This window comes from Vespula vulgaris, chromosome 23, assembly GCF_905475345.1.
Source record: "Vespula vulgaris chromosome 23, iyVesVulg1.1, whole genome shotgun sequence".
NCBI lineage: Eukaryota > Metazoa > Arthropoda > Insecta > Hymenoptera > Vespidae > Vespula > Vespula vulgaris.
Window position 1 is genome coordinate 2,834,296 of NC_066608.1, and position 72,089 is coordinate 2,906,384.

General features: G+C 31.7%; 2 protein-coding genes across 2 annotated transcripts; both read right to left on the reverse strand.

Annotated features, from left to right (window-relative positions):
- Positions 1–10,295: 10,295 nt before the first annotated feature.
- LOC127071843 (uncharacterized) lies at positions 10,296–12,700 on the reverse strand. The gene is made up of 2 exons (XM_051011594.1): positions 11,869–12,700; positions 10,296–11,743 (listed from the first exon to the last, which is right to left on the reverse strand). Exon 1 carries the CDS (start codon positions 12,698–12,700, stop codon positions 12,002–12,004), a length of 699 nt encoding a protein of 232 aa, XP_050867551.1. The 3' UTR covers positions 10,296–11,743; positions 11,869–12,001.
- Positions 12,701–13,850: 1,150 nt separating this feature from the next.
- On the reverse strand, positions 13,851–22,813 carry LOC127071914 (uncharacterized). Its single transcript, XM_051011726.1, has 9 exons — positions 22,720–22,813; positions 21,876–22,520; positions 20,413–21,060; positions 18,720–19,445; positions 17,595–17,655; positions 17,381–17,454; positions 16,578–17,308; positions 14,783–14,882; positions 13,851–14,710 (listed from the first exon to the last, which is right to left on the reverse strand). The coding sequence occupies exons 2-9, from the start codon at positions 22,518–22,520 to the stop codon at positions 13,985–13,987; spliced, it is 3,711 nt and encodes a 1,236-aa protein (XP_050867683.1). The 5' UTR covers positions 22,720–22,813; the 3' UTR covers positions 13,851–13,984.
- Between the last annotated feature and the right edge of the window lie 49,276 nt (positions 22,814–72,089).

Here is a 72,089-nt window from a genome sequence, read left to right on the forward strand (position 1 = left end):
TATACCACCCCTATCTTTCTCTCTCTCTCTCTCTCTCTCTCTCTCGCTCTTTCTCTTTTCCTCTTTCTATTTACCCTATTATTTCGCAAGGATAATCATCCTTTTCAAATTAAGTAGATACTGTCCATTAACGCCATCGTTATCTATCACATCATTCTTACGATTTATTTTATTAACAACGAGAAAAACTATACGAGACACAGACATTAACCATACAGATAGAGAAATTTAAACCATACACAGAGATCTTAACGATATATTCTTACAAAATCCTTTCGTATTAACGCACCAGTCGTATTCTCACTGATTAACAAAACATTTTCACGATCTAATCCATATCCAGAATCAATATACTGCTCGGTATTACAATATTCTCAAGAATACTTTTACGATATTCGGCATTATCGTCTATCAATACGTTAGACGAATCAAATTCAAAGTTCATAGTGGCAAAGCGATCAGTATTGGTTTCAGCCTATCAAGGAAACTTGAACGTCAATCGAAACGTTAATCGCAGATACGATAATCGGCAGGTAGTCGATGGAATATCGTGAGCGTTTCCATAAATCCATCTAGGTTCGATATGATGCCTCATTATTGCGTTTATCCCTAACGTTCAACCTACTACATCATCGTACAATCAATCTATCTCTGTACACGTATACGTATAGCAATGAAGCAACATCGAAATCGAAGATTCTTTAACGGAATAGTTGAACATCAATGGCGGACAAGGCGAGTTCCCTGTTCGAGTTTCGGTTCAATGATTATATCTCCATGGACATTCGGCTCTTGAAGCCTCTTCGAACAGCGGGATCCATTCCGCTTTCGCATGCACGCACAGCGAGTCTACATTATTGCGGCTTATCCGGTATTACGCTTATGTGACGCCGGTAACATCGCAGCCTTAAGCGCGCACGGTGTATCGAACACGGAATTACCCCATGAATTCTACCCCACCTACTCAGTCGAGTTTCTGCACACAATGCTTTCTCTCTCTCTCTCTCTCTTACTCTCTCTCTCTCTCTATCTGTCTATCTATCTCTCTTTCTCCTTTCTCCCCTTTCTCTCTCTTTCCCTCTCTCTTTCTCTCTTTCTCTCCTTTCATCTAGTCAGTCTCGTCGACTCTGATTCCTCTTGGAATACTCGCAGACTCGGTTCGATAAGTTCTTTCTTGTCAACTTCTTCTTCTTCTTCTTCTTCTTCTTCTTCTTCTTCTTTTCTCGTCTCATCTTCTCGACTACCTTCTTAATCCATCGAGAGTTTTATCGAAGTATCTATAATGTGGTATATCCCTATGAGATTCGATAAGAAACACATACACATATATTTATACTAGTTATATATACTACTATATATAATAGTATATGTATATATATTATATATAGTATATTATATATAATATATTATGTATATTTATATATATATAGATATATACATATATATAATATATATGTATATATGCATATATATTTCAAGAGTTAGTCGAAATTTTATTATAAAATGATATTAACAATTCGATAGGTTAAAAGATATAACAGAATCTTAATTTCTTTGAAAGAATTATTTCACAATCGATGATGATTCTTCTATTAAAGAACACGAAGGATATTTTTTTTTGTTGTTTCTTTCGGTAGATATATTCATGTATTACCGTGTATAATCATATGAATAAATCACGCGATTAAATTGATAAAGTCTTGAATACATTTTCTCTTTGTGTCGTCTTTCATCGGCCAAGTTGTAAATCCTTTAACAGGAACCAATACAAAAAGATAAGTGAATAGAATAAGAAGTGATGAGAATAGATTGCATTCCGAAAACTGATTACGGAGTTTTCTATGGGATGACGAAAAACATTAACCGAATACCGAATGTTTAATATAAAAACTGAATACTTGAACGACATTGGGAACTTGAGTCTGAGTAATTAACTTGGTTGATAAAGAAAAAAAAAAAAAGAGAGAAAAGAAAAAATAAAACTGATTACAGAATAAAAGAACACAATTGGATTGCCTCAAGGCAAGAGTATTCGTTTTCTTATTGAACCAAGATGACAGGAGACTTTGATCGGTCTTTTTAAATGTCATCCGAAGCTTTGGAATATTCCAATCTGTTTCAAAATGAAATTCTTAGTATTTAATGAGAAATGAAGAGGGAGACAGCTGACATAAGAAATATTGAAAAGATTAATTATTTGTTTTTCTTAGAACCGCGGTAAGTAAAGACAAAGAAGAAGAAGGACAAAATCGATGCTGTTTGCGCTCTTTGAAAATAACATTTTTTTTTTTTTTCTATAGAATAATACAAGCGTAACATTCGACGAAGTGAATTGAAAATTTGCAATGTCACTGACGTGAGATCATCAAAATAGAAAAGTTTAATACGATAAGTATTCTTAGAATAGACTTCGAGAAGTAAATTGTAAGATATTCGCACACGGAGGAAGGAATGTATTCAGTTAAAAAAAAAAAAAAAAAAAAATTAAAAGGAAGTGTGCATTAATAAATAGCTTTTTTCCTTCGTGATCTAAGCGAGTGTTTACTCTATGTCTCATTCTTTTCTAAACGAAATGAAAAAGAAAATATTCAGATTCGTCAAGAAGTAATTTTGAAAAATTTTCAATATCGTATATGAAAGATAGAAATGTCTTTTATTTAGATATAAAAAAGATTCGCGTCGATCGACGTTAATGTTTTATATTAGTATTTTAAAATTATAGTATAGTATAATATACAGCATGGTATTTTTAAATTATAATATAATATATGATGTAATATTTTAAAATTACAGTATGGTACGATATACAGTATAATATTTTTACATTAATATTTTTTATTAACAGTTTTATAGAAGAGAAAAGATTGCAATAATAAATTATTGATCTCGAAATAATCTTGTGATTGTAATAATAATAATGCGTTTCATTTAGTTTAACAAAACTATTCTTCATCCGACTCTGTTAATAACTTAACACTCTACTATTCTGATTACGTTAACAAAAACTGACTATTCTAAAGACACTGATGATTTGATCTCATCAATGATTCTAACAACATTAATGTAGGAAAATACTTTACTTAAAAACTCGAGTGGAATAGATTCTAATGCTTATCTGTATATACTTTATTGCTATCATACATACACACACACGCATACGCGCGCATATACTATCTGTTTTCTAAAAATCTCATATCATTCTTTAAACACGATAATTCCGATGTTGTTTATTTAATTGGTTAATATTTGTTTTGAAAAAAAGAAAACAAAAAGAAATATATGTAAAATACAATAATAATAATGTTCAAATAATAACATTAATACGTAATTAATTATCGCGATTTAGGTATTTACTTTTTCCTAAAGATAAATAATAACTAAAGATATATATATGCGTGCGTTTGATATATATCAAAATATATATCAAATGGGATATCATTTTAAAATTAATATATCGTAACAACTGTATGTACTTCAAACTTTATCTTTTTGACATCCTACAGATGTAGGTACTTGGTTTTTCCTAAAGATAAATGATATCTACAGATATATATGTATATATGATATCAAAATATATATCAAATTTTCAATAATGTTAATTTCAAATAATTAAAATCTATACTTTTGATAATCAAAAATATCGTATAGTTGAAATGAACAAAGGATGTCATTTAAAAATTAACATATTGTAACAAGTGTGTATACTTTGAACCCTATTTTTTTGACATCCAACAGACATCGTTTTACATCTACTATGCTACGTAGCGCTTCGCTGTTTGGTATTCAAAACTGTCAAGGGTATTCGGTCTTTCCTCGACGACGCTTTTGCGAGGGATGACTGTTTTAACCGCACCCTCGCGTCGAAGTGGTCTGAAGACGACATCCCGATATTTCGCAGACGGTTTCCATTATGGCATTCCAATACTTATTGTACATGGCACGCGCAAAATTCATTCGTTTCTTCGTCCCGTTAGGGCATGCAAAAGGTATGAGCTGAGGAATCACCTAGTATATTTAACCCTTAATTGCTATCACAGAAACCAATAAGAAGCAATAAAATCTGATCTAAAAGTTTTTATCATTATTTCTAATTGAATGAAAATTGATATAGAAAATAATCGTTTTTTATTATTTGCAAAAAAAAGAAAAAAGAACAAAGAAATTTAACTTCACCATAATCCGAACTTAAACGATATGATATAAGAGCAACGATATATCAATGTTCAAAGTTTAAATAAAAATCCTTATATTATCTATTAGAAATCTCTTTAAAAATTCGTTAGAATTTAGAAATCGAATAACAAATGAAAGGAAATAATATCGTCGAGTATAATTCATTCTTTCCGTGTGAAGAAAAAATAAAAAAAAAGAAAAACAAAAAGAAGAAACGAAAGGGAGAGAGTGTTCGGAATGGCGAGAGGGTTAGAGAGAGGGTAGATAAAAAGAGGAACAAAAAAAAAGAAAGAAAGGGAAAACAATCGGGAAGAATTGAAAAATCAAGGCGCGGAGTAACGTTGAAATAGTCGATTCGATCGTGTACCTCGAATTTCGGAAGAAAACATGTAAATGCGATTACGACGTCGGACTCACGCCAGGCTCGTTAATCAGGATGAATGGGCCAGCTTAATTTCATATCGCCGAATCGATATCGATTCGGTCTGCATCCTGTTGGTTAACGACATAATCTCGTTAAATAACGACGTGATCCGCCTGCGAATTCCCCGACGGTTCGAAGAGCCACCGAGTACCGCTGATTACGGAACTTACTCGTAGAATTCTAACAACATTCGTAGCGTTTCTCCGCTTTCTACGTTTTCTCTCACTCGCTCATTCATTCTCTCTCTCTCTCTCTCTCTTTCTCTATCTTTCTCTATCTTTATCTATTCATCCATGTGTATATTTATCTCTATCTCCCTCTCTTTCTCTCTCCCTATCTTTATCTATTCATCCATGTACATATCTGTTTATCTCTCTCTTTCTTTCTCTCTCCATCTTTATTTATCTCTATCCTCTCTCTTTCTCTTTTCATCGACCCTATTTTCTATTCGCTCCTTCGACTCATAAGTTACCGCAGAGAGGGGTACGAACGTCCCTAGGAAAACACCACGAGAGCATTCTACCGAAGAAGCCGAACGCGGAATTTAAGCCGCTCTCCGCATCGCAGAGCACACCGTCGCGACTCTCGAGATCACGTACGCTTTCGTACCGTGCTCTCGATTGTAGGGGCTACGAGTTTACCTCGTGGTTGCGGCAAAGAGCTTAATTAAGTGCGATACGCTTTGAATAAGGATATATATATATATATACATATATAGATAGATGTAGATGTATATACAGCTACACACGTAAATATACATAGACAGACACAATAGAAAGCTACGAAATTGTCCCTTTTATGAGTTCAAATTATCCAATGGTATATACGTGTGTGTATATATGTGTGTTTATTCATTTGTTTGTATATATATCTGCATATAGCTACGATTTATATGTATATAGAATAGAATATATATATATATATATAGAATTTGATGATTTTGATATATCTTGGTTCATTTTTTCGGACAATATATAAATTCTTTTTAATCTGTCAACCGAAGAGACTTTTATCGTCAGATTTACAATATTAGTATCGATTAAAAATATAATTTATGAACAAAGGGATAAATTAATAATTTTGTTAAGAAGCTATTACAAGAAAATTTCTTTAAAAGAAAAGACAAAGAAATAATTTATACATATATTTTAGTTATACGATAATGGAAAATTAAATTTTCAATTATATCAATATATAAGTTCCTATACAAATTAATGTATCACTAATATATCATATATACATATATATATTTTTTTGTTTATAATATATACATAGTGTTGATAAAATATCGATTCATTTTCATATCAATGAAATAAAATGTAACTGTTGAAAAAATGTATATCTTACATTAACAAACATTTAATACAATTAATTAATACACGATCTTTCATTATGCATCTTGCATTTTACATATATATATATTTTACTATACAAGATTATCGATTAAACAAATATCATAAACGTTTGTATCGTTTTGACAGAGAAACGGTTTGAGAGAAGTCGTATGCACACTACTCAAACCAGCGAGAGAATTCGAGAGATGGTTTTAGAGGAGAAAGAGAAGGGTCATTCCGATCGTCCGTTATCGGTTTTCCACGATCTTTAATTACCGTTCGACCATCCGGATTTTCGACGAGACTTTATCGTAGGGCAACGTTATTAATAGGAAGGCCATGGCGTCGTAATCTAACAAAGCCCGGAAACAATCGTTTCGCGATCGAGCGTGTACGCGCAACAAGTCGCGTTCGATAAGTCATAGTGAAAGGGAGAGAGAAAGAGAAAGAGAGAAAGAGAGAGAGAAAGAGAGAAAGAGAGAAAAAGAAAGAGAGAGAGAGAGAGAGAAAGAAATAGAGAAAATGTTTTGTATTTCTCCCAATAACGTATTCTCAGTTAAATCGTACGAAGTAATATAAATATTTTAACTTGTCGAGTATTTTCAATATAAGTATTATTGCGAAATAACGAAATAAATAGTATAAATGTTTGTTAATAATTTTCTACAAATTCCAAAAGTATGAATAAATATTTTTAGAATTATTAATCGTTTCTATAAATATAATTTCTGCAACGTAAGAATAATAAGTTGAAAAAGAGAAAAGAAAGAAATTGATAAGATTAATTGTAAGTAGTTAGCTATTTTTTAAGGTATAGTATATTATCATTTATTATTATTTATCGATTGTTTATTGTTATCGCGCTTGTAATACGTCACTTAATGGTGATTAATGAAAGTTACAATGTATGAGTGTAGATATCGCATCCGTGATGATTGTAAAGATAGCGTAAAGTTCATACTTTATGAATTTATGAATGATTTGGAATGTGTATCATTTATAGGATATATTATTTATGAATGATTTGGAATGTATATTATTCCAAAAAGATGTTTCTTAATTACTACATGAAAATTATTGAATATAAATGTATAAATGAGAATGTACATAACTATTATGTAACTGACAATATGTTTACAAGTGTCAAAAAACTTTATACAGATAATACTATCATATTATCGTCTTATCAATACGTTACACTTATAATATATATATATATTTATTTATTTATTATTTTTAAAATATTTTTTCAAGTTATTCTTTTATTCAATCGTTTATTTAATATCGATTCAAAATAATGAATCATACCTGTATCTAAAAAAAAAAAAAAAAAGAAAAGGAGTTAAAAGAAACTCTTCCTGCATCCGGAGAGAAAGCTTCTCGAGATGATTCACCGTGAAAATGATAACGGCATCGTCGCGCTATTATAAACAAACAAACAAAATGAAATTGCAACACGTTGGATGATATGAAAGTAATAACGTTCGATGACTTCTTTACTAAGATAGAAAGTCGATAATATCATTTGTTATATAGTTGGTAGAAGAGAATAGGTATTGTAATGTCAAGATAGAGCTCATAATATTAATTTGATTTAATTGATCCTGAAAAAACAAATGTATCTTTTGATATTATACAATGCACATTAATTCGTAGGTATGCAATAAAATATCAGTGTCATCCGAGTGTCCCTTGTTCTCGTTTCATAATATGCTGACTGAAAATCTCTCTCTCTCTCTCTCTCTCTCTCTCTTTTTCTCTCTTTCTTGTATAGGAAAATAGTATCGAGGGAAAAGAGAGAGAGAGAGAGAGAGAGAGAGAGAGAGAGAGAGAGAGAGAGAGAGAGAGAAAGAAACTTCATAAATACCGTTTCTTCCGTCGAATTGTATAAAATAAATCATTCTTGATAAGAAGAGTAATCGTTTCTTCTTCGTACGAATTATCAGGTTGGTCCTACAACGTCCCTTTCGTATTTATATCGTAGGTCAGACTTAGCTCTTAATGGAGGTCATTTTTCACCAAGATAACACGGAAACATATACACGTCTTTCCAGAATGGGCAATAATTAAAGCAACTAAATTGGAATGCTCTCTTATATCTTCCATATTTGCTTTCGAATTAGTAGATACTTATTTCGATCTCATGTTAAACTCATTCAATAACATAGTGATTTTATGATTCTTATTTTTATCGAAAGCGATTTTTTTCGTTATAACATCATTACATCGAAATTAATAACACGATTAATCGAAATCAATATAAATTATTCAGAGAAATATTATTTGTTTTTATTATTTTTATGACTTTTAAACACGAAATCTGAAATCAAATTGATCGATTTTAGAATCTACTATTGAACATACAAATTTTGAATTCCTAGAAGTTTCTAAAATACACTTTACACAGTTCTTAATTACAAAAAGTGCGAAATTTTCTAAAAGATATATAAAAAATCATCGATCAAAATATACACACACACATATTATATATACACAATTATTTAAATAACAATATTAAAGATTAAAATGTTTATTTAAAAAAAAAACTGTACCAAACGAAGTTAACAGTTTCGAATTCGAAAGAAAACGAAGTTTCGTAAGGCTATCGATATGGGACAAAAAAAAAAAAGAGAAAAAAGAAGTAAACAAGAAGAAAAAAATAAAACTGTAAGCAGCACGTAAATCGTTAAAAGGTTGGTGCGTAGGATCAAGGAGATTTGTATGGCGGAATAGAAAGTGGAGTACACATCTCGGGCAACGTGACGGACGCTTAAAGAACTTCATTGTCCCCTGTCGCTGGTCCAGGAGCAAGGTAGAATTTAATAATGTAGAGAGCTGGGCCAGACGTTGGGTACACACTGGGATCGGTACACACCGCTTTCGGGCATCTTCAATATCTGAGCAGCTCAGAAGGGGTATTGTCTAGGGCGGCAGTACGGTACCGGCTTCGCGTGCTTTATGACTACCCGTTACGATGACGACGATGACGAGCATTATGCCGCGTGGATAATGGATCTCCACGGGCTGCCGCCATTTACCTATACCGGTATTCGCGGTAAAGAAAGCGCACGTGAACCCGGAGAACCCGGTTGCTTTCACCTTTCATCCTGATTGAATTATAACCGCTGAATCAGATAGGAAATTTTACTCTTACAACTTCTTACCTAAGATTTGTAAGCTCGATGCATATTAAACTATTGTATAAGAAATATGTGCATATATATATAGAGTGAAAGAGAGAGAGAGAGAGAGAGAAATTGGATTCGATCATACATCCTCTTAAATCAAATTCGACCGTACAAATTTAAAAAAAAAATGCAAATAAATGTCAATGATGCAAATGAAGAAGATACTTTTTAATGAACCATTTCCTATCGTATTATCCAACGAATGTATTACTTTATGTCATTAATTCTTCATTCTTCGGTTTATACGTATCGCGATGTAATTTCCTCACTCGCAGGTTACTTTAATTTCTTGAAGAAAAATGAAGGATGGTCGTGGAAATAGGAGGTATAGAAGAAGGTGGTGATGGTGGTGGTAGGGAAGGAAGGAGGAAGGGGCAAAGGAACGCGTTCTCGTTCTCGACGTCGGGGCATCCACAATGCGGGCGTCGACGGACCGACGACTACGACGACGACGAGTCCTATTTCAATTCCAGCAAGTTAATTGGAATTGTTTGCCGCAGACACCGCGAGAGCCGCTTGGTCTCGCACCGTACTGAATCCTATCCGGCAGTCCCTTTCCTCGCTTCTCACTCCGCAGTGAGGGCTTCAACACGAAGCTCACACCGGCGTGTCGTAGCCATACAAACCATAGGGAAGGAGGAGGACATCTTCTTGAGTAGAATTAATTCCTGCTGCCATCCTTGGAGGCGAGCCCAACTGAACCTTCCCTTCGAGATTCGAGACTCGAATGATCTCATCTAAACAACCAACCTCTCGAACGTTTCAAATACATACTAGGAGATTTTTACATAAAATATATATATATATATATATATATATATATATATATATATATATGTATAGATGAGTATGAATGAATGTATGTATGTATATATCTATACATGTATAGACGTACAGGTATTTTTCCCTTTTTAAAAAAAAATTATTCTATTTAGGAATATAAAATGTTTTTGTTTATCTTAATACAATTTTTATTTTTTATTTAATTTTTCTAATTGTTATAACTTTTAAGGAGGAGATATGAAATTTCTCATATTGATAATTTCTAGAAATCTGCAGATACAAACTTTAGTTCGTACAAGTTTTTAAGATAATGTTTGGAACATCTTTCCTTATTACAAAAGATATGAATTATTCTTTTTACGAATATAATGAAAAGTTCTTCGTTTATCTCAATATAATTATAATGTTTGTTAATATTTCTTCGATTCTTCGATATATTAAGGTTTATAACATTTAATTGTTCGTTTGTAAAAGAGACCATTCTCTCTCAAATGTTCTTCTTCTTTGGTAACGTAGAAATAAAAGTTTTTAACATGCTCGATCTCAAGGATAGATTCCTTTGATCAAGAGAAATGTCCTTGATGTTCTACGTTATCTTTCATCTCATTATAAAGATAGCTAAAAGATTACGATCGAAAGAAGTTTATTCTTTTACAAAAGCTTTCAATTAATTTCTGAAGAAGTTCGTAGCTTGTTTTTCTCAATAAGAAATTCGATATCGAACTGATCTTATAGCTTAATTTGTTTATTTTTTTTTTTTAATTCTTTTTTTTTTATATATTCTTACAAGAACCTACTCAACTTCGATACAATTTTTTTATATCCGATTGATACTACCGTGATTAAATATTGTTATTGTTTTCAATTTATTCGTATAAACTTTTTATGAGAATCTTTTATTTATTCGAATACTTAGATAACACTACTAGAAGTAAAAGTTTTTAACGAACATAATAATGAAGACAATTTCAAGGCCAGATTCCCTCTCTCTGTAATAGTACCGTTGAAGTTCTGTTTTATCTTACTTCTCATTTTCCCAAAGATAGCTAACAGATTGATATCAAAAGACGTTTATTGGCTTACGAAAACTTCTAATTAATTTCTGAAGGAGATAGGTCTGTAAATCGTTTCTCAATATGATATACAGATATCAGATTGATCCTATTGGTTACATTCTTTGATTTCATTTTTATACATTTTTATAAGGGCCTCCATAATTCATCTGTCAAAATAATGTATGCAACTCGTTTCTTCGATAGAAATTTTCTGTATCTGATCCGATCCTAGTGCGATTAAATATTAATCTCTTTTTCTTTTGAATTTTATTTTTATACATTTTTATGAAACCCTTTCGTGTATTCGAACACTTAATATGCAGTAATGTAAAAGTAAAAGTTTTTAAACAAACTCGATACTGAAAGATTTCAAGGGCAGATTCCTTCGGCAAGTAAAAGTATCGTTGAGAAGTTTAGCGTTATCTACCGTCGCTTTACAAAATTATATCCAAACGATCCAGATCAAAAGTTTATTAACTTGCAGAAACTTTTGAAGTATTTTAATTTAAGTCGAGGTTATATATGTCATACATTTAGCTCGTTTTTCATTATAATCATTAGTAATAAGCGAATTGATTAGATCATATAATTATTATTATAGAAAAATTTTATTTTTCTTTATTTTTCATGGATTTCTTGATTTATCTGAGCTCTTCAGTAACGTTTCGAGTTACGAGTATCTAACGAACTCGATCATGAAGACGATTTCAAGGTCAAATTCCTCTTTCCCCATTAAAAAGTCGTAATTAAAGTCCAACGTTATCTTTCATCGCGTTACAACGGTAGCTAAAAAAAGAAAAAGATCGAGATCAAAGACAGTTTATTATATCTTGGAGAAATTTTTCAGAGTAACTTAATTTTCCTTATAAGCAACGTTCTTATCTCATTTAATATCTGATTATTAATGATACCATTTAATATTATTGTGATTTTTCTCCTGTTTGATTTTTCAGAATTTTTTACGATTACTTTTTTCTTTCCTTCCTTTTCATTTTATATTTTTATATTTTTACTCTTTCTTTTTTTCCCTTTCCTTTGAATTATTCATCCAAGCTCTTCGGTAAGATAAAAGTAAAGATTTCTAACGAATTCGATCGCGAAGACAATTTCCAGGCCAGATTCCTTCGCCCAGTAAAAGTGTCGTTGAAGTCCAGCATTATCTTCCATCGAATCGCAAAGTTCGTTGAACGATCGAGATCTCAGATAATTTATTAGTTTACTAAAACTTTTCGAATATCTTAATTTCTGTCGAAGTAAAATATGTAATTCGTTTCTCGGTATAATCTTTAATATCCGGCTGATCATACCGGTTAAACCACCGGAAGCTATGCACGCATCAGGCATAACAAATGGTGGCATAGCTTTCCAAAATCTTTGGACTGTTTCATTCCAATAATCAATTTCTAATCCGTTTTCCTTTAGCATGTTAATAAAATGACATACTTGGGGTATACATTGCAATTCCGATAAAATAAATCGTTTTTGATCATTGATAAAATTCACCGTCTCGTTTAATTGTGGATCGTATTGAACATAATTCTCGATTATCATTTGGATCTCGACGAGCGGAAGGAATCCCAATATGTCTCTGAAATCTTCTTCGAGAGAGCTGTTATCTCGTAGCATTGATAAATTTGTTAAATCTGTGTCCATCATTAAGGTTCTTAAATTGTAAGCAAGTAAACCGAAAAAAACCGCAGACATTATTGCGGCTACACCGACAATTATCACTGACTCGTTCATTTTATTTTATGTATCTATGTATCTATGTGTATGCGTATGTATGTATGTATGTATATACATATATATATATTTTTTTTCAGATTATAATACATATATGACTTTCTTTTACTGATTCATTATTACTCATTATACGTATAAAATATAATCGATGATCTTTTTAATGGTTTTTATATTATTATAAATATTGACACTGAAATAAGAGAAAGTGTAAGAATTCGATCAAAGTGAAAGATGTCTTAAGAAAGTATATATATGTATATATATATTTATATATATACACACACCTACCTTTGATTGCAAAGATTTAAAATTCATTAACGCATTTAGACAAGAGATATATAAATTTCTTGAAAATCAAACGGATTGTAGAACAATCGAATGGAACTTTTCGGGTATATTAAATGAATCATGTTGTTTGGAGTTGTCACGAAATCACGATACCACAAATTATCCGTCGGGATTTATGCCTTCGTGAGCTCTCATTATTTTAGAGTTCTTTGATCAAGTTGAAATACGATGCCAGAGGGGAAATATTTATGTTGGTAAAGGATTTGCGTGACTAATGCTCGGACACGGAAATATTTAATAGGTTCCCCATTTTTAGAATTCACTAACCTACAAATTCGATGCTGTAGATTGAAGTAGGCTATTGAAACTGCCTGATATAGCGTCTATCGTTGATTACATTGTTTCGTTGTTTCTAATCTAGCCTAAAGTTGTCATGAACGATAGTTACAATTTTTAGTAAAATGCAGCCATATGTATTACATTTTATAGAACGATGAACAACGTTTAAATTTATTATAAATTTACCATTGAGCGTATACAAGTTTTGATAAGAAAATTTATGATTAATTGTAAAATTGTCAAACTTGTTAAAATAATAGATTTCAAGTTTTACTGTTTAGTGAAACAATAATATTTAAAACACAAAAATGTTAACTAAAGAAATCTATTTCTTAGTTTATTTTGATCATTTATATATTATATACAAGTAATTTGTTTGTTTAAATTATCTACAAATTGACAGATATGATAAAAACTAAATCGATAGTTCTAACGTTAGTTTAACGGTTAACGGAATTAGAGTTCCTAAAAACGAAGAGAAGTATGGGGATCTGATTGTGAACTGTAAAATTCATTGATTACAAACTTTTAAATGCATTGTACTTTTATTAATTTCTAAATGTAAGTCACAAAAAATATACATTTATTTGCATTACAAATGAAAATATATTTATTATATATACCATAGAACAATTTTATTCTAAATATTTGAATGATTTATTGTCTCATGCCAATCATACGTAGATGAAGATCTTCAATCGCCAGGCAATCAATACCAACTAACTTCAACATTTTCAGAAGTGTTTGTACTTCAGGAGTTTCACTAAGTTTTTGGCGCAATGTAAAGTGTTTGTTGCTGTTATAATAAGAGATGAATTTGGCAAAGGTTTCCGATTCTTTGCTTTTCTTTTCGTAAAGTTCCTTGATTTCCTTTGCAGGAAGGATCCCGATGAATGCCTCGATGAAACCTTTAAATCCAGGTTTAAAATTGTTTCCCTTCTTAAATACATCATGCGATGGTTTGGGTGGTACATAATCTTTCATTCCAAATATTAAATGTAATAATTTAAGTTGTTTAATTTTGTCTAATCCTGCTTCTTGAAGATAGAGAACGCAATCATGAAATTCTTTCAAGTCTTCGACCGCATATACCAATTGGTGGAGCTTATCACTCTTTAAGTAATATATTGCGTTTATTATCTCGGGATCATTCTTGTAAGTTTCAAAAATTTCACCTACTTTGTCCATAGGTATGAGTCTAAAGAAATCTGAGAATTCTCTTTCCAAAGATGGTGTATAATTGCCATTAAATATATCTAAAAAATTTTCACTAAATATATTTGATCTATTGCCGTTCAATAAATTCGTACGATTGCCATTAAGTGGATTCGCAGAAACTCCAACGACGACTAAAGCCGCGAGGAACGTCAAAATATACTTCATCTATAAGAAACCAAACAAAATTGATAACAGTTTAAATTTAATTGTTGAAATATAGCAATGGGTTATACTTACGATTGGTAGAATGATTGTTAGCAATACACAGTAGTTTATATCGCACGATGATAAACTCGAATATATCGCAATCATTGCAAAGTAGGTATTTATATACAAACTATCGTGATTAAAAAATATTCATAGAAAGAAGTAATTTAAAAAAAAAAATATACGATAGTTTATCTCATGATAAGAAATAATTACGAAAGGAAAGAACAATAATAATTTCGCTGCTTATTGAAGATACTACGGATGACGTAAATAATTGTAAATATATTGGTAACAATGTCAGGCGATTTTTTCCTGCGAAGAAAATATATTACAGATTACGTATTTTTTAATATTAATAAATAAAAATTAGTTTCCTTTCTAGATATAATCGCTTAGATTATTATTGAAAACATTTGTATCATCGGAAACTCATGTCGTTTATCTTTGATTAACATTTTTCTCGAATAAAATTTAAGTTCTACGTGTACCGGAAGTGCGAGAAGTATATCGAGAATATATACACCTGTGAAATTAAAAAGAAAAATATACGAATAAAATAAATAAATGATTTATTGTTAAGTAAAATATACTGAGATTTGTATAGTTCCTACATAACACTTAAATTTGCAAATTATTAATATTAGGATAAAGAAAAAATAAAATTAGAATGTTATATATTTTTAATTTTTCATATCGATTAATTTATATAAAACAACTATCATATTTCATTATAAATATAAAAATATTTCGTACAATTATATCACATGTCTTATTTTCTTTAGGATTTTTCTTTAAAGAGTAAAACTACAATATCATTTATGTAACCCTTCAAATCATTGTATCCAGATTAGATTCGATTGTTTAAATGACATCTAATCTTTTATTTCCACTAGTAAATGGATCTCTTATCACATTAAAATGGGCTTCTTAAATGAATATAACGAATATTTCGAAATCATAGTTCTCAAATTGAAATCATAATTTAAAAAAAAAAAAGGAAATGAATATTAACCAAAGAATCTATATCTATTTTAAAGTTTATTTTCATCATTTGTATATTACATGCAGCGAGTAATTCGTTTGTTTAACCCTTTCGTTATGACAGTTCGGTCCACGAACTGGATTCTGTAACGAAAGTGTGTACATTGAACGTGGACAGTTTATTTTGGAAGAAAAGAGGCTTTTCTTTAAAACAATATACTCACAATTTCTATATAAAAGATGTAAAATTATTTAACGGGTATGAAGAGTCTGATTAACAATTGATAATAGTGAAAGAATAATATATAGTGATTAATAATTTAATTCAGTATGATATGTTTTGCTCTATACTCGTTAATTATCTATTCCTTTATGGCACCAAATAGTAGTGAAAAAAATGGAGATACAACAAATATAATCCAAATTGTGTGGTTTATTTCTTTTGTCAAATAATTTGCCGGGGAGTTATAAGAGGCGTTGATATTTAAGAATTAAGTCGCGAATGTTGCCCGCTTTCGTCTGCGTACATTTTTGTGGGCCACATCGTATATCCGGCGTTAAGAGCAAAAGGGTTAAATCCTTTACCAATCGACAGATGTGATAAGAACTGAATAGTTACTTTTAATATTAGCGATTATAAGAATCAGAATTTATAAAAACGGAAATAGGATGGGGATTTAATAGCAAATTGTAAAATTAATTAATTGAAAATTTTTACACGCTTTATCTTTTTATTAATTTTGAAATATAACAATATACATCTACTTGCATTACAAGAAATGCATAATTATTATATATATATGTGTGTCGAAATAGATGTATTGCGAATCTTTGAATAATTTATGGTCTGAGGCCAATAATACGAAGTAGAAAATCTGTAATCACAAAGAAATCAAGACCATTTTTTTTGGATACTTTTATGATTCTTTTTACGTTTTCGTTTTCAATGAGAGCCTTCATTATCTTAGAGAATTTTTCATCACGAAGATAAGAGATGAATTTGGCAAAGGCTGGCGAATCCTTGAGTTTCTTTTCGTGAAGTTCCTTGATTTCCTTAACAGGAAGGGTTGCAATGAATTTTTTGATAAGACCACTCAATCCACCTTCCGAATTGTTGCCCCTCTTAAATACTTGGTGCAATGGTTCGGGTGGTACGTAATCTTTCATTCCAAGAATTTTATGAATTGCTTGAAGTGTTCTAATTTTGTCATATCCCGATTCTTGAAGATAAAGAACATATCTTTGATGTTCTGGCAAGGCTTCTACAGCATATACCAAATTGTGAAATTCTTTACTCTTTACAAAATGATACGTTTCTATAATGTCTGTATTATTTTCGTATTCTTCTGCAATTTCGTTAAGTGTGTCCCAAGGTAATAGTTCTAGGAAATCTAAGAAATCTTCATCCAAAGGATTTGGTTCCGATTCATTGTCATTAAATATACCAAAAATATTTGCACGAAATATATTTGATCTATTGCCATTCAATAAATCTGTACGATTGCCATTAAGTGGAATTGCAGAAACTCCAACGACGACTAAAGCCGCGAGGAACGTCAAAATGTACTTCATCTACAAGAAACCAAACAAGATTGATAACAGTTTAAATTTAATTGTTGAAATGTAGCAATGGATTATACTTACGATTGGTAGAATGATTATTAGTAGTACACAATAGTTTATATCGCACGATGATAAACTCGAATATATCGGAACCACTGCAAATCAGATATTTATATACGAACTATAGATTAAAAAATTGTCATAGAAAGAAGTAATTTTTCGAAAAAATATATATTAATTTATCTTAAGATAAGATATAATTGTAGGAAATAGTAATGATAATTTCGCTGCCTACAGAAGATCACACGGATGATGTAGTTAATTCCAGTTATATTGAAACACTGGCATACAATATTCTTTTTTCTAAAGAAAATATATTAGAGATTACATATTTTTTAATATGAATGAATAAAAATTGGTTTTCAGATAATCGCTTAAATTATTATCGAAAACGTTTGTGTCATCGGAAACTCATGTCGTTTATCTTCGATTAATATTATTCTCGAATAAAATGTAAGTTCTACGTATAGCGGAAGTGCAAGAAGTATATCGAGAAGATTATGAAATTAAAAGAAAAATATAAGAATAAAATAAATAAATGATATATTGTTAAATAAAATATACTTAAATTTGCATAGCTCTTACATAGCATTTATATTAACAAATTATTATTTTGGGATAATGATAAAATAGATTTAGACAATTATATAGCTTTAATTTTTGATATCGATTAATTTATTTAAAACAATTATCATATTTAATTCTAAGTATAAAAAAATTTCATACAGTTATATCACGTGTTATATTTTTTTTAGGATTCTTTTTTGGAAAGTAAAGCGACAATATCATTTATGTAATCATTCAAACCACCATATCCAAATTATTCGATTAGATTCGATTGTTTAAGTGACATGTAATCGTTTATTCCCACTAATAAATGGATCGCCTTCTTTTTTCTTATTTCGTTAAAATCAATTTCTTGAATGAATAGAACGAGTATTTTGAAAGCATAGTCTTTAAATTAAAATCATAATTTAAATAAAAATAAGGAATATATGTTAATCAAAGAATCTATATCTATTTTAAAGTTTATTTTCATCATTGTATATTATTTCATTTATTGTATATTATATACAACGAATAATTTCTTTGTTTAAATACTTTCTAAATTCATAGATATGATAAGAATTAAATAAATACTTGTAATATTAGCAATTACAAGATTCAGAATTTATAAAAACAGAAATAAGATGGGGATTTAATAGCAAATTGTAAAATTAATTAATTGAAAACTTTTACATGGTTTATTTTTTTATTAATTTTGAAATATAACAATATACATCTACTTGCATTACAAGAAATGCATAATTATTATATATATGTGCCGAAAAAGACTTATTGCGAATGTTTGTATAATTTATGGTCTGAAGCCAAGCACATGAAGATAAAAATCTGCAATCGCGAAATAATCAAGATCCATTTTTTTGGATTCTCGCACAAGTTTTTGCGCGTCTTCGGTTCTAAGGAGACGCCTGATTATCTGAACTAAATTTTTGTTACGAATATAAAAGCAAAATTTGGCAAAGGCTGGCGAATCCTTGAGTTTCTTTTCGTGAAGTTCTTTGATTTCCTTCACAGGAAGAATTGCGATGTATTCTTTGATAAGACCACTCAATCCACCTTCCGAATTGTTGTCCCTTTTAAATACTTGGTGCGATGGTTCGGGTGGTACGTAATCTTTCATTCCAAGAACTTCATGAATTGCTTTAAGTTCTCTAATTTTGTCATATCCCGATTTTTGAAGATAAAGAACATATTCGTGATGTTCTGGCAAGGCTTCTACAGCATATACCAATTCGTGGAACTCTTTACTCTTCATATAAGAAATTAAATTTATTATAATTTTGTCATTTTTGTATTTTTCTATAATGTTGCGTAGTTTGTCTATAGGTATGAGTTTGACGAAATCTATGAAGTCTTTATCCAAATCATTTATCGTATTATTGTAATTATATATACCAAAAATATTTTCAACAAATATATCTGATCTATTGCCATTTAATAAATCTGTACGATTGCCATTAAGTGGAATTGCAGAAACTCCAACGACGACTAAAGCCGCGAGGAACGTCAAAATGTACTTCATCTACAAGAAACCAAACAAGATTGATAATAGTTTAAATTTAATTGTTGAAATATAGCAATGAATTATACTTACGATTGGTAGAATAATTGTTCAGAACAGCACAAAGTACTGTATCGTAGGATGATAAACTCGAATATATAATAATCACTATAAAGTAGTTGTTTATATATACACTATCGTGATTAAAAATTATTCATAAAAAGGAATAATTTTTGGAAAAAATGTACCGTAGTTTATCTCACGATAAGATATAATTATATCGCAACTATAATAATAAGATTGTAATAAATCGCAAGTTGCTTATCACAAGATTATACGAATGATGTAATTAATTGCAGTTATATTGGCAAACAATATCTTTTTTGTTCAAAGAAAATATATTACAGATTATGTATTTTTTAATGCTAATAAATTAAAAAACTATTTTTCTTTCTAGATACGATCAAGTAGATTTCAATGAAAAACATTTGCGTCATAAGAAAAACATGTCATTTATCTTTAATCAACATTTTCTTCCAATGTAATTAATATAATTTTGTGCCGGAAATTCGAGAAGTGCGTTTTATCGAGAAGATACTTAATACTTATGAGATTAAAGGAAAAACATTAAAAATAGAACAAATAAACGATGTATTGTTAGGTAACGTATACGTTCACCTACAATATATTATTTATAATATATTATATATTTATAATATATAATATATTATAAATATATATATTATATTTATAATATATATATATTTACAATATATATTTATAATATATATATATATTTATGCCTACAAACTATTATTATTTTTTGTGATAATGAATAAATAAAGAAAATTCTAATATTATATATTTTTTATCTTTGATATTGATACGTTTATTCAAAATAACGATTATATTTAATTGTAAATATAAAAAATTAATCATATTACAATATCCGATGTTATATTAATTATAATACTGTTCAATATAATTATTCCTGAATTCCAAGGAGTTGGTACTTGAATTTTTCAATTGCTTCGATATCGAGCCCAGCGGCATTCGATCTTTCTTTTAATTGTAGATATTCATTCTTGCTTGTCAAAGCATCCTTAAGTTGAACATATTTTTCCGAACGAATATAAGAATTGAATTTTGAGAAGGCCGCCGATGTTACGAGTTTCTCTTGGTGAAGTTTCTGAATTTTTTCTTTCGGAAGTAAAGCGACAATGTCGTTTATGTAACCATTCAATCCACCATATCCAACTTCTTCCATTGGATTAGGTTGTTTAGGTGGTACGTAATCTTTCATTCCCGCAAGTAAATGAATAGCTTTCATTTCTCTTATCTTGTTATAACCAGCTTCTTGAATGTATAGAACGAATTTTTTAAATTCTGGCAAATCTTCTACGTTACTAAGTAACCTGTGAAACTCATCGCCCGTGATATATCTCAACGTAACTTGTACTTCAGGATCTTTCCTATATTTCTCTGTTATTAGTAATATTTTGTTTATAGGTAAAGTTTTATAAAAATCCATTATATCGTGATCCAAATCATTCATACTCCAATCATTATCATCGAGAGGATAACCGAACACTCCAACTAGGATCAATGATGCGAGGAATGTTAAATGGTACTTCATCTGCAAAAAATAAACAAATATTATTACGATTTACTGAAGTAACTAATTGTTTCAATGAAAGAGAACAATTAATTCATTTTATTAATTTAATAGAAAGTGTGAAATTCTTTGTAATATATACTGTTATTGTAGAAATTAAAAAAAATATATAGATATATTATTTTATATATACAAAAATTATATATAATATAATTATATATAATATAATTTTCTGTTATATTTAATACTATATTGTTTATATATATACACACAATATAATATATATGTACATATAATATTGCAATTATATGCTTTGAAGGGTTAAAAAATGTATCGAATGATATATTTTAACAAAATTTTATTAGTTATAATGAAAAGCAATATATACAAAAAATATTATACTTACGATTGTCAGTAAATGATCAGGAGGGCTCTATCTATTAATTGCTTCTACACTTTGTCAAAATCGAATACGTCGTGAATGCAAAACGCCGAGGTTTATATATCAACAAATTGGCCTTGATATTTAAGTAATTTCAAGAATAATGTAGATTAACCTATTTTTCGATAAGAAGTTATATAAGAAATTTTCGATCGATAATACCAGTAAATGTGAAAGGAAAATATCATAAAACAACGTTATCTGATAAAAAATTGAATAATTTATTGGTTTTAGTTTCTTGGGGAACAATAAGTAAAAAATCGGATTGTTAGATGTATTAGCCGGTCATATCGATCTTGGATCGTCAAGATTTTCTATATAGATATTGACATGAGAAAATTAAACGATGCAAGATATCATATAAAAATAATCTTTTTCATATTTAATGTTTTTAATAGTAGTAAGCGGGAACGGTAATGCCAAGGATGGTGCGGAGAAGTTCTTTGACGCGATTGACATCAAGACCAGCTTGCTTGGCCTTATTCAAAAGGTATTGGAAACGTGGATTACCATAGACCTTGTTAACGATTGCCTGGAATTCAGAAGAAGAGAGACGATCGACGAGTTGTTTGAAAGCTGGAGAGGTTTGGAGTTTTTGGTGGTAAAGAGCCTTGATTTTGTCTAGGGGAATGATTTTCTTGACGTCTTCGACGAGACCCTTGAATCCACCAGTGATTCCGTATTCGGAAAAGCTTGGTGGTGTCAATCTAGGAATGTGGATGTAATCGTGGAGACGGTTTACAAGGTAGTAAACGTCGACACCAGCTTCATATATGTAATTCAACAAGTTAATATACTCAGGCATAGCCTCGACTTCCTGAACCAACTGTTTGAAATCATCAGTCTGCATATATGCCAAGCCTTTCTTCACTTCAGCATCTTCTTTGGCATATTGCATAAAAATCTTGACCAATTCTTTGGTAGGGATCAAATCTACGAATTCTTGTAAATCCTTATGAAGCTGGCCTCTGCCAAGGTTAGGTACCTGCCAGGCGCTGGCCGTAGCCAAAATTGCAACGAAAGCTACTACGAATTTCATCTGTACAATAAATAAGAATGTTCTTATTGAAATTTTTCTTTTTTGTTTATAACAAATAATTATAGCAAATTGACAAACGTATGGAAAGAGAGCTAATTTAATAATTACAATATTAGAAGAAATTTTATTCTATTCTCCTAATCTAATCAATATTTTTAACAATACGATTTAATCTGTTTCGTAAAATTCTTTTACTTACTGTGATAGTGCTATTAGATCCACTTCGTAGAACTCAGTGATATTCTCAGAAGAATTCCGACCTGTTTATATACACGTAAAATCCGATTTCGATCATTTCATTATCCGATGAGATAAGATAAATTACTTAGATACCCGATGAATTTCATTTTGGACATTGAAAAATAGGTACACATACTCATCGATTAATTTGAAAAATAAAGTATAACACATATGAGATACGTATATGTGTGTATTTTTCATGCGCATACATATATGTATTATGATTTCACTAAACTAAAAATTGAAAGTGATCGATGAGGAAAGATTATCAATATTTTTAATATTATTATAATTAACAAATTATTAAATTTTGTAATCTTTCTTTTTTTCTCTTTCTCTCTCTCTTTCTCCTTCTATTCCAATAGAACATCAGTAAAAATCGATCTTATCTAATACGAATTATATCACCTAATTTTTATAATGGATCGTATCTGTCTTATTTCGAATTATTAATGATATCCAACAATACTCAAAAATGGTTAAAAACTGTATACGAAATTAAAAATCATTGACAAATGCTAACGATTATAAAATATTTGCGAAATAATTACATGATATTCGATAAACGTAAAAATCTAAAACTACAGATCTACTCCTATATCTGTTTCTTCGTTTTAACAGTAATAAAGTATACAACATAAAAACTTTAGAGAGAGGGAGGGAAGGAAGGGATGGCAGGGTTATGTATTCTTAATGATTATAATTTCACGATAATCGACAAACAATAAATCTAAAATACATTAAAAGGTTTTATAGACTATTAATCTTTAAACGAGAAATAAAGAGAGAGAGAGAGAGAGAGAGAGAGTATTATTACAAAATTCATTTGAAATATATGTGACTATATTATAATAGAAGTGATGGGGAGAGGGATGAGAGAGGTGGCATTCGCATTTTAAGAATTTTGTTAACGCATAGAAAGTTTCACCCGTTCTAAAGCGAAGAAGGAAGAAAGAAAGAAAAGAAATAGAAGAAAAAAAAGAAATACATAGAGGGTGGGTGATGGAGAGAGGCAGCGAGGTAGGAAGGGTGTTTGAGGGCGATGAAGGAGTATAGGAGGGAGAGGGTAAGAAGAAGAAAGCAAAACGGCAGCACGTGTTGCGAATAGTCACGACTCCTTCGTAGTGGTCTTTCGATAAATAAGAAAGAAGCGATGTTCGCGCAGGTGGCGCTAACTTTTAAAAGGAAAGTAAGGGATGCCTCGTAGCCACCGGTTTCTCGCACTGCCAATCGAAAGAGTTTCGCAATGCTGTTGGAACAGCTGGAGATGAAGGAGAGAAAAGATAGAAAGAGAGAGAGAAAGAGAGAGAGAGAGAGAGAGAGAGAGAGAGAGAGAATGGAAGAGAAGGCAAAGAAACAAGTAGAAAGAGAGAGAAAGAGATACTAACACCGTTTCTCTAATTAAAGTTGTTACAATTTAATAAGCCTCGGAACTTACCATCATCGTTCCCTCGTAATGGGAAAATCAAGGGTAGAAAAAGAGGGAGCCCGTGAGAAAAAGGTAGAAGAAATGAAGATAGAAAGGGGGAAAGGCTTAGCTGAAAGTAAAAGAGGCGACATTTCATTGCGTAAGCGGAAGGATCGTCTTGGTCGATCTCTTAACTTTTCCACTCAATGTAAAGCTCTACTCGTTCTCTTTGGATCCTCCGTTACTTCCGTCTCTTTCGTCTCGCTTTTAAGATCGGTGGACGGTGAGATGGGGTGGAGGCAATGGCGGGGGCTGAGGAATAACGTACTTACTTTCGTCAAAGGTTTAACGCAATTTCATGCTAGCTATACTATCATACCTTTCGTCATTTCGTTTTCTCTCTTGAGTGTGGTTACTATTACAGTTGGGAGATAGATTGGACAGAGTTTTATGAATTTTTAATTTCTTCTTTCGTTTTACTTCGTTTTATTATTCACTTATTTATTTATTTATTTATTTTCTTTTCTTTTCTTTTTTTCTTCCTTTCTTTTATTTCTTCGCCTATCTTATCTGTTCTAAGGTTCGTATTATTTCGGAAATAAGTTAGTTCGATAAATAGAACGCATCGAGCTACAGTTCGAACTCGGCAAAAACTGCCCAACAGGAGGTTCGTGATATCGGCGTTATAATCATTTCTGGAAAAGCCGGAGGATTCCTACGGTAGGAAAGTTCGACTCGCGGCAAGACTTTAAGCGCGAGTAGTATCAAGTTATTTTCTCTTGCCGGCCAGGCAAACTTTTCCAGGATATTATGGCCGCACGTGGTGGTAACAGCCTGACGTGCCGGTCCCATCGTTACCGATATAACGACCTCGAGGATTTTCGCGAGGAAAAAAGGGGAGGAACCAAGCTAAGAAACTCTGTTCGTACGTGAACGTGAATGGGATCTCAAAATGAAATCGTCGAATCTTCAAATACGATTTTCCTCCTTTTAGATTTCGACCCTTTTATTTTATCATTTTCCAACTTTCTCAAATTTCTTTTGATATTGGAACAATTATTTTTCATCACATTTCCTTCATTTACATTCCGACGTTTTCTTCTTTCATAAAATTATCGATATATTTTTTCTTTTCCGTCAAGCATGATCACAGCTAAGACAAACTTGAATTGTTGTTTATAAAGAAGATCGCAAAGGTACAGAGAAAGAGAGAGAGAGGGAGAGAGAGAGAGAGAGAAAGAGAGAATTTGAATTCTATATTATTAATATAATATTTTTATCAATCTAATTATGCTTATTACAATTTTATCCATAAAATATCTAACGTTTAGTTAGATTAATTTAGACTTCACTTCGAAAATTTCAAGTTCTCTCAATTAAGAATGAAGTATAATACAAGAAATTTTGATTTTTTTATTTATTAAAAATATCACTACAAATTAGATTTTTTGAGGAATGAATTAGTTCCTTACAGAATCTTATGTACTTTCATTTTTTTACAAATTTCTCTTTGGTTTTTTCTTTCCATTTGCATATAATTCTTTTATTTCAATTAATCGTTGTTCTTGAAGAAAAAGACAAAGAAAAAATGAAAAAAGGAAGATAATGATAAAAAGCTGCGATGTAATCGAAACAATCGCAAGAAACAAAAAGCAGATAAAAAACAATAAACCTGTGCACAGGTGTGCTTTAAAATTGACGATGACATATATCATGAAATAATAATTGATCCATATAATCTGTTTATTATAAAATCTTATCGAAAATCTTATCGAATATCGAATATATATTCAATCGTTAAGATCAAATTTTATCGCAGTGCATTTAAATACTTGAACTTTGATTATTTGAATTAAAAGGGACATCTAATGTAAAAATTACTCTATTGCGTATTATATACATACACGCACACACACATACGCGTGCGTACATGTACGCATATACACATACATTATATTTATTCTCATATTTGACGTATTCAAAATTTAGCCAAAAATTTTTCAAATTTAGCCGAAAGTTTAAAAAGAAACGAAAAGGAAGCTGCACCAACGGTTACCTTGGTCTAAGGAAGTCGTAGAAATGGTTGCCTGTAACAAATCCTTCGCAAGTAATCGAGGTCGTGCCTTGGCTAAGTTTTACTCTCGAACACTTAACTCCATTGCGATTGGATTCTTCGGCGGCGAGCCTTTAACCTACCTCTCTACCTCCATTTCCGCTTCTTGGCCTCTTCTCTCGATTTATTTCCTTCTTATATATATATATATATATATATATATATATATATATATATATATATATATATATATATATATATCTTTTTTATTTTCTTCTCTTCCTAGACCTTTTCTTCTTTCGACCTAATATTTCTTCCTTTCTTTCCTTTTTCTTTCTTTTTTTTTCTAACGTTTTCTATCGTAAAAGAAGAACGATCAAACATATCGGTATTATACGTTTCTAATGTAAAATCAAAAGGAAGATATAAATAATATAAAACTCGTGATTTTTATCAAAATTCATGATATTACTAACAATGATAATAACATTAAATAATATTAATAATAATAATAATAGTAATGGCAATAGTAATAGTAATAATAGTAATAATAGTAATAATAGTAAAAATAATAATAATGATAATAATAATAATAAACAATAAAATCTAAATATCACATATAGTTAAAAAATTATTGACATTCTAGAAACTTCATTAATTCTCATTTATCTTCAAACAACCTACTCGTCAAAGCTTAATCTTTCCAAGCTAACTTGAAAAAACAAAATCGATCGATATAGATGAAAACGATCGCTATTAGAGATATTCGATAGAAATCGATTTGATTATATTTTGATTCGTTTTATCGTTACAATAACGACTTACGTATCTTGAACAGCTGTTCTATCCTATATAACGATCTAAAAAAATATCAAGTTCATACGCATGGACTATTTCTAACTTTAAGAAAATAAAAGGAGAAAAACGAAAGAGTGGTTAGCTAAGCCTTCACTACTCTTCACTAGGCTAACCGGCTGCCCGTGAACGTTCGCAAGGGGTTCGCTTGTATTTCAATGTCGTGGCATCCGGTTGGGGCGACGAGTGATGTGGTCTGCTACCCTCGTACATCCGGCCGTCGCCAAACACTGTGCGTGTACCCTCTTGCCCTCCCCTCACCCTCTCACCCTGTTTGCACTGCTTCGACTTTCCTCGCTAACGTTATACTGCACGAACCCTCATTGTCATAGGGTGACTAGTTAATGCTGGTCTCTTTCTCTTTCTCTCTCTTTTTTTTTATTCTTTTACACACTCTCTTTCTCTCTTTTTTTTCATTCTTTTACACACTTTCTTTCTTTCTCTTTCTCTCTCTTCTTCTTTTATGGTTTCTCTCTTTCTCTTTCTCTTACTCTTTTTAAACGTCCCGCAAACCAGGAATGCTGAGATCCTCTTGCGTGAAAACGACCTGCTACTCTATCGAACTGAACTATACCTCCTATTCGATACGAAAAGATGATTTAATTTTCATAAATCAACTAAAGAAAATTCTTTAGATGAAGGATAGTTTGTTTTTTAAAAGTGTTATTATTAAATTATAAGCTAATCGTTGTTAAATGTTACAAAAAAAAGTTAAATATACGTATGATATATGATATGTAAGTAATATATATGAAATGTAAATAATTATGTAAAGATGTTATCAAATTTATATTATTTTAATATATACAAATTTATGAAACAAAATTTTTATGTAAATAAAAATTCTGTAAGAATAATTATAAAACTTTGTTATATAAATGAGAATTACAATGTCGTTAATAGGAAGAGATTTGTTTTTCTAGAGATTTTATTGATTTTCCTTTTATTTTTTTATTATTTTTTTTATTTTTTTTATTATCTATGGTGTGTCTGAGAAATAATAATTTACTAATAATAGTGGTAACATTTAAAAAATATGTTTACACATACAGATACCAATATTTCATAAACATCAAAGGTATATACCAAACGAGGTATAATGATTGAATTAATAATATTTCAGTGTAATAAACGGTGTAATACAATAAAACACTCTCAATAAACTCAAATATAATCCGAGCGAACGATGTATCGATTAATGTTAAAAATAGTTTACATCGAAATATTTGTCTATCTCATACCTGTGTTTTCACTTAATTTATTAGACTCAACGATAGTAAAACTTTTTATTTCGATTTCAAGAATATCGGAAAGAAGGAATCATTTTGAAACTTAGAACTCGAAATTGATGCTCTTAATGTACGCCCGAAATCATTCGAATCTCGTTTAAATGCCACATTATTGTCGGAAATAGAATAATATTTTACTAGGATGTTAACATCGACGATAAAATATGATTATACCGGTGAAACGATGTATCTGATCGTTTGATGAATACGACATATAATTTTGAATTACAGTAATAATTTCTATAGAATTGTGCGTAAGAGAGACACGGTACTACTCCTTTATGACATTTCTATGACATTTCTATTAATACGATATTAATGTTGTATGAGATTAAAAGGGACATTGTCACTTTGAGTTTGAAATTGTTTAGGTCGATTCATCGATCATAATTGAAAATAAGTTTTTGAATTAAGATGCAGTATGATAATATAGCGACATACTTGGCCCTTCGATCACGTTATATCTATAAATTATTGATATACCTTTGCATTGTTTAGGTGTGTCTATAGGACGAGCCCCTCCTCCTCTCCCCCACCCTTCTCCCCGCCCCGATAACGAGCAAACTTTCGACCACGGCCACTCGAGCAAAGTAATTATGCTCGTATTCCACGTCGAGTTACATTAATTAACGTCGCGGTAGCAGGACCGTACCCGTAACTCTCGCGAGTTATACGAGGATCCTCGAAAAGGCCCTTTGTAAGGGTGACACGCGTGTTTATATTGATGACGAGTAATGCAGGACGCATAGTTACAGTGTACCACGATCCACCTACCTCTCCCTCTCTCTCTCTCTCTCTCTCTCTCTCTCGTTGGATATCAAATGCAACCTCATGTTTGTATTTTATTATTATGGACTATAAAGTTACTGGAAGTTAACAAACATAGTCACACGTTCTTTTGTCCTCATATTCATTCGAAATTTACCGATAGTAAATAAACTTTCTAAAGAATCAAATAATGAATGAAATTAATGTTGTCAAATATTAAGAAGAAAAAAAAAAGAAAAAGAGAGAGAAAAGAAAATTGATCATTCACGGAAATTTTTATTCACGGAAAATAATAATATTTCATATGCTATTCGTGATGTATCGAGTTTATTTCGTTAAATATTTGAATAAATAATGTAAGAAAATGATCGAAGATATAATTCTTCTTCATTTCTATTTAAAAATTTATATATATATATATATATATTATATTTAGGATATGATTTTATCTGTGACCTTATTTGACATCAAGCCAATTATGATATCGGCGAAATAATTTATCGCAAAATAATTTTAAGATAGTGAATTATATTATTATCGGTAATATATGTATATATGTATCGTCAGTACGATAACAGATGATCTAAAGTATAAAAGCTTTATAAATTTTATGTATTTCTTTGACAAAGAGATATTGTTTATCGTATAGGTACATCTTTCATATATCATTTTATGTTTTATAACACGTTTGAAAGTTCATTCAATAGGATTTCAAATGATAAGGATCTCGAGTTAGATGTTCGAACGTTCGTTCGAGAAGGTGTTCGAAGAGTATACTAAGGTCTCTTGGGTCACCTACGAAATCACATTTTACCTCGATACATTCGCCTCTGCGGGAGCAATTTTCTCGAGAGCAAACAAGCCGACCTACTCGCATGCATTAAACTTTGAACGTTCGCGTAAGAAAGCAGCCCGTTGACCCTACTATATACTAAGTTTAGAAGGTCCTCTGACGATATCAGAAACGAAATGAAATTTCTATCGATCACGTCTATCGTTATTTCAAATTATTTTCGCAAATATACTCGTATGTATATTTTTCGTTTAATTCGTACGATTTTATAATCAAAATTGATTAACTAATAAAATATTTTTAACTATGACGTACGTTTTATCATCAAAATTATATACGACTTTTTATCATATTATGTAATATTCATTTATATAATATTATATTATATTTTAATTTCATTATTATGATTATTTATTGACAATCAGCATTGAAAATCTTTATCGTAATTTCTTTTCTTCTTCTTTTTCATAAATTTTGTGATTCTGAATTTTTTATAAATAGTTTAGTAGAGAAATATTTTATTAATCTATCGATCATCGTAATAGTTACTGTAAATTTTGTATACATGTACGTCGTTAATTCTCTTTCTTTTCTTTTTACAAACCTATATTAAAAAAAAAAAAAAAAATCGAATACTTCTTTATCCTTCCTTTTTGAATGTCTAAAATAAGTTTCGAAACTCTTATGATAAAATCACCAACGAAATAACATTTCAATCTTACAGATTTATCGTTTCCAAATTACTTTCGCGAATATACATATATATTCTTAAATTCGACGATTTTACAAAGCAATTGATGAACTAATAAAATATTTTTACGTTAAAACGTTGACATGCGTATTATCATCAAAATTGTTATCTATCGAATATCAGCATTTAAAATCTTCATCGTAAATTTTATTTTTTTTATCCTTTTTGAAAATCTCTATTTTAAATTTCTTCATAATTTAAAAATTACTTTTACAATAAACATTTCTGTACATTTTAATAATTTTGCAGTTAAAATTAGTAGAGTAATCAATGATCGATAGATCTACTCGATGCTTGGAGTATTTACTAAAAGTCAGTAATAACTCAAAATCATACATTAAAAATGTCCATCGTTAATTCCCTCTTTTTTGCAAACCTATATTAACAAAAAACACTAAAAAAAACAAATACATTTTTTCCTTTCCTTTTTAAATATCTATAATAAGTTTCAAAGATTTTTTAATAAAATCATCAACGAAATAAGCTTTCTATTTATGAGACCTATCGTTTTGAAATTATTTTAAACAACATCCTTATACATACTGTTAAAATTCGTGATAAACAAGTAAGATATTTCACGAATAAAATATTTCATCTATGAAAAAATTAATGTTTTATCGTTAATCTTTTGATAGATGAAATATCTTTTTATATAGTGCTTGAAAATCAATATACAAAATCTCTACCATTATTTCTGTTTCTTTCTCTCTTATCCAGAAAGTTATTCTTTGATAAAAGAACACTTTATCTCTCTCTCTCTCTCTCTCTCTCTCTCTCTCTCTCTCTCTCTCTCTCTCTCTCTCTCTCTCTCTCTTCTCATACTTGAATTTCGTAGATTTTCTTGCATTTTCATGGGATTATACGATATAGCCGACCATTCGAAATTACCATTGTCGGTCATAATTCTTGTTCGTTCGACCAATAACCGCGTAGGTACCTTTCGAAGTACCCACAGAAAGGGTCAGGAGAACGAACCCTTTTACCGCTAGGGCATTGTTTCGTGTGGCGCAGTTTATCCGGATGGTACCACATGTTATTGTTGTGTACTTTGACCGTTCACTCCTATCTCTCGATATAATAACCAGCGTCGACAATGCTTTAATCCGTCGACTGGAGAAAGGAGGGATGGGGGTGGGATAAAGTGGAGAGTGGGGAGTGAGGAGGTGACGGGTGGTAGGAGAAAGAGAGAAGGTGCCAAAGAAGGGCCGAGTAGATGGTACAAAAGGAGCAAGCTATGGAAGTAAGCTGATTAGGAAACCACCCTCTCTTCTTCTCTCTCTCTCTCTCTCTCTCTCTCTCTCTTTCTTTCTCTCTCTCTCTCTTTCTCTCTCTCTCTCTCTTTCTCGCAGCACGATATCCTCTTTCTAGATCTCGAATATCCGCGTTCCCCATAAAGCCGGTCTCACCGCAGCTACCGTCGACGACAACGATGCATCACGGCATTATAAATAACTGTCCGCTATTTCCGCCATGCCGAGAATAAAGTAATTTATAAAGACAGCTGGAACTTCTTGGTAGTAGATACGTTTTACCAAGGGAGGGAGAGAACGAAAAAGAAAAAAATGAAAAAAAAAAAAATAAATAAATAAATAAAAGCAAAGAAAAAGAAAGAAGATGAAGTAGTAGTAGTCAACTCGATGCTTTCCTCTATCTCTTTCCTTTCTTCAAAACGGATTCTCGAGCATGATGCGCGATTTTACACCGGCTGCATTTCTAATGCAGAGCTACTACTACCTACCTACTCCATCGCCGCGTCAGAAATTACGCGCGGCGAGATTTTCTGCGAGTCCTTGAATCCTTACTACTCCGAGAGAGAAACACTTCAACGTGGATGAAAAAGGATTAAGCGTTACTTTCTGGACGTTTTGAATGTGCTCAAAGTTTCCTTGTATTTGTGAATATCGATCTAGCATGATACTGAAAATAAGTGGATTAAATATATGTAATCTTAAAATTTCAACGATTATAAAAATGTATAAGATTATAAATATTTAGTTATGGATAAATCATAATTCTTTTTTTTCTTTTTTTTTATTTAATTTGTAGACAATTTTAAATCATTTATTGCTAATGGCGGTCAATGATCCGAAGCATTTCTTATGGTATATATATATATATATATATATATATATATATATATATAATTTAATATCACACACGTTATTTAATGTATACGTACGTAGATATATACATACCATACATACATTCATACATACATACGTATTTACATACGTACATGCATATATGCATACGATCATTCTCTTTTTCCCCATGAAATCTTAGAAAATGACGGATAGGACAAAATCGCGACGAAAGATCAAGGAACATCGTTTGCGTTCGAAGTTGAAGAGGTTCGGACCAATCGCGAAGCCATTACACGAGCCCTCACCCTTGCCACAAGGGACGTGCAAACGAGGTACTTACTTCGAATTCAAACCCGTCGGGAACGTCCAATTTAAAAGTTTCCAGACACTCGAAACGGCCTCGAACTGCAGATACGCCCTCGCCTCGGCCTCGTTCTCACTTCTCTAACAAATACATCGACGCCGATACGATGGAAGAGCTAACCGATGTATTATAATTTTCCAGAAACGTTCGAACAAAGAGGATATCGATATTAAATACCTTATCGATATTTTAATCTCTATGTTTAATTAAGGTATATGAGAAAAACGATCAAAAAATTTATTCAGCTTATATAAATATAATACATATTATATTAAAATAGGAAGATAGCACCCTTGTTACCCTTTTCTACCCTCCTACCTCTTCTCTATCTCCCTCTTCCCTTCGATCCACTCGTGTAAATCGATTCGTACGAACGAGAATAGATGATTCGATTTATCGTTATGATTCGATTAACTATAAGTGAAAGTACGAAAGATTTAGTTTGATAAGTATCGTGTATCGGTCAAGATTATTATATTTAGTTATATTGTCGTCATTAATAACGAACGATATTGTTTTTTCACAATTTTTAATAATTTATAAAGTACCACATTTTAATATTTAACATACGATATTATGAATATTCGATACAAAAAATATCAAATATCGAATAACCAATGATAGTTTAATGTTCTCGTCAGACTCGCATTAATCTTTTTCGTTCGAATTCGTATTATCATTCTCACACGTTTGTGAATGCATATTTAAAATGTATTCTCACATATGTAAAGTCGACAGTTATTAAAAATCTACCTCATTCTCTCTCTTTCTCTCTCTCTCTCTCTCTCTCTCTCTCTCTTTATCTTTCAGTTCAATGCATAATACATTTTTATCTCTCGTTTTTTTTTTCTCTTTTTTTTTCTAAAGAAATATCGACTAGGTCGATATCCGTACGATCTGTACGAGAAAATAAGAAATAAGTCGCAAAGTTTTTTTTCTTCTTCTCCATTTTTTTTTTCTTTTTGCTCTATACTGAATGTGCGTTTAGCTCTGACAGTTATGACCCGACATTTCTCTCCGACACTCGATGTTTCCAACATAAACAGTTAATACGCTCTTTACAAGCAGCTTTAGCGGCAATAAAATGTCGCCGTTACGTTCATATTACATATAGTATATATATATATAAAATATATAACACTTGCACACACACACATATATATATATGTACAATATTAATGTATTATATAAAAAAGAAATAAAAGAGAAAAACATTAAAGAAGGTTAAAGAAAATAAGAGAAAGGGAAAGGTTGGCTCGACGAAACATTTCGTTCGATCGTAGACGATCTTACTAAAAGCAACTCATTGTCCAATAATGTTCATATCAAAACTACCAATAGCCTTTCTACAAGTTATAAAATAATACAAGAAAATTCCAGAAATCGATTGATATTATTTTTCATTGATCCCGTTTAATCCGTATCTCTCGTATCCGTCTAATCCGTAAAGTTCTTTTATTTGAACGGAAAACGATATTAGAATTAACGAGCATCGATCTCATATTTTTACAAAATACACCATGTAGAAGGATAAATCTAATATTTATACAATGAAAATTGTATTTCACTGACACGTATCGTCGAGAGAGAATTCGACGTAACTCAAATTCGTTTTATTCGTTTTTACGTTTCGAAGGAAGGTACAGCAAGCGAATAGCGAGTTCGGTAAATCAGTCGAAAGTTTTCCTCGCGGTTTAAAGAAAAGAAAAGAAAAGAAAAGAAAAAAAAAAAGCAAAGAGAAAGAGGAAAGAGGAAAAAGAGAGTAGTCGGTCTTGTGAGTTACGTTTCTAACGGAGCTAATTGAGACCAGTTTTCTTTTTTTCTTTTTTTTTTCTTCCCCTCCCCTCCGTAAGAATTCTTAGCAGGATCGTCCTGAGATCCCTTCGATTCGGAGTAGTTCGTTCAAAGACCGACGTACTTACGTGCGAGGAAATAACACGAGAAATACTCCGAGAGATATTTAACGCCACGTAAATTCACGAGGACTGACTAAGGTACGAATGATGTACGACGATTTTTCTGTTTATGTCTTCTTCCTTTTTTTCTTCTTCTTTCACTTTTTTCTCTTACTTTCTTTTTCCTCCTCCTCTTTCTTCTCCTCCTCCTCCTTCTTCTTCTTCTTCTTCTTCTTCTTCTTCGCCTCCCCCTTCTTTTTCTTTCTCCAATCCCTTTCACCCTTCCTTTACTTTCTCAGCCACGTCCAGAAGAGAAACGAGCTCGCTCCGTGCAATTATAAAAAGTTGCCGCGTATTTCTTGCCTAATATATATTCGACGTCTCGGAGAACTCCTCCCCTCTCCACCCTACCCCTCGCCATCCACCCTTAGGCGACCCTCTGAAAGCCATAATGCATCATAATGAACCGTCCTCGGGAGGTCTTTCTTAAATTCGGAGAAACGTGACCTAAAGTACCGTTCAATGCAGAGAAGCAATCGTTCTTTTCTTTTGATTTTTTCGTTTTTTTCTTTCTTGTTTCTTTTCTTTTCTTTTCTTTTCTTTTCTTTCGAGTCGAGAAGTACCAATTCGGATTCAGGAAATTATCACGATAAGGAGAAACGAAGTGGTGTTTCTCTTAGATTAAAGTGTAACCTCGTGCTGGTCGTTATTATATTATCGATTTGATCGGTTACGAGAATGATTTGTTTTGATTATATTTTATTTAAATTCAAGCACACAAGGTATTCAAGTTGAAAGCAATTTTTTGACGCGTGTTGGGATACGGAATAGGTGAAGCAATGTTTTACGTATTTCCGTATGTATTTTTATTTATTTTATTTCGATTCCATTGCACGCGGGCATATGAGATTTTATAAAAGAAATTTTGTTTTTATTTCTGAAATATCCGACAGGAATATCCAGAATTATAAGTTCAATTAAAATCACTCGTTTATTCTCGTTAAAAATTATTTCATTTTTATTACATGAGTTTTGTCAATTATTTCGATTGCTTAAACGAATACATATATAAACTCACATACATATACATATATTTACTTTCCGATATAAAAATATCCGAAATAGTTCTTAAACTTAGTTTCTCAAGTATTTACATAATTATCTCAAATAATTCCGTAGATAATCGTTTCTTACATCTTTCTTTGTATTAAAAAAAGACGAAAAAGTGTCAAACATTTTAATTTTGATACGTCCTTGAATACATATTACTCGCGATACTAATTGGTTCTCTCTTCTTATATATACGAATCCTAACGATTCACACTTGAATGTGCACTTTGAATACAATTAATTAAATCAGAATATATCGTTACGTTAATGCCAATTTTCGTTTAAACGAAATTGCTATTTTAAAATAATACCTACTAATTAATAGACCGTCGATCGTATTTTAATAAAAGTTAACACATTCACGACTCCAAATAAATAATTTAACATTTTCTTTTAACTATTTACAATATATACGATATGTACATATATAAAATATATATTTATAATTCCATACGATCTCACACAATCGTGACATTTAAATCATGTAAAATAAAAGCAATCTATTCTCGATTATAGATCGTATGTAGAACGTTTGAAATGTCGCTGACCTTTCGAACGAAGTTTTCTTTTCGGTGGTATGTCAGAAGGGAGGATACGGGGAGGGGATTGGACCACGAACTTTTAATCGTTCTTTCTCGTTTAGGACACGGGATTCATCCGAGAGAAAACTCGGTCGTGATCGATTAAACCATTCTCGATCCGAAAATAAACGATCCGAATGAAATTTTACGGTACGGAGTTGCGGAACAAATAGTGGAAAGTTATAATCAGTGAGACAATGTACGGTGATAATTTCTATGCGATAACGGAAAGCTCGAGAGCAACGAGTATTAATCAAAGTTTAATTCGCTACGAAATTGCCAGAATACGTTATCAATTATCTCCTCCGTTTAGATGCGAAGTACTCTCACATTGTGTTGGAACTTCCACTCTGGTGCCGTTATTCGATAACGAAGAGATTCGGGCCACGTAAGCTCGAGCTCTCTTGCAAACGCTCTCTTCGCGTTTGCGGCCACTCGAAACAATCTCGCGACGAGAATATTTCTTCATTTTTTTTTTTTTTTACGTTTTTAAAACGACTCAATGAGAAACGATAGAGTAGAATCAATTAGATGAGCGGTGATCGTAGATGCGGATTTTTTTTTTTTGTTTTTTTTTTCAAAGTCCTAACGATTACGAGATAATTCGTTTTTTCTTTTCCGAATGATCTATCGTACAAGACACGTTCTCCGATCAATTCCTTTTCTTGTTTAGTTCTCTCTTTTCTTTTTTGTTCGGTTTACGGCTGTTTAAGAAAATATTTTTTTTGTTTTCAATTTTTTGTATTTCTTTTTGTTTCTTTTTTTTTTTTAATAAGTAAATTTATTCGATAAATATAATCGTTAAAAGCGATATTGTATATATTTTTTAATATTTGTAACATAGTATATAAAGAATATACTATTCAATGTTATATTTTATTTAATCGTTTGAAATATACCGTACTTTATTGTCGATCAACCAGTAAAATGTCTCTGAAAAATAAGTTATTTGCTTTAAATATGAAGAAATATAATTATTTGAAAAATGTATTTTCTCTAAATCATTTTTCTTTTTTTATTTTTATTAGGGTTATCAAAATCTTCGACGTTTACTTAAACGGAATAGAATATTTCATTTTGTCAGCATAATAGCCTGTAAAAGGAATTCGGAAATTAATATTTCTATTCAGTTTTAAATGACCTCGAACTTACGTTTGATTTGGGAAAATGTTAATGTTTAAAACTTATCGATATCGATTACTCCTACTAGAAATTAATGATAGAAATTAACAAGAGATAAATATCAACACCTTGCTAAACTTCTCCATGACTACTATTATACTATACAGAACCATTAACAAGCTTCAGTATGCTCATATGTAACACAGAGTGTTACGAACCGAGGTAGGTGTAAACACACATGAAATATATGTTTCTACGAAGGAACGACTGGAATCCGTCATATGACACGCGATATCAATGTACATACGAACCAACATAGTACAACCTGTGTCCACTAGTATCATAAATTCAAGTTTTTCGTGTCAAGAGGGTAACGCTTGAATATTAGATGCACGGCCATTAGATTCGTGGAGGGTTTAAATTTACCAAGATGATTTAATTATTCATCGTGATTCCAAACGAAAATCCGAACGTGGTATTTACTATTTTAAGTTATTTCATACTCGTACACTTTTAAAAATACACGAATGGGTCAAAAGTTTTTAGGCTTGTACTATCGAAAATAATGAAAGATAGAAAAGAGAAGAAAAAAAAATCAGTCGCGATAATTAGCTGTGAAACAGAGTAATAGATTTAAAAAAAAAAGAAAAGAAAAACATCCGAGCAACTTTCTCAAGTTTTTCGAAAAATAATTTTGGAAATTAGAAAAATTATTTTTCAAATATAAAATAATTTCTAGAAGATATATTATCGCCTTATAGTAATATTCGTGAACGATCCGCCAAATTATTTTTTGATAAAAATGTTTTGTCGCGGATAAATCGTTCGTTTTATTTCTTATTCTTGACTTGTTCAGAAATAATTATTAATATCGAAGGAGTTATAGCCTGGAAGACGAAGTACTAGTCTAAAGTAACGAGGGAAAATAGCAGAAGCGACTGTCGGATGCATTATTAATCGGCGTGCCTCGCGGCGGACGTGAATGTTCGGTAGAAAGAACGAGCGAGACTCTCTAAAACGGATAGAGGATTAAAGAGCAGCTAATATCGCGCTAATTGCTCGTCGAAGAAGCTCTTCGAGGGAGCTCGTCTCTCAAGGCAAGCCCAAAGAAAACGATTGCCTTAAAGATGGGAAAGAGAGAAAGTTATCAAAAGATTATTTTATAATTTTAATTTGAATGTCCATTGAAATCTTTAACGACGTATCTTTGATCGATAATCTTTCGAAAATATTACATCCAACTTTTAATAAATAATAATAAAAAGAAAGTATATATATACATGTGTGTATCAATATTAATTTATTATATTATTTAATACGCGTTTAATGATAAAACAAATTAATCGCCCATATCACCCATAAGTCACCATAATTCGTTTAATAAACTTTCTTTTAGAATACAAAAGATATTGGATAATTCATTTTTATATTGGACTACTTCTTTCTTATTACAAAATTTTTTAATTTAATTTTCCGTAAACCTTTTTCCATAATAAAAATCTTTAAAAGGTTTGACATAGAGTTAGCGAAATTAATTGCTAATCATTGATATTGTTTATTAGTGATCTTATCATAAAAAGAAAAAAGAACAGAACAAAATTATATCGTATGTGTATATATATATATATACATGACAAGATTGAAAACTGTAAAAAATTGCTGAAAATTGAAAGAGTCACAAATTAAAGAGTTAAGGAACAAGAAAATGTTAGATAAATGTAATGATATCACTTATCTCATAGACATATCTGCCGTTCAATAAGAGAAACGAATGCGACAGATACGACCGCAATTAGGTAATTATTTAATTACGATCGTAATATCTTCCCTAGGACTGGAAGGGCTGGAAGGGCTTAAGATAGGGGATGGATTCGGAGCTCGAACCGCGATGCTTATCACTGTCCATCTTCGTTCTTCCGACATGCAAGCGTCTCGAATTCCTCGTCTCGGTTTTCTGTCTCGACTTTTTTAACGGAACCCAATTACTCGGCGCTGCTTTTATCCATTTTCTTTCTTCTCGTCTCGTGAAATTTGCACCGACGTCGATTCTTCTTCGCGAAGGTTCGATGTTCGAACGTATTTCGTTCATTATCATTTCCATTCATTTAAGAAATAGAAATAAAAATCTTTACACCTTTTTATAATATATATATATATATATTATTTATTTGAAAATCATGTTAATCGTGTTTTCATATTTTATATTTATAAGATATCTTAGAAAAATTTATACCAATTTTTAAAAGTTATACCAATTCTTAATATTACTTCAATATTAATTTCGTTCTTTTCAATAAAAATTACATAACATGGATATTCTACCGTAGACGTTCAAAGCAATCGAATTTAATTCTTTTTCTTTTCTCTTTTTTTATTTTATCTTTTCGTAAAGAATATTGTTTGAAAAAATATATATTTATATATGCAAAGTCATATATATCCGATCTCTTAGAATTAATGAAATTCTATGCGTTTATAAAAGGATGATATTGTTAAGGTATAAAAAACATTAAACTTATGTTTTTCAATATTGTGTTTATTAAAATGACTTTTATGATATTTGAAAATCTATTTAATTGATTGTCTTCAAATTTTATATATAGATATATACCTTTCTAGCATATGTTACAATTAATACGAAATCTTCTTTTTCGAAAAACATTTTTAAAAAACAATAGAAAACATATATAGATGATCAGGTCTTACTAGCTATCAAAAAAAAAAGAAAGAATTAATAAAAAATTGTTAAGAAAAAAAATAAAATAAAGAAGTGAGCGCGTTTTAAAATAGAATAACACGTTAATAAATAATTTGAATTTTGAATTTATAAGAAGTAAAGAATAAGAAGAAATATCGTAGCTCTTCCATGCCGAAGGACTTGTTTGTTCGAATTTCAGTTAAAACCTTTTTGCCTTTCATTTTCCCCTGTTAGGTCGAACACAGTCCAGCTGCGATATCTTCGTGACGCATCGAAGGGGGAGACGTCATCGATTAGGGAAAGCTTGGGTCGAAAACCCGCTTAAGACTAATTATCTTCGACCTTAGAATACTAATGACTCGTGCCTTGCTTCTAAGAGGAGTAAGGTTTCTTCGGCTATTAATAAAGAATCATCGATTCTGAGCACGTCATCCGTCGCCGTTGATTACGTTGCGTATTATATTAAAAGGGAAAAAAAGAAATGGGAGCTTTTGGAATACCAACAAGTTCCAACCTTTTTCTTTGCATAACTGTACGTCCTTTCATTTTATCCCATGAGGAGATAAATAAATTCTATGGGATTGAATATTGAATGTACAATATTTCATAATTTTATATGAATATACGTTTATTTAGAAATAAATAAAAAAATAAACTTTAACAATTATATATGTTATTATATAACGTGGTTTATAAAATAGTTTTATATAATGTATTTTATATTTTACTTGGTTGATAAGATAATAAGATCAATTATATAATATCTCTGTTGGTTTTGACGATGATAAAAATCTCAATGAAAGAGATTGTTTGATCCAAAGAGAGAATAATATTCTGATTAAAACAACATTTCCTTCGTGGCCATTTTTCTCTTTTTCCTTTTTTTTTTTGAGATTTCAAAACCCGGTGTGGAACTATACGAAGTAAGAAAGAACTAAGTTTGGTAAAATTATGACTTCTTTCTAAGAGAACGTTCTCTTCTAATTTTCTTTTTTTTTTTAAATCATATTTAAATCATAAGTTCTCTTAATCTTTGCAAAGTGGCTTACGAAAATAAAGTTCTGTCATTTATTATCAAAAATTATTACATTATTCTTATCCTGTTTGCTTGCATAAGTAATGATGAAAATAAAGTTAAAAGAAGAAAAAGAAAAAGAAAAAAAACAGAACATATATATATATATATATATATATATATATATATATATATGCACAAAATACACACACACACACATATATATATATGTATATATATATATATATTATTCGGTAATTATTATTCGGTATTTAGCTTACGAGCTTAAACCGTTTTCAGGCGATTTCGATTGGAGTTGGATCATTTAAATGTCGTAACACCTTTACGACGTTTTCAAATTTTGCAAGCGGCAAGAAGTATCTTCATTGGTGAACGATTCGTTCGTTCTACTGTCGGTGACCCTTGCCGAAAATCCATTTTCACGATTTGACTTGCAAAACTCGGATTACTGTCCGCAAGACGTTGGTTTCCTGTCGTCAAGGTAAGCCTGCTCAAGTCAAGATTATTTGGAGGAAAAGACATGAGAGAAAAAGAGAGAGAAAGACAGAGAGATATAGAAAGAAGAGAGAGAAAGAGAGATAAAGAGAGTTCCTGTATTCTCTCAAAAGCGAATACTTCGAATTCACAGAGAAGGAGTAGTTACGTTTCGTCTACATCAATCCACTTCCATTCTTCTAAGTTGTTGAACGTCAGCTACGGTACGAGTGCATTTTGAAATGCAAAGTGCTTCTATAATTCCAGACACGCCGATTAATTCGACGGAAAAGCGAACGAAGGAATTTACTGAAAATCTTTACTTTATATAAGGCTGGAAGAGGGTGAGAGGAGTTTTTAGGGTGGGAGAGGAGGAGAGGAAGTGGCAGGGTAGAAAATAAAGGAACAAAGATGATGGTCTTTAATTATTTAAATTCTTGCTTTCAAACGAGATAGTATGCTGGACAAGAAAGCTAGTGATACAAAGAGAATATATCGTCTACGTGAAAAGAAACGAATAATGGGAAAAACGATGAGATAGATAGAGATAGATAGACAAAGGGCATCATCCGTAAAGAAAAGATGAAAATTACTATTAGAAAAGAATCGTCGATCTATCTTAATACATACTTGACCATCCTTATCATCTCTCTCATATCAATTTTATATTAATTTTCAATATAGAAATACGTAGATATATCTTGATAAAGATATCTCAGTGTATATTGTGATATCAATAGTCGTAATCAAGATATATGTGATATCAATAGTACGTAATCAAGAATACGTAATGTTTACGATATACGCTTCTAATCCAACGTGGATAAAAATATAGAGATAAGAAAGAGAAAAGAAAAAGAAAAGAAATAAAAGAAGAGAAAAGGCAGAAAGTGAGAGAGAGATAGAGACAGAGAGAGAGAGAGAGAGAGAGAGAGAGAGAGAGAGAATCAAAAAAAAAGAATTAACGATAGCATTGCTTACGTAGATGATTATTGTTTAGTTTAAAACGTATTACGAGCAAGTGCGGGTTTCTTGAAAGTGCCTTTTCCTGTCGACATTACCAAAAGCTAATCTCACACGTATATCTCGATGTGTCTTTCTTTTTTCTTTTTTTATTTTTTTTTTTGTTTTCTTTAAACTTCAATCATTGATAAAAACAAAAGATATTTTGTTTCTCCGTCTTTTCTTCTTCTTCTTATTTCTTTGATTTATTTTTTTTTTTTATATAAAACAGCAGGTTGCTGTTCGTTTCCACAATGGTGCTCGTTTGTTTCTTCGTCCGTGAAATTAAATCGATATCGTTGAGAACGTTAACGTTTTAGCTTAAGTTGATGAATGAGAAAGTCCAATCGTAATTTCCAAGTCGAGTCAGTGGTCATTAACAAGTCGATCGTGTGGCTAACATAGACCAAGACAGTTACGTCTACTTCATAGACAATAGACAATCAAGAAGCCACACGTATTTCCATCGTATTCTCGCGCGATATGGAAATTATCGTTAATCGATATACATATACATATACATATACATATACGCATATGTATATGTATATATATGCATATATATATATATGTATGTATATATTATATATATGTATAATGCTCATAGAGTCCCAGCCTTGACGCGAGACGAATAGAAGTTTCGAATTTCATTAACGTGATCGAGAAGGGCGCGATAGAGAGGGTGTTAAAGGGGGGGGAGGACGGGGAGGGCCCATCTTAATTTAGCAATTAACTCTCTACAGTTCTCTACAACTCTGAAGATGTATATTAGTGCGGTTGAAAGGATATTTGAGTACTAGAGTGTACATATATTCTATATATGTATTATATTTTGTATCGAATGGACAAATACGAGTATAGATACATCAGTGTATTTAAATCTAATATATGTTTAACATTACGTTAGAAAAATCTTTAAATCGTTCTATGGGATTAAATAATTTTCTTCTTTTCTTCTTTTTTTCCTTTTTTTTTTTTTTTAGATCCGTCACGATGCTCGGTACTTTTGTTTTCTTCTTTTTTTAACGTTAATATAATCTTACAATAATTTCCTTTCTTAATTAATTAATATTCATTTCTTAATATTGATTGAATTATCAATAATATAATATATGCATATCGAGAATAGAAATAAGTTTTTTTCTTTTTCTAGTTACTGCTTAATAAATTATAGGTAAAGAATTGAAGATATTTATCCTCGTCGTTATTGTTGTAACAACGATGAGAAAATAGAATATGTTTATTTATTGTTAGAATATATATTAGAACGTAATATTTCGTATAAATTATTAAGCTTCTACGTGATTATTATAAATATGAAAATCGATCAATCCTAAAAGTTAATATATAATGATTTTCAAGATTTATAAGATCGTACTCATATCGTGAAATTCGTTTTCAAAGACTGATCGATTTATTAAAAAAATAGTGAGAAGTTTATACAGTGTTTTTTTATTAGTTGTTACAAAAGAAAAAAGAAAAAAAGAAATGAAAATGTTTTTTTCGTTTGATCGCATTGATACTCATAATAAATTTTCTGCGTCTGCTTAAAAGTTTATAAGGTTTTCTACGATCGAAAAAAAGAAAGTTATTCAATTTCAAAATTCTTTTTAGAATAGTTTTTTAACCAAGTGTATGAATTTAAGGTACACGCGTGTTACACGTACCGAATGAAATGAAATGAGAAAAGGAGCTTATAAACCTTCGTCCGTCGTCACGTAATTAAATCCATGAAATTTTGCTCCGTACTTTATCGATCCCCTTAAAAATCCAATAAATATCGAGAAGTCGAAGCGACGTCGCTATGAATTAGATCGACCTCTCTCTCTCTCTCTCTCTCTCTCTCTCTCTCTCTCTCTCTATTTCTCTCTCTTTCACTTTTTCATTCTCTCATTCTCTCTTTATTTCGATCGTTAAAGTTAGGAGAAGCTTTTTCTATATAACTTCTCTTAACAATTATACTATCTGAAAAATTTTTAATTAATCCTCATCCAGTTCGTAATACTATCAAAATTATTCAACTGATTCATAAATAATTTCTATTATAACTAAGGAATTTTTCTTTTTTTACAGTCAAATGAAACTATTTACGTATCGATCGAATAAATATGCAAAATTGTAAAATATCATATTTATTAAATTGACTCATAAATAATTGCTACTTTATTGTAATAAATTTCGTTACCTACAGTCGAACTTCTGTTTGAGAGACTATTATTATTACGAATAAAAACAGTTCTATGCTTTCATTAACTTTTCAGTTTCTTTTTGAGATATTTTTACATTCGTATTTGAATTGTTTTAAAATTATTTTTCTTTTGTAATGACGAACAAAAAAGATCAGAAAATACTTACATATGTTTGTTCTTATACTTCTTATATACATTTATTCTTGAAAAGAAACTTAATAATTTAAATGACTTATGATTAGAACACTTTCATAATAACCATCTCATATAATATATCTACGTATTATATAATTTAATTCTTGAATATCTAATAACTTTATCTATCTATCTCGTATACACACGTTAAAGTTTAATCTTGTCAAAGATGTCACGAATCTCCATAGGAAACTCGATTATTTTCTCTAACGTCGAGACGACAACGAACAGCCGTTACGATATCACAAAGCAGAATTTCCTTAGACCGATGAGCGTCGTCGTCTTGGCTAATACCAGCGTTACATAGTTACGACGTAGAACGCTTCCTTCGCAATATAAATCAAAACTCTGCTAAGTAACAATTTATGTCCGGCACTTAGCGAAGTTGGAAGTTAAGTAGCGGAGTAATAGACATAGTAGCGGGAGGTCTACTGCTCGTTCAGACGGATTACGAATGAACTTGCTGTTAGTAGCAAAGATCTAACTGATCTTCCAATTTTTTTCTGTCTATTATCATAATCTCGTGAAAAGTTAGTATACCTATCTACCAACGTAAATTTGACTAATGCGAATATATGCTTTTAGTTACCAATATGCTTCTATACGTATAGGTGTACGTGTGTATATATATATATATATATATATATATATATATATATATATATATATGTATGTATATATATATATATATATGTATGTATGTATGTATGTATATGTGGTATTTAAAATGATTGTACATCTACATACGTATGTATATTATATTTATATTAAATAAATAAAAAAATATATTTACTCCTATAGATATATTTATATAAGTATATTTAAATAACTTTTTATAAATTAGATTTCTTTCTTTTTTTAAAACACGCAAATAAAATATTTACACACACACACATATATATGTAAACATTTTTAATACATAAATTTACATACACGTAAAAACGTGATACTTTGTACCAATTCGATCAAATAAAAAAAAACAACCTGACGTTTGGGATTCTATTTCGTTTTTCGTCTAACGTTAAACATGCTTTTTAATCATGGCTATAAATTTAGCAATAGCGAAGTGAAAACGAACTCATTTTCGATCGGTTAACCCCAGTTCGTTGGATCGTTCAGCTGGTTGGTTGGTGTGCTCGCGCGTACTCCGGTAATTCCTTTAAAATACAGGCGCACTCAATCAACGCGAATAGGCACAAATCGGTGATTTCGCGCTCACGGATTATCGGGATCGAATGGGCTTCAGGATATTGCGGCGGAAACACGAAAGCGCGTAAATGCATCAACGTTATCCCTCACTCTGATTCGTCTCGTCCGGTTTCGAACAAACGGCGCGTACAACAATTCCCACGAAAGCATTCGAGTGTCATCCTTCGGAGACCTGTCTTTCTTCTCCTCCTTTTCTTCATCGAGTCAATAGGGACAAAAGCTTTGATATAGGAACGACTACAAAAAGCGATCGATGATCGATCAAAATCTTTCTTTCTTTCTTTCTTTCTATCTCTCTTTTTTTTCTCTTCCTTTTAATAATAAACTAGAAATTTCGATATTTTCAAAGAAAACTTCAAACGTATCTCATCTCCTCTCGAAATAATTATAATTATCAATTACAAATTTCATTGCTTATCAAACACTTACATCTAAAATCGATTTTATCAAAATCATTCTTTCGCGTTTCATGTTTCGATGTTTCAACGATAAGAAAGAAGTATTTGAAATATTCTTAGATATAGAAAAGAGCAAAATAAAAAAAGAAATGAAGATGCGAAAGATATCGTAAAGCAGAACAGAATAGATTGTAGTTTGTAAGAAAAGGTAAGACTTTGTTTTCGAAAGATCGATTTATTTTCTCAGAGAATGGTCTACCCTTGCAATCGACACTTCCTGAAAAGCCTGAGTCGTCTCGCGGAATAGTCTGGTAAATAGCCTCGAACCTTTTCGTTTGGTTCGGCAACGCTCGCGTTCTCTGACAGTTGTTTTCCCAAAAGCATCGACGTCCGGCACAAACGGGAAATTGAATTTCTACCGACGCGCTCTCTCGCCCGAGACGCGTGCCTCTTGCTTTCATACGGCGACAGAGAGTGTTACGCTTCGTCTCAGCCTTCTCTCCCCTGAACGGAAACCGCGACGTCGACAAAAAAAAACGGAAGAAGGAAAAAAAACGAGAGAAGAAAAAAAAAGAAAGAACGAAAAAAAGAAAAGGTAGGAGACGTCGAAGTTCGAAAATATGCTACAACCTCGATTCTTTTCTTCGGACGCCCACGCATTATTACAAGTTAACGTCGTCCAACGCAATTTCCTTCGTATTTTTCTTATTTATGTTCTAACAAGTCGCGAAAGAATAATTTTTCCCTTTATTCGTTTCGCGATATTGGAAAATGAAGTATTCATTTTTCTTTCTTTTTTTCTTCTTAGTATTGAAGTTGTTTATTAATTACAGAGAGTCGTTCAAAAAGTTCGCGGTTCTTTTCTGACCTTTCCTTTTGAAGAATAATCTTTTTTTTCTTTTTTGATTGTTTCGCGACATTGAAATTATTGAAAAATGAACTATTAAGTTTTCTTTTCTTTTTGGGTATTGGTTTTTTAATATTACGAGAATCATTCATAAAGTTTATTGCTTTTTCGATCTCCCGTTTTAAAAGAATAACTTTTTCTTTGATCATTTCGCGACATTGAAATTATCGAAGAAAGTATTAATTTTCTTCTTTTTTTATTGACTTTTGAATATTGCAAGGACCCTTTAAAAAGTTTGCAATTTTTTCTTTTGCAATAAAAAAATTTTATCCTTCAAGTAAAACGCATCTTAAAAAACCATAACGACAATAGCAAACTTTTCAAACGACGTTAGTTGTAGTTATATCTATACTACAAATTTCTGAAATTTAAAATATTAAACACAAAATATTTCGCCTCGGAAATATTATTGATAACGATATTATCAATATCAATAAATTTTTATTAATTTAATTAAAGTTCTTATTTTAACAAATTACCTGATAAATAAATGATGTATCATTATATCATGACCCTGAAGCACCTTATCCTGATTATTTTACAAAATTATAATTAATAAATTAATAATTAATTGTTATCCAAATATTAAGGTTTATTCGTTTGTAATTATTTGAAGATTTTCAGAATCGATAGGAAGATCGAAGGCGTATATTTTTTGCTAGACTGTATTCAAACACTATTTCCCAATCAAAACTATGGTTATAACGTATGTATCAATTCGAGCACAGTTTCGATATCCTATCATATTTTGTTTTCTCAGACCGAGACTCATTGTCAACACAAGACCGTAGACCAATCAACAAAGAGCAGCCGTCGAATCAACACGTTTTCATTTTCACGAATCTCCCGTAACGACTGAATCATAAAACGTACCTATATGTATTCAAATTTAATCCTCTTCTTATAATAAACTTTCTTTATATTTTATTATGCTATAAAAAATTACGTTATCATATAACTTTTATTTTAAGAAAAATGAAAAAAAAATACAGAAAAAAAGAGAAGAATTGGATTACAGAGAAGAAAATTAAAGTTCGCCACACTTGTTCGACATTAACTCGAGTAAATGGATTAACACGAACGTAAGCTTTGAAATATTAAGTTTAAAAGAATGACGATATTCAAAGTTATTAATTAAAAAAATAAAGTTCTCGCCTCTAGGAAAATATATTATAAAATGTTCCCTTTGGTAAAACCTTAAGAATAATCGATAAAATTTTACCGAACCGACGCCGTAAGGCAACGTCGAAAATAAGAAGTCCCTTTTCAGTTTCTTGTAAAACCATTTTACATAAAGATGCGACCAAGTCTCCAACGCCGCCACTAGTTGCGCTTAGGGTACGTCGTGTGCTTTGGGAACTCGATATAAACGATCCAAGTTTCCAAAGCTACGAGAAGTTATAATGCGAGCGTTAACATCGAACTACGTACGTAGGCAACCTAGGAAACGAACACAAATAGGGGGAAGAAGGTTTAATAATTATAGTTATTAAAGCGATACACAATTTCCCTTTCTGGATCTTAATCGTCTCCGAAAACATGAATAGCTTGTTATGAGCTATACGATTTAACAATAGATTTCTATTTTCATGTTATATCCTTCGTGTAATATTTATGCGTTTCCAAAAAAAAAGAAAAGAAAAAAATAAGAAAACGAAAAAGAAGGGAAAGAAACGAAGTTGAGAAAATGAAATAGTTTCGATTTTGTAATAAAGAGAACAAAAAACAGCATTGCAAATAAAAGCAAGACGTTTGAAATAATTTATCTATGGATTATATAGAACGTGACATTTACTATAATGTTACGTTTATGCATTATAGAAGAAAATAAAGTTCGAAAGAATAGCTAACTTTAGTATAATATAATTATATATGAATAACTTTTCGTATAATAACTTATACGACAAAAAAGGACCATGGCGATATAAAGATCGTAAATAAATGTAAAGCGTCATAAAAATGTTTGAAATAATTCATATATATAATACACACACACACACACACATATATACACGTAAAATTTAACGTTATATCTACGCATTACAGAAGTTAAAGAAAAACGGAAAAGAAAGAAAAAGAGAAAAAACTCGATAAGCTTCGATTATCAGCGATAAGTATCAATATTAAAAAGGAAATACACCGAAGGTACAGAAATCCAATAAGCTACCGAGCATCGTTCGATTCGTTGAGATCGTAGGGAAGGTCTAAAGGAGAAAGCATAAATTATCGAGCCAAGCATAATTTAGGACCCGTCGTTGGATAGGCGAGTTTCTGCCGACTGGACTGGTTTACGTTTCCCATCCTCTTCCTGTTCCTGTGACTTTTCTCCTTCCCTTTCTCTCTCTCTCTCTCTCTTTCCCTCTCTCTCTCTTCTCTCTTTCCTTCTCCGTCGTACCTATTACACTTTGGCCTTTGGTTTTGAACGTTGAAGTTAAACCAGCACCCTCTTTCTCTTTCATTCTCACCCTTCGACATGCGCGGTACATTCTCCCTCTCTCTCTCTCTCTCTCTCTCTGTCTGTCTCTGTCTTTCTCTCTCTTTCTCTCTTTCTCTTTTACCTCTGTCTGTCTTTCTCTTTCTCTCTGTCTCTCTTCGAGGACGACATAGTTTTAATTGGTTTAGCAGTGTTCACTGTCGGGTGTCACGACGTCGCGACGCTGACGATGACAAATGGCCGCCACCCTCTCCATCCAGGTTCTCCTTCCGTTCCGTCGCCGAATTCCGCGAGATCGCTAACATCGCAGTAGACGACGACGACTACGACTACAACGACAACGACAACGACAACGACGACGACGACCTTTTCAATCCTTCTCTCTTTCTCTAACTTCTTCGTATCCTTCTAAAGGACGACGATCTTTCTTCCTATCGTTTTATTTATTTACTAGAATAGAAAGAAACAGAGAAAGGGAGAGAGAGAGAGAAAGAAAGTTCACGATAAATGAACTCACGTTTCATTCTTCTCATACTTTCGTCTAAATCAAACCTCATATATAAACTGTTTTACGCAACAATAATACTTCGATGGACTAAAACTCTTTACGAGAGTCTTACATACTTTTCTGATAACAAATATTTCATCACTTTTTTGAATAATTAGCAATTTATTCAATTGGATTTTTATTTTACCAAATCTTCTTACGTTCTGCTTTTTTGTTTTGTTTTGAACTTCTTCTCACATTTACACGCAAGTCCAACGAGGATATAAACGTGCTCTTTTTTTTTTCTTTTCAATAACATTGTATACGTGATATAAATTTAGTGATATGAAATTGAGAGTATATCGAGAAATTCGAAAAATATTGAGGACAATATTTCGTTAAAAATTTTTCAATAAGGATTCAAAGATTCAATAATTGAACGATAATAAATTATTACAGACAATTAAATTGATGAAAAGAGGTAGATAGAGAGAGAAAGAGAGAGAGATATATATAGACGAATCAACTAAAATGTTTTCGTTTTTTCTTATTGACGACATTCACAACTGGATATTACTTTGGATTAATTTTAATGATCATGAAACGTACCAAAATATCCCAATGTAAAGTGTAATATATTACAGTTTTCTCTAAATGTAAGATAAATTATATATTTTTTTAAATATTCCGTAGTCAGAAAGTATAAAAAAAGAATTACAAAATATAAAGACAAATAAAAAATTCCTATATTTATAGTTTTACAAACTAAGAAGAAAAAAGAAAGAAATTAGCTTAAAAAAATCTAGAAAGAAAATAAATTGATTTTTAAAATCATCTAAGAACTTTTGACTCAATCAGAATATATTTTTCCATAAGAAAAAAGAAGAATATATATATAATTTAATACATATTTTATATATATATATATATATATATATATATATATATATAATAAATATCACAAAATTGGTGTGTACAAAATAAGTCGTATATAGAAATTAGACGTCTTTTGAAAACGTTGTTATCGTTGTTGATATTTTCATTTAGGACAACTTCTCGAGATCACCGCTAGTCTTATCACGAGGCAATACTCATTCCTGTTTAAACCGTCCCTGAAGTAAGACGTATTTTCTTTAAGAATGTTAGTATAATTGCGTATCAAAGAACAAAAGTAAAAATCGCTAATTCGTCCACTCTTTGAAAAAAGAAACGTAATAGTCAAGTCACTATTGAATTATTCAAACGATTTTCACAAATCAAGGATAAATACTATAACGATCATTTAATTTTAATTTCTATTGCAATTTTTGTTTTATACATAGTACGTTTTTTCATAATTAAAAAAAACAAGATCAATATAAGCCATTCATCACATTTTTTTCATTCTAACGTCTCCACCATATTCAATCGTTCGAATAATAAATAAATTAAATATCCTAGTACTCCAAAAGAGATATCATAAAGAAACAATGAAATTAAATCGAATATCTCATATACATATTTTACGATAATTCGAATTATATGACAATATAATAACCTTTGAAATTTCTTATCTCGTCTCCTATTACTTTCGAATTCGTCGCACGAGCTTCTCTATTGAAATAAAACTCAATCTAATAAACATTATACCATATCAAAGATCTGGTCGTTAAAAGGGAAACGTAGGATGTTTCTTTTCCACTTTTTATTACAATTTTGTTCCTGTACGTAGAAGTACGTTTCTTCGACGATGAGACAAGCGACCTGGTTGGAGGAAGTAAAAAAAAAAGAAGAAGAAGAAGAAGGAAAGACAAAAAAAAAGAAGTAAATAAAGAAGAAGAAGAACAAAAAAGATAAAAAAAAAGAATTATAGTAAAATATAGGTACCTATATCTTTTTTCGTATTTACGATACGTTGGTAAAAAAAAAAGCCTGGAAATTCGTAATCGTGGACGTTCACGAGACGTGCAAAGAAGAGATCTTCTTCAAAGGGAGAAAAGGTAACGGAGCAGCACGCGAATCAGAGAGGTAGTATAATGCTTTCTCTAAGGCCGACCGAGGTAACCATCCGAGGACAATGTATTTTGCTCGACGTTCGTCGAAATCGAATTACCGTTAGATCGAGAACGCGCACCGTTTCTCTTCTTCTTCTTGTTCATCCTCTATTTCTTTTATTTCTATCTTCTCGTTATTTTATTTTTCGTTTCTTCCTTTTCTAGTTTCAATTGCTCGACGACGATTGGACGAGCGCAAAGAAATTAAATAAGCGCGCGCAAACACAGGACGCAGGAAAGTTCGTTAAACGGAAACTGTCTGCGTCTAAAAGAGACAGACAAAGAAAGAAAAAAGAAAAAAAGAAAGAGAGAGAGAGAGAGAGAGAGAACAGGAAGGATCTAGACCAAACAAGAGCAGATTTTTTATCTCTCTTTCACGGTACAATCGAATCTCCTCCCTTCTCGCTACTTCGTCCACTCTTTGAAAAGAGGAACGGATGTATTTACGTCTTCTAACGATCGTTGCTGAACGAATCATCAACTACGTTCCGTAAACTCGAGAAAATACCTTCGGAACTTTTCAAAGTGGTACGTTTATCCTCCTCCATCTTGTTTCATCGATCTGATCAAACAGTTTTTCTCCTTTACCTTATATATAAAAATGTTAGATAATTTTGTACCTATATATTCTTTTTTCTTTTTTCTTTTTTATTAAATATCAGCATTCCTTCTCGAAAATGTTTCATAGAAAATGATCGATCTTGGAGTAAGTAAGAAAAAATAAATCCGTTATCGTAATACCGAAATTATATTTAAATTGAAGAGTGAAAGTCTTGCAGCGCGTGATTTAAATTTGCCACGTCGATCATGCTGCTATTGGAAAAACGTCAAAGAATCTAGTCGTATTTTGAACTACGTATACACATATACGTAGCTAAGTATGAGCGCACGTACACGTACACACACACGTTCGAGCGTTTTCAGGACCGCCAATTTTCGAAGCATCTCGACTTCACCGTCAGCGACAGTTTCGTAATTTCGGCAAGGTCCTTTTTGCTGCCTTTGCCCTGTGCTCGTCGGCTCGGATAGCGTTCACAGAAAAGCTGGAACGAGGGGGAAAGAGAGAAAACGCGAGGAGTAATGGTAGCTGGATTCGCGAACGGGAGAAAAGGAATAGGAAGGGTGGACGAGCTGATGTATCCACTCTGTGCTCTCTACAAACCCTTCCTCTAAACCACGAGCACAGCGGTCTTTGCGGTCTTTGCACGGCTACCAGACGATCCTGCGAAATTGCTAATTTTCCTACGATAAAAACGAAAACCATGACGGATAGATACGTTTTCTCTCATCTTCTTTTTTCTCTTTTCTCCCTTTCTTTTCCTGCTTTTTCGCCTTTTTTTTGTCTTGTTAAACTTAATCCTAAAAGATTTTCAATCGTAAATAAAACGAACGAACGATCGAAAATGTTCGTAAAAAAAGAAAAAACAAAAAGAAAGAGAAAAGCCAATCGTCCATATACATTTTATTTCATTCGATTTTGTTTTCTTTTCCACGCTCGAAAGAAAAAAAAGAAAGAAGAGAGAGAGGAAATGTAATTAGTACACATGTTTTTATTCTTTTTTTTTTTCTACGTGTTTACCATTCCAATGGTACTCGCTTCAAAGCCAAAGCTGAAAAATGACGATGCGTATAATAATGTTGGAACTTGAGACCAGGCGAAGTTCGCTTTGATGCAAAATTTCTCTTCGAGAGGTAAGCGGATATGACGTTATACGGAGAAGAGAATATGAGCAAAGTAAGTATTTCCGCTCTTATCCTTACCTAAGGAACTTTCCAAAGAAAAGGGACGAGCGTACATTCGTTTGCTCGTAAATTAAACGAGAAAGAATACTCGTTCAACAAGGAAAGAACTCTCATTACTGAAAAATTATCTTTCTCCATAACGAATAACGTCACTATCAATGTCACGATTATAACCAGTTAATGATAATTATTAAATTGTTAAACAAAGCAGAAAAACAATCAAATTCCTTGCTTTCGTACAATAAATAAATAAAAGAACGGATCCAAAGAAGAAATGAAAAGTTTCTAGATTTGTATTTTTAAAATCTCAACAAAACATTGGCCTACGAGAAGTCTCGAGAAAGGAATAATTGATTTTTAAAATCACTTAGGAACTTTTTTGATCCAGCCTGTATTTCACGTTATAATGCGATAATAGTATCACGTAATAGGAAAAACATTTCCTTAAGAAAGTTCCGTAAAGAAGAAGAGAAATAGAAGGGAGTATCTTAAATGAGAAATAATTTTACGTTATTAAATCGAATTAATATTAAACAGTACAATATTTATTAATTAATAAAGCGATGGGATCGTAAATGATTAAAATAATCATTGTCCGAGTATAATTTTATTAGATTTAAATTACTTCAATAAAGATAATTAGTATTTTAATTGCCGGTAATCTCTTTTTAATTTTATTAGAACGAAATTTATTACATGGGATATTGAGAAAAATCAAATAATAAGATTAATAATAAGAATATCTCAGCTTCTTGTAGAAATGCAATAATTTGTTTGTAAGTTCGCATTAAAGCCATTTATTAATAACGAAAATAGACTGAATTAATGAAGTTATTAATTAATAAATAACATGCAATCTCTGGTATTATATATAAGCGATATCGAATGAAGCGAGTACAAAACAAAATTAAAAAAAAAAATAAAATAAAAATGACGACAAGAAAAATTAAAAAAGAAAAGACATGAACGTAATACTGTGTTTAATAACGATAGTCACTCGGTTAATAACGACCGTCGCATGGGATAAAGAAAATGCACAAATTTTATTTGACAGAGAAAGAGAAATGAATGAACAATGTGGAGATGGGAACCGAAGGAAAGAAATTTCTTAGAATAGGGGAAAATCTTGAAGAAGCGACTCCTGTCTCCCTACTCTCTTTCTCTTTCACTCTCTCTTAAAGTAATCAATACATGCGTCTTCTATATAGCAGGTACCTTTTCCACCCTTCTCAGCGACACGAACTCCTACTCTATCGATGGTGTATCCTTCTTTCTTTTTTCCACCACCCCTTTCCCCTTCACCCTCTTTCTTTCCACTCTTTTATTTTATTTCTCTTTTTCTTTCATTTCTCTCTAATACCCTAACACGAATGGACGTATGTACGTCGTTTTCCTTTTCCTTCTCATCTTGCAATTCTAACGTTTTTCTTCTGGACTCATCCGTCTAGCGACTACGTTTCACGAACGATTCGTAACATCTTCGCGACTTTTAGCACTCGAAAAGCTGTCGTCGTTCGCTCTTACGTTAGCGAGAACATTACAAAGGAGTAAAGAAGAGAGCAGGTGCAGCGTCCTGTGAAAGGTACCGAGCCAGGACGCGAGCAAGCGTTCCGCTTGTCAGTTACGTGGAAACTCCAAGACGAATTATTGTTCGTTCCTTCTAGTTGAAATTGCACGAAGAGAGCAACCTTTTATCGTACTATCGTATACCATTTTCGAGAGGCAAAAGGAAATTTTTATTCTTTTTTTCTTTTTTTCTTTCTTTCTTTTCCTCTCTCTCTCTCTCTCTCTCTCTCTCTCTCTCTCTCTCTCTCTCTCTCTCTCTCTTTCTCTCTTTCTTTCGTTCTTTCTTATTTTTTTAAATATAAAAATAAGAGAAAGAAGTAGGAAAATGGGAAAAAGATAAAGAAGAAGATGTAGAAGAAGAAGAAGAAGAAGAAACATGAGGATAAATGCACAGTGCCTCGTTCTTAATCGCTCGATAAAATTTTAATTATGGCTTGAGTCAGTAAACGGCAGATTATGAACTTTAATGCGATTAAAAGTTGTATCGTATAAATGGTAAGTAGCATAGCGATTACCTATGTTAAGAAGCGTTTGCGCTTGTATATATTTATACATACACATATATATACCTACATACATATATAATATATATATATATATGTATGTATGTATACGTATATAGACACACATATGTGTGTGTATGCGTGTGTATATATGTATCAAGGAAATTCGATGATATTACGAAGCCAGGCAAATCATTAAGCAACCCTACTGTTTTATCGAGCTCGTTAAGTAAATCATCTCTCGTCTAATTTACTAAAAACACAGCGAATGCTGAAACGATTCATATATAAAAACATTAATAATCAAATTTACTTCCTGCTCTTTCTTATTTTATTATTCTTCGTCTTAATCTTATTTCCCTTAGCAAACCATCACAATTTATTTCACGTCTAACGTTAAATTTTTATTCGATCATTTCCAATGATTCTTCTTCCGTCTAATGACTCATATACATAAAACTCCAAAATAGTCAGAAGACATGTGTTCGGTTAAGAGAATTTTCAAACAATAGAATGCATTATTTGGAATTGCATAATTGAATGGATAATTTTCTAATTTTGAATTTCATATATATATATATATATATATATATATATATATATATTTCGAAAAAGAAACACAAACTTTAATAATAATACGATAAATGTATAAATAATAAAAATAAAAATAGATAAATACAAATAAATAATACTACAATCAATATAAATAACAATTACAAATATGTAATGAAATTTAACTGTGAATATAATTTCATGTCTATATAATTTCATTCACATAGTTAATATTATTCGTTTCCGACGTAGCGACATTATGTCGCGATTATAGATACATTATTTTACAATCAAACTGATTTGTACGCGTACAACATGTGTTCTGATAACAAAGAGTTCACGAATAATATAATATAATCTCCGAATAGTATAGAATTTGAATAACGAGAGTACGGATAATCGAGATTCTATTGAGATGTTCAGCAATTTTCCAAATTTTTTTGTATTTTAAGTATCATTACGACTATAGTACTTTTCAAAAAGCATGATTTTCTAATAATATCGTTTATGATATGCATATCGAAATAATTTTCGATCTTTGTTATCTAAATGTAAAGGATCCCGAATATTGTGCCGATAATGAATCTAAAATCGTAATTTTAGATTTAACAGTAAGAATTTATTCACATCGATAGATTTAACATTATGTTATTTATTTTGTAAAAATTTTTCACACTCTTGCTAATTATCAAACGAAACAATGTAATATTTAATTCAATACTCGATTTAATACTACATAAAAATATTAATATCTATCATTTGATTCGATATACAAAAATGTCACTTTCCTAACATTCGTATCTCGACGATTATCTCAAATATTATAAAAGAATACAAAACTAAATATCTTTTATTCGTGGACATCTGTTGTCAATATTTTTCATTCGAACTATTTAATGCATAAATCTTAACAGTTCTATTCAACAAATACACCCGATATCATTTTTATAACACCGCTCATAATTATTACACTTTCTCTTTAATTAACTTTTCGCAGAGATAATATTCAAATCTTTGTCTCGAAAAAAAAATTTTCGTCTCGATTTCTTTTTTTGTAGAAAGAAAAATAATAAAAAAAAAAGAAAACACTCTTTCTCTCTCTCTCTCTCTCTCATATTATTTACCTTTCGCTGCTAGAAAATTTCAGAGTTATGCATTTAAACTGTGCAGTTTGTTTTATTTTTTTCAACGCCATATCTTGATAAATCCGATCTACGTTCGAGATATATACATACATACATATATACATAAGTATATCTACGTAGAAACGAAATCAACGCGCTATATGCGAATAGTACGGTATCTCTTTAAAAGTTTCAGTGGCCCGGGTTAACGTAGTTTGCTTGGCTTGTCGAGGCCACTACTTCAACCATATTGGTATTCGTACGAACGAGAGTACTTGACAGTAAACTCTTAAGAGAAACAACTTCTCTAACCTTCCTCCCCTCTCATTTTCTCTCTCTCTCTCTCTCTCTCTCTCTCTCTCTCTCTCTCTCTCTCTCTCTCTCTGTCTCTCTCTTCTTTAGCAAAGAGAAATGTGAAATAGAATGATGGATACTCGTCAAGCAATAAAATTCGCTCGACGTACATCGTTACTCGGATTACCTTGGTATGAAATTAAAAGTAGGAAACAAACAGCAAAACTCTCTCTCTCTCTCTCTCTCTCTCTCTCTCTCTCTCTCTCTCTCTCTCTCTCTCTCTCTCTCTCTCTTTCTCTTTCTCTTTCTCTTTCTCTCTTTCTTTTTTGTTTTATCTATACTAATTAATCCTTTACGATTCTTCATGATCTTGATTAACTATTACAGATTATCTACATACACTTTATGATACGATAATACTAAGCCTTTTAAACGATTATCTGTAAAAATATATCATTTCGATCGAAACGATTATTTTATCACTTCGTTCATCAGATTAATCTTTCCGAAAGTGAAACGTACAAATTTAGGGTGTATTCGTATGAAAAATTCTTGGATTATTTTAAAAATTGATTACGTACTCCTCTTCGAGATTCTTTCTAGGGTTTATAAATAAATAAAGATATTTATTTATTTTTTTATTTTTTATTCTTTTTTTTTCTTTGTCTTTTCTCAAACTAAATCCTAAAACAAGCTTTGTAATTTGCTTTAATTTGAGAAGAAAAATTAATGTCATTTTAAAAATAATCTCAGAAACTTTTGGTCCACTCTGCATAAAAACGTGTTTTCAATAATTTCGATCGACTCCTTTCGATTATGTTCGATTATTTTATTTGTACACGCATAATAGTATTTGGATGATATAATACTTTAAATTACCAACAATAGTTCTACTTTTTTCTTTTCAAATTCAAATGTTTACTAAAAAGTGTCGTACTTCTCTCGACTATCGCAATCGGTAATATTTTATCTAATAAAAAAAAAGAAAATGTAGAACACTAAAAACTATAATTTATGGACAGTATAGGATATTTTTGAAACGAGTATTCGTGCGTTATTTAAAATATGAATGTCTAAATAAACGTTATTTAGAAAGAACTCTATACTCTGTATTTTATCTTCTTTCTTTTTTTCTTTGTTTTATTTTCTTTTTCTGAGTAAATAAAGAGAAATTCGGGTATTACATGAAATATGTAAAGAGCAAAATAAATAAGTTTTTTGTTGTAACAGAGATAAAAAAAAAATTTTTAAATGTGAATTTTGTTTAAAACTTTTATCGAACGTCTTTTGTAAATATCATTAAAATCGATCAATCCTGCGTGATATACTCGTTTAAAAACCCTTTAAATTGTCATTTCATCAGTTCATCACGATTTTAAAGATCCTTGAATAAACATAATTCGAACTCGGATTAATCAATTTCTATGATATTTACATTGTTGTACTAAATATAAAATAATCAGATTTACGTAATATGTACATTCATTTTTTATAAAAATTCTTCAAAAACAATTTATAAAAAGCTTATGAATTCATATCTCTCATCGTTACTAAAACAAGACAACTTTTTTTTCTTTTTTAAATGATCCAATAGTGTAATAATTCAAATAGTATAATAATTCCTTGATACTTTGAAAAAAAAATGTCGAGTTTTTCCTTCACCATTAAAAAAAACTATTCAATTTTAAATAATTTCCTAATAAAAACTGACACCAATTATGTTTCTGAGATAACGAATTAAAATTCGAATTAAACGATTTATAAACAATAATAATCATTACGATAAAAATCATTACATATTACAAATAAAAATCATTTGTAAATATGATTTAAAAAAAAAAATGATATAACGGATAATACAAAGGGAAAGAGAATTTACGTGATACGGATTAGGTTCGCAAAAGCCTAGATACGTTTTCGAGAGTTCTTTGGAAAAGAGGAGGAGGTATACCTAGATGAGGTCCTGGAAAGCGAGTTGTAAATGCCTAGTATAATTTATACGCTTGACTATCTCTTCGCTCTACCCTGTTTCTATCTATCTCTGTCTCTCTCTTTCTCTTTCTGTGTTTTACTCGCTCGCACGCACGTGCATATTCCCGCGTATTTATACGCCCTTACGGTTGCATTTACATGCGAGCTTAGAGGACCGCTTTTGCACTTTTGCATAGATCGCCAAGTTCTAAACGCGAGAACACCAGCACACTATATAGATACTTTATGCACGCTTGTCTGTATTTATAATCATACGTGACGTTAATTCTCGTTGCCGAGTAACATCTGCTCAAACTACCGAAATATTCTGGATATTGTCTGGTCTACGCGAAAGAGAAAAAGAGAAAGAGAGAAAGAAAGAGAGAGGGAGAGAAGGATACAAAGTCTAATTTTATGCTGATAAATGAAAGATAAAGTCTTAGCGTCGAAATACGTATAGTAGTTATTATTTAGTCTAGAATAATATAAAGAAATAAAGAAAGAGAGAGAAAGAGAAAGAAAGATGAATAGATCAAAATAGACAGATTTATATAGGTAGATAGATAGATAGATAGATAGAAAAGAAGAGAAAGAAAAAGAGAGAGAGAGAAAGAGAGAAAAGAATAAAGTCAAATTTTTCCAAAGAAGAAAAAGAAAAGAAAACTTTTCAATCTTATAAAGAGAGATGTTCTTGGAGCAAATCTTCTTGGTTCTTCGAAAAATGTCGGTTCTACTTTCACCGAACCATCTAAGAAAAGGATCCTTGCGGTAGTTTGGAGAGCAGACGGTGGCCACCTTTCGAGGATCATCATTCACTGGGTACGCGCTCTTAGCCGAAGTGGATTGTTAGGTTCGTATTACATTTACGCGACGTGCCGCATTAATTTATTATCCCCATAGTCGCGTTAACCGTAGCCACGGTGAACCACTCCTGTTACAGGCGCTAAGGTAATTATAACTCAACTCCCGACATGCGAAACTATGCAAAGCCAATCTAAGCCTTGCTACCGATCCACTATCGCTACACCCAATCCCACCCCCAACACCATCACCTATTCCTCATCCCCACCCCTTACACCCCATCGTTCTTCTCCTTGTCGAGGTCTTCGACGTCGCGTTCTTGTCTTTCAACCGATCGACTCGACCTTCCCATCCATTTTCTCCTCTCTGACTCTCTTAAGTGCTTGCAATCAGTTCCCCTGAGCTTCGTTATTTCCATGAAAAAGTTCGATCTGCAGAGACAGAGAGAGAGAGAGAGAGAGAGAGAGAGAGAGAGAGAGAACTTCACGTGAACTTTCAGACACGATCGAAGAAATTTTTATAGAAGGAAATTCATAATTTCGTTTCGATGCTATATTTCGTTACGAATCGTGACCTTTCCTAAATGTCTAATTTGATTCTATATGTATAATGTAAATTTGTCTAAACTTCGAATACGGAAACATTTAATGCGAAACTTATGTGACACTGCGAATAGTGCTACTTAGTATTTCTAAACGATCGCTTCGAAATTGTGGAGATGATATTCCTGTTATTATAAACAGTTCTATTTAAGAAAGTAATGGAATTACTGAAGTTGAACCGATTCGTTTCGAAACTTTACAGAAAACTTGTCTTAAACTTCAATAACATATATATACATACATACATATATATATATATATATATATATATATATATATATATATATATTTGTAACATCTGAAACGAATTAAGAGATCATTTCTAAAGAGATATACAACTTATTATTAAAACATACATATATATACACACACATGAAAATAATAAACACAAGAGAACACACTCTGCATATCGCTAGTTCAACGAAACTAAACACAACTAACAGAAGACGTTCCATATCGATAGATAGCGTCCCATATCGGCAACTGTCGAACAAAAAAAAAGGAAAGGAAAATATAAGTTTGAATAAAAGCAAGTTCGCAAGTCATCTTTATCTTAGATAACGAAGAACGACGTTGTCTTGATGGATCGATGACCGATCTATCCTTCTCCATTAAATCACATACTCCTTTTGCAAACTGTAAACACACGAAAAATCTATACTTACACAGATAACTATATACGTGAATGTGTACTACCGATCAATCAAAGGAACAAATAAACTTGTCCTTTCGGTCATCCATGGACCTTTATTCTTCTTTGTAATTCATCCTTTCCCTCTCTCTCTCTCTCTCTCTCTCTCTCTCTCTCTCTCTCTCTCTCTCTTTCTCTCTTTCTCTATTTGTCTCTGAAAGAAATCAAAGAAAAAAATACCCATGCATATTTCTCTCAATCATCATTTAAAATTCTCCCCTTCGATTTTGTAATCTTACTTAACTCTAAAATCGCAAGAGCAAAATATATAAAATCGTTAATAAAGCGTTAGAATGAGAAAACGAAAATAGGTAAGAAGAAAGAAAGAACGAAAGAAAGAAAAAGAAGAAAGAGTCTTGTTGAAGAAGGAATATAGGTCGATCAGGTACGTTTCAGCGATTTACACGAAAAAGGCCAGAAGAAAAACTGTCGACGCGGAACGTAGCGTCAAGCGTTTTATACTCGATATATTTTATCGCTGAACGGCGAAAGCTGAACAGAAAAAAAACAAGAAGAACAAGTAGAAGAAGTAGAAGAAGAGGAAGAAGAAGAGGAAGAGGAAGAGGAAGAACCTTTTAAGACGAAAGAAAGCGGAATAACCGACGAACTAGAAACGATGACGCGAAAACGTTAACGCTCGAGATCTCACATCGCGGGAGGAGAAACGGTATAACGGCACCCTTAAAATGGCAACGAAAGTTCGTTTGTCCGATACTTCCGATACATTAAGCCGCAAATTTGTGACTCCTTCGTCGGAATTCGGATTAACAAAATTGCATTTTACGGTTCTCGCTCGCATTCCGGAGTACATAAATTTTCAAAGGGTATTCACGCGAAACGTTTTCTATCTCTTTCTCTGTTTCTCTCTTTCTTTCTCTCTTTCTTTCTCTCTTTCTCTCGTTCGCGTGTCTCTCTTGATCGATGGATCCTCTTTTACACGTCTCTACACCTTCGTTCGTTGTTACTTCACGTTTAGCTTTCGTTGATAAATAAAATAAAGAAAATTTATTCGATATACGATTAACTTCGTTTCTTTTTTTTTAATGAAATAAAATATGGATAGATAGATAGATAGAGGGGTTAATTAATTGCAAAGTACGTCGTTCTGTTATTTTGCCATAACATAAAAACCATTTTTCCTTTCAATTACTAAATTAAAATTTATATTGGCTATTCGTCAATTTGTCTCTGCGCGAAGTCACTATCTCCGATACCTTTGAAACTTTAATACGCGCGATATATTTTTGTAGGGAGATTTTTACAAAAATGATATTATAATTTGACGATTAAGTAAATATTAAAGAGAAATTAATCAAAAAAGAAGAAACCATTTATATCGTCGTGTTTCTTTTCTGGTTTTTTGTTTTTAATCGAAATTTACTGAGCGATTAAATCATTATTGTATGTACATACGTATGTTACTTAAATTGCGTTTAACATGTTATAATATTAAAAGCGATTAATAATAAAATATAATGCTTGAAAAATAAGAAAAATTAAACGTAGTAGTTTTAAATGCTATTACCCTTTATTACGTATCCAAAAGAAAATATTGAATTATGACGCGTTAAGTACCTTGAAAATGAATTACCCCGAAATACCCTCATTCACTCTTTGTACCGTCGGTTCTCTTTTAACATCTCGCCATAAACGTTCTTCCAAAGTTCGTTTAACGTTTCGTTGAAAATGTGAAAAAGATTTTCCGAAGGGAAGAGTTTCGTCACGTCCCATGGATTTTCGTCGGGAAACTTTCATCATTCCTTTCGTTATCCCGTACAATCCCTACGTCGCCGTAAGAACTGTAAGTTTATCGATCAAGAAGATATCTCCGTCGAGAAAGCAGAAGCATAAAATATAAAAAAGAATCGTAAGGTTTTGGAAAAAGGGTAGGATACACGTCGTCGTTACGACGTAGACTTCTAAATACGCAATATCGGTTTCTCGGCTTTTTTCAGGATATAGAAGGAGGATAAACAAAGATAGACAGACAGAGAGAGAGAGAGGGGGAGAGAGAGAAAGAAAGAAAGAAAAAGACAAAGAGAGAATACTAGGGGTGGTTGGCTGAAAGGATGGTGAGAGAGGAGAAGGTAGCGTCGATATAATAAGAACGAAACGACGTTCGGTTCGGTGGACTTAAGTTTTGTATTTTCGTTGGTTGGTTGGTTGGTTTCGACGTGCCGTGGGAGCACTCCATTGGATTTTTTATGCCGTCCAACCAGCCAGCCTGCATTATGGAGACTTCACGGTCGTCTCGTTGGGAATTATATTAAGAGAAAGACAGCACATGCTGCAACCCAGCACAAGTACACCGGTCGTCCTACCTTATCTTACCCTACCCTATCCTATTCTACCCTACCTTATCCTACCCTACCCTACCCTCGGGGAGGTTCTCTACCGGGCGCAACACCGCCGAGACTTTCTGGAACGTGAAACCTTTCTCGAGCTACAGCGCGGAACTACGGAGCTTGCGGCTGAAAATTGCTCGCGTACCGCCGTCGACGAACGGAAAATCGATTAATCCAGCCGCCGCCGCCATCTCCACCGCCTCCACCACCTACACTGCCACCATCGTCCCGTCCCGTCCCGTCCCGTCCCGTCTCGTTCCATCCGCGTTCGCGTCCGCTGCGATTCCGCCTAACCTTCGGCCGAGAATTTATCGTTCGCAACTTTAACGCGTTTCGCCTTGGCTCACCCTACTCAACTCTATCTCACTCATTCTTTCTCTCTCTTTCTCTCTTCTTCTCTTTTTCTGTCTCTCTCTCTCTCTCTCTCTCTCTCTCTCTCTCTCTCTCTCTCTCTCTCTCTCTCTCTCTCTCTCTCTTTTTCTCCGTGTCTACGATTTGGCTTTACGAACGAATTTTTCTTTCGTGTCTTTTCCCATCTACGTACATATGTAATTCGCTAAGTAAAAGCGCAAACTTTTTGAGTAAACGCTAAAATAATTCTGATACAAAGAAAAGAAAGAAAAAAGGAAAAGAGAGAAAATCAAGAATAGAAATGTATCTTTGTCATGATAAAATAGACATGTGTAATATCGAGAAGATGAGAGAAAAGGGGTGCGAGTGTTATAGCAGAGGAGTATAGTTTCGTTGAAATAATTAATCTAACGAAAAAAGAGAACGAGGAAGAAATGAAATAGAAAACGAAGCGAAATAAAAGAAAAGAAAGAAACACCAAAAAGAAAAGGAATGTTTTGTAAAAGAAATAGAAGAAGAGGTGGAAGAAAGGAAAGACCTAACTAACGTCGCGTGTAAAAGGAGGAAACGTGAAGAGAGAGAGGAAAGGGATGGAAAGGGGGAGGGCTGGAGAAGGTAGTTCACCTACACCGCGGTGAAGGGTGAAGAGTAGGAAGAGGTAGGAGAAGAAAAGTTTTGAAACGGGGCGAAACGGATGGCGTTAATATATCTCGAAGCGACCAACCGACCAACCAACCAACCAACCAACCAACCAACCAACCGAGCAAGCGAGCGAGCGAGTGAGATCTAGCTAGCTCAAGAAGATTGAGGTAGAACATACCTATGTGTGAGCGTTAAGGAAGGAAATAGGAGAAAGGAGTCGATCAGGGTAACCGTGAAAAGGTTAGATATCGGTGTGTGGTGGTCGACGAGAGACGTTGGGAACGTGGTTTTTGGCGAAGCCGAGGACACCGAGGCGGGGTCACGTTCCGTGGAAGTAACTTGACCGGCAAAGCCTTCGGGGCTATCAAACTTTTGGCCTGATACATCGAGCCCTAGGAACTTCTCTTCTCTCCTTCTTCAACAACCGAACCGTAGTCTACTATCTCTTTCCTTCTCTTTCTCTTTCTGTCTCTCTCTCTCTCTCCAGTCTACTCTAACCAGGAACTGATCAGCCCCTATTGTGATTCGTGGTCGGTCCTAACACCACAGGTTCCTTCCAGGATTGACTATCTCTCTCTCTCTCTCTCTCTCTCTCTCTCTCTCTCTCTCTCTTCCTTTTTCCGTTTTTCTTTTTCTTTTCCTTTTCTCTCTCTCTCTCTCTCTCTTTCTTTCTTTTTCTTTCTCTGTTTGTAGCGAGTGTTAATACGTCCAAGTGCGAGACTATTCGACACTTCGAAGTCCTTCTCCCTTCGGTTCCTACGGAAAATACCGCGAGCTATACGAACTAAAAGCTTAGCGTGCCTTTTATCAAGCCTCGAAGAAAACGTGACTGGATCCAACTGGACTGAACGTTACGATGACTCGGTTTTATGATATCTGATTCTATCACGTTCATGTTAAAATATTCTTCTACTTTTTTTTCTTTTTTACCTAAAATACATCGAATATAAATGTCCAACCGGAGTTAATACTCCGATTACTATGTTGATCACTGATAATTGACGCTTCATATTATCAGCTTTACATTTTATACATTTCATAATATAATAATAATTGGAGTAAAGTCCGATATAAAAAATATAATAAGGGATAATTTTATTGTACGAATTGGGTTAATTGGATTTATTGATTTATGTCAAATTCGCTTATACCAGTTCATTTATTAACAGATTGAATGCCGCGTGGGCCATCGGTTGCCCACGTCGGAGTTTCCATTCAGGCCGTTCTAGTTATTTTATGTCAAATGAAACATGATCGTGTAACGCATCATAATATCATCAGCTGATGCATAATTATCATGTATAATGCAATTTTCATAAAGTGGACTATCGATGGGTCACGCGACGTATTCGATCGTTTTCAACTCAAACGAGATCCTATTGCTATTATCGAATTATCAAAATGTTATCTTTTTTTTCCTTCCATTTGCCATTTCTTATTGTCACAGAATATAAATAATAAATAAAGCAAATTAAAAGTTATATCGAATCAATCATCTCATTTTAAAATATAGAATAAAAGTAATTGTCATGCACACCCTTCGTGTTACTACTTTGTTTCAAGGATCATTTATTATCGATATGAAATATTTATTCATGTTTGTTAAAGAAGAAAAAAATATTTGTTTCGTTAACAATAATAATTATTATTTTGTTATTTTTGTGTTTATGATACACATTGTATTACATCATACTATTCTCTACCCATTAATTATATTTTTAGTTTTATAAATATCCCAACTCATCTATTATAAACATTTACAATAAATTGCAATAAAATGGATACACGCTATAAACATGGCTCATTTTGGCCAGGTTGAAATGTCATATGAAAATAGTGGCCAATATCCAACGTGTTAACCATTACTCGCAATCTACTAATATTATTTGAACGTAGCGCAAGAAATGAGATACGCCTGAGATAGGCAACCTGGTGTACATTCTTGGTTGACAGGTAGATAACACGCAGGTGCTACTTCTGTCCGACTATAATCAATCGTTTCTACTAACTCTACCTTTGTACAGTGACCATACGTGGACGGTGAAAATTGATTTTACTAAAAAATACGATTGCTTGATTTATCGTAGAGTAATATATAATCTTTTTATTTGTCTAAAGGCAGACTCGCGTGAATCGTTTAGTTCGATATTGGGTGCTAGGCGATGGTAACATTAATCACGAGAGACAAGGACAAACGGGAGTACAATTTCCTTCTCTTTTTAACGTATACGTTGTAACGAAAGAGAAAACATATGTACGTGTTTCATCCAAAGAAACCACAACGCAGGATGGAACGAGCTTTGGCATGGCCGGTTGTTAGAAATAAGTGGACACGGCATTCGTGATAAAATACGAGCTTCCGAGTCAGGAACAAGGGGGTAGAAATGTGAGGGTGCGCTATTAGATTATGGGTGGTCGAACAACAAGATTGTGGACGACGGGGAAGAGGTCCATTAGTTTCGCCAGTCGTATCTTACGTCGTATAACTGGGTTAACAATTTGGTGCCTTCTTTTCTTTCTCTCTCACTGTCTCTCTCTCTCTCTCTCTCTCTCTCTTTCTCTCTCTTTTTCTTTTTTTCTTTCATCCTATCTCTCTCTCTCTCTCTTTCTCTCTCTTTTTCTTTTTTTCTTTCATCCTATCTCTCTCTCTCTCTTTCTCTCTCTACCTTTTTCTTTCTTTCTCTTTTCTCTTTCTCTCTCCTTCTCTTTCCTACTCTCCCTTTTTAACTTTTTCCTATAATAGTTAGTCTGTTAGAGTGAACTTTACCCACGAGATATTAACTGAGAAAAGATTTATATTATCGGTGAATTGTTCTCTCTTTACTTTTATGCTTTATGAATTTCAATGAAATATAATTTAACGTTTTAAACGCAAGCAATATTATGCAACGCCATTAACCATCCATTCGCTATCGGCCAATATGAAATTGGCTTTGCTTGATGTTAGCCGATAATACTTTAATAGAAATTTTTATCATAGCGTACGTTCGATGTCAACTGTTCTGCGACTTCATGGGATTATATCGATATATAAAGTAAAAATTTATTCGCGATTATCTCGGTAATTTTTCTTTCTATTTTTTTCTTTTTCTTCTTTTTTCCTTCTTCTCTTTTTTCTGTACGTTATTAAAAATACAAGAGATTGTATTATAAGATTATATCAAATGAAATTATTTCGTAGTTATTTATTTAACGATAATTTGGAATAAGGAAAATAAAGATAATATATATTTATTGTTAGATTTTGAAAAGTTAACAATCTTTAGATATTATTGTAAAAATCATCTATGAGATGATCAATGGAATGCATATATAGATTAGTTATATTGAAAGTGCATTTTTTTTTTTTAATATTCTATATAAAGATGTGTATGTTTGAGTTGAAAATTTTAAAAAATGGCCAGAAATCTGAACTTTTGCACTATAATATATTAATAAGTTTACATATGTATGTGTATATATATATACACATGTGTGTGTGTTAACACACAGTTATATAACATTGAATGAATCTAATACAAACTCTTTAAACTTTAAACTATACTTAACTAAATTTACGATTATTTTCTCAATATTATTTCAATACGTCAAGATCGCATGCCCTTATAGTAGGTGTAACAGCAAGAACAAAAAAAAAAAAAAAGGAAAAAGAAGAAAATATCCGGTATCAAATAATCGTACATCAAACGCATAGTTTATCGAATGAAATTAAATTCCTGAAGGAACACTCTTTTATTCTTTCGAAGGACTCTTCTCCGACTTATCGAAGAAGAAACGCGCAATTTACGAGAATAAATCTGCTATTTGAGTCTTTGATGATCCGTGAAAAAAAAAAACAGATTCTTACGAGTTTTGCAATATTCGACATTCGCAATGATCTAAATATCAGATCTTACTTTTGTCGGATCGAATTTCTCAACATTAAAAAAAAAAAAGAAAAAGAAAAAGAATAAAAATAAGAGATAATCGATAAGAGATAAAAAAGAAATATATATATATATATATATATATATATATATATATATAATGTTTCATTGCTCCTTAATCGAGCCAAAAGGAGAGTTATCGTTCGCTCGAAATCACATGGAATTAGATTTAATCTTTAAAAGTAGAAATGAGGTTTTACCGGCAATAAATATCTATAATCGGTAACCGATATCAAAAGGTTATTTAGAAATAGTGGTATCGGTAGCTGGCTCTAGTTCGAGCCAGTTTAATTTACGGTTTCTACCAAGACAAAGTTGGTAAACGTGGTCCTTTATCCTTTTACCTCGTTTTCCGGCTACTATCTTACATGAACCGCAGTTCTTTAGTTTCAGGGAGCATCCGGATTGGTCCGAGTGCCTTGGATTAAACCGATCCAACTCGTCTAACCAAAGGATATTCTCTCTATCTTTCTCTCTCTTATTCATTCTATTTATCTCTCTTTCTTTCTCTTTCTCTTTCTCTTTCTCTTTCTCTTTCTCTTTCTGCGAAAGAAGGAAGGAAAGAAGAAAAGAAGACGTTTAAAGGTTTTACTTCTTTGCCAAGCCCAAGATATATTTTTCTTACAGTTCGATGCGTCAAGTGACGTATAAAGATTTTAGAAGTGGATGATACTTACCGAAAATTTTCTAACGATCCTACTGATTTATACGATTCCTTATCGTATCCTTCTTTTTCCTTTAAAAATGTTAAAGACAATCTCTTTCGCTCGTTCTTTATCCCTCCCCTTACATTTTTCGTCGATCGATTATTATATGTTATAGTTAGTTGGATCAATGAATTTTTTAATATGAAATATCGATGAGAAAATCATTTTTTCAGTTTACTTTGCAATAAGAAATTTAATCAATACCAGAAAATGCTTTTTCTATTTGTTTTTATTACGTCAATGAATATAACAATGTTTCGTCGTAGCACTTCCCTATTTCTTGATCGGATTTTCCTTCTTCTTCTTTCCTCTTTCTGTTTCTCTTTCTTTCTTTTTACTCTTGGAAAAACAATTTTCGAAAAATAAAGTGATCTTTGAAAATATCGTACTTTTAAAAATATTAAACATAGAGAGAAACGGTATTCTCAAATACACTTATGCTTTATAATGTAACGCAAACGGATTTGAAGAACATTCGTATTTGAAAATAATTCGAAAAAAAATATTATTTTTTAATATTTTTAAAAATAAGATTTTTTTAAATATTTCTCTGTGTAAAACATTTAAAAGAAATATTGAGGGAATTAATAATTTAAGAGATATCCATTCGAAAGAACCGTTTAGTACCATTTCTACGATTCTTTCGATCGACCAAAATACAATAGAATATTTTAATTCGAAGAACCCATTTTCGTGGTTGGCTAGCAGTCTCTTGTTGAAAATGATTTCTTTTTCTTTTTCTTACAGAACAAAATGCCTGAGAAATCGTCAAGTGACTTGAGGAGAGAAACTTAAAAGCATTTAATATATAAAGAGATAAAATAAAATATAAAATATAAGAAATAAAATATAATACATGAAGTAATAAAATAAAAATATAAAATATCCTTCGTCGTTCTTCGAACAGTTTTTATTAATATCCATTGGAAAAATGATATTATCCGATTTTATTTGAAAAAAACTGATTTTCATTCGGGCGTCGTTCGAATCCACGTTCGCAAATTTCCTCTCTGAAATGATAATATACAATAAACGCGATCGTATTAATTCATTCAGAATGAAATAAAAATAAATTAAAAAAGTCAGTAAAACAAACAGAAAGAAAGAAAAAATTATTAAAAAAGAAATGAATGAATAAATAAATAAATATATAAATAAATAAATAAATAAATAAATAAATAAAAATGAATGAAAAGAAAAGAAAAAAAACGAAGAAACGAGTTCAACGATCGCTAGATTTTTGAACTCGGCAAGATTTATGCATTCGATCGATAAGATATACTTACCTAAAAGGAGAAAAGAAAAAAAATCCTTATGATTTATTGAAAGTAACATCGTCGTCAGCGTAGTATTACATAAGAACAAGATATGAGAAA

Coding starts and splice junctions, on each gene's coding strand:
- LOC127071843 (XM_051011594.1), bottom strand. CDS start 12,700: ATGAACGAGTCAGTGATAATTGTCGGTGTAGCCGCAATAATGTCTGCG.
- LOC127071914 (XM_051011726.1), bottom strand. CDS start 22,520: ATGAAATTCGTAGTAGCTTTCGTTGCAATTTTGGCTACGGCCAGCGCC. Junction 21,061..21,875: donor CCGTTCCCGCTTACTACTAT/TAAAAACATTAA, acceptor TATTTTTTGCAG/ATGAAGTACCATTTAACATT. Junction 17,455..17,594: donor CATCATCCGTGTGATCTTCT/GTAGGCAGCGAA, acceptor TCTGATTTGCAG/TGGTTCCGATATATTCGAGT.